This window comes from Hibiscus syriacus, unplaced genomic scaffold, assembly GCF_006381635.1.
Source record: "Hibiscus syriacus cultivar Baekdansim isolate YM2019G1 unplaced genomic scaffold, ASM638163v2 tig00110528_pilon, whole genome shotgun sequence".
NCBI classification, from domain to species: Eukaryota; Viridiplantae; Streptophyta; class Magnoliopsida; order Malvales; family Malvaceae; genus Hibiscus; species Hibiscus syriacus.
Window position 1 is genome coordinate 862,869 of NW_024062770.1, and position 72,089 is coordinate 934,957.

At 35.8% G+C, this 72,089-nt stretch overlaps 2 protein-coding genes across 2 annotated transcripts; both read right to left on the bottom strand.

Annotated features, from left to right (window-relative positions):
• Positions 1 to 29,117: 29,117 nt before the first annotated feature.
• On the bottom strand, positions 29,118 to 30,826 carry LOC120130229. Its single transcript, XM_039147509.1, has 10 exons — positions 30,716 to 30,826; positions 30,526 to 30,627; positions 30,300 to 30,428; positions 30,148 to 30,207; positions 29,987 to 30,065; positions 29,843 to 29,902; positions 29,673 to 29,762; positions 29,474 to 29,589; positions 29,301 to 29,395; positions 29,118 to 29,195 (listed from the first exon to the last, which is right to left on the bottom strand). The coding sequence occupies exons 3-9, from the start codon at positions 30,362 to 30,364 to the stop codon at positions 29,308 to 29,310; spliced, it is 558 nt and encodes a 185-aa protein (XP_039003440.1). The 5' UTR covers positions 30,365 to 30,428; positions 30,526 to 30,627; positions 30,716 to 30,826; the 3' UTR covers positions 29,118 to 29,195; positions 29,301 to 29,307.
• A 410-nt stretch (positions 30,827 to 31,236) lies between these two features.
• On the bottom strand, positions 31,237 to 40,716 carry LOC120130180 (GATA zinc finger domain-containing protein 14-like). The gene is made up of 18 exons (XM_039147487.1): positions 40,645 to 40,716; positions 40,439 to 40,538; positions 34,684 to 34,835; positions 34,360 to 34,503; positions 34,016 to 34,108; positions 33,840 to 33,968; positions 33,561 to 33,761; positions 33,368 to 33,472; positions 33,000 to 33,104; positions 32,808 to 32,912; positions 32,613 to 32,720; positions 32,421 to 32,525; positions 32,229 to 32,333; positions 32,036 to 32,140; positions 31,824 to 31,948; positions 31,620 to 31,737; positions 31,437 to 31,543; positions 31,237 to 31,330 (listed from the first exon to the last, which is right to left on the bottom strand). The coding sequence occupies exons 1-18, from the start codon at positions 40,714 to 40,716 to the stop codon at positions 31,237 to 31,239; spliced, it is 2,073 nt and encodes a 690-aa protein (XP_039003418.1).
• Positions 40,717 to 72,089: the final 31,373 nt, after the last annotated feature.

Here is a 72,089-nt window from a genome sequence, read left to right on the forward strand (position 1 = left end):
CCAAAATGACCTAAATACCCTTATGACCAAGAATTAAGTGGATGGCACTAGATGAATTTTAGAAACATCGATAAACCTAAGTGTTGTACCACCTCCTTAATGTTGAAGAACAATCCAAGCACGTCGGATATTCTAAAATACTTCTACAATATAGAAATAAAATAAATACAATCGGAATACATGCTCATATCCTTGAGATCAAATCAAGGATGATTTTGAAAGTGATCAATTCAACTGTTTAGTTAAATTTGACTTGAAATCTTGATAACTCGATATAAATCATGATATCATTTTACCCCTATTGGGTTAACGTACTAAGAATTCTTCAAGAATCAAAATGTGTAAATTGCCCTTGATGGTCTAAATAATGGAGTCACACTTGTGATATATGAAGTTAAAATGATTCTGATGAAAAAGTTCTTGAATGCCTTTATGGCACACTGAAATTCTAAATGGCCCCGAAGTATCTTATTAGAGATGTTAGTAATCAAACACTTCTTATAGAGATCACATTTTTGAAATCCAATCAAATTGCAGAAGTTTGTATCTTCTTTCCTGATAATCACAACGTGCCTCTAAACATTATTTGATTCATCTAGTGTGTTCCTTAAGCACATGAATAATTTCTCTATTTTTAAAAGTATGACTATGATATCTGAAATAAAAGTCTGATCTTTGATCTCTGTTTTCTGATACAAAATATATTTGGCACCTGATCTCTGTCACTACTGGTACTATCTGAAATTGTTTTACTGGAGTATGTCTGGGTAGGTGTCTAGAGTTCTGAGGTTCAGCTAACTAGTAAATCCTTTTTGTTCTGACTATTTTTATTGTCCTATACCCTTCGGATATAAGGTAAGTCTTTATGAATGCAATTATGGGGAACTGTATTTTGGTGTACGGGTGGAGGGTATTATTGTGTTTTAAAAATATGTTTTATTGAAATAAACTACTATTTTTGGTTTTGTTGGAATACACTAGACTTCCCAACTCCATCTTCTGAATCTGCCTCTTTGAACATTCCCTCTTGCTTGTAAGCTTTCTGACGGTTATCCGAAGAATTAATTAGTGAGACTTCAACTCTTTACTATGACCTGTATATGCCTAGATAACTAAGGAAATATCATGCTTCTATATATCAACTTGTCCTTTAGCTTCATCTGGTAGTTTTGTATTATTGAGTTTTCCAAAGTTCACTTTTTTACTCACTATTTCATGTTAAAGAATCGTTCCTGTGCAGTATCGACATCAGTGTAGGAGTTCCTTCGATGTTGCTTGCGAAGTACGGTACAGTTGTAATTAGGGGGCATGTAGGTCTCATTTTGTATGCATATCGAAGTCTGTAACTTTTTTTGAAATTATGTATGATTGGATTCTGAATTTAATTTGTGAATGTTTTCTGAAATAATATAATATATTTATAAATTGTTTTATGATTTGAACTGATTTAACAAAAAAAATTTATTTTTTGGATTTTATCGTGGGTCGCTCCGGTGACATTAATATGACACCTCTAATTGGATCGGGTCACCCTTTCGATTCGGGGGTGTTACAATTCTTTCATTGGAAATAGGGTCCAAACACACGGCGCATGGTCTCGTAGCCAGGGTTTCAAATTGCGGTCGCGGTCGCGTTTTCGATTATTTCGGATTTACTGTGATTGCGGCCGTCGCGGGTGCTATTGTGGCCGTCGCGGACGCTATTGCGGCCGTTGCGGGTAACTCGGACAGTGGCGAAACCGCTATATCGCGGCCGAAATCGCGGTCGCGGACCGTTTTTTAAAACCATGCTCGTAGCATAACTCCATTCCCTACTGCTTCATCGAAAATTCAAGACATCCCGTCATCTCCTAATCCAACAGTGCCACTTACAAGTTCTTCTGACTTATCGGAGAAAAACCCCTTTTAAACCCAGCATGCACGTGGGCGATATTACATGAACATGCTTCACCAAAATTCTATGCTTGAGGAAGGATCACATTATCCTTACAATAATCACTAGTTGTCGTTGTTTATTGCACCATTGCTGAACTTAACTGAGAAACATTCTGTACTCATCCTGGCAACTATACTCTAGCATTCGTCCGAGAATTTTATGCAAACTTATATTGCTGACATGGATTTTATATTTTTAGGGAAACATTTATTCCTTGGGATGCGACGAAAATTAACAAGTTGTTGGGTACAACAACTGAGAAGGATGAACATTCTGCCTTTACTTATGATCTCACTGAAGCTAAAAAATAGAAAATCTTAAAGGATGTATGTGTTGCTGGTGCTAAGTGGCCGCAACTATCCGAAGCATCATCCTCTATCAACCGCTAATTTCTTACCCTAGAGAGTAAGGTTTGGTTTCACATTATTAATTCTTGCTTACGCCCTTCCACTCACAGCACTATTATTTCTATTGAAAGAATGTGTTTGATTCATTCCATTCTTAAGAAAAGAGCCATAGATGTTGGTACAATTATCTACGAAAGATAGTTGAGTGCGTCGAAAGTAAGATGGGCATTCTTACTTTTCCCTATATGATAATGGCGTTATGCCAAGCATGAGGTGTTAAACTTCGTTCTGATGAGTAAATATTTCCCAACAAAGGACCCATCAATGATAATTCCATCGAGCGCATGACTCATAATGGTGAGAGACCAGTTTCGCATGTTAAGAAGGGGAATAAAGAAACTAGAGGATAACTCAACCACTTCGTTATCGTCTCTATCAGTAGTTTGGGACAAGCTTCACGAGGTAGGATGATTAGTGGACTCGATTCACACTCAAGTTATATTCATCATGGTCACAGTGGAAAGTACTGAAAAGAAGCAGAACAAGTTTTCTCTTATACTAAAGCTCGCGATGCAGCTGTTATCATTTTATTCAAAGCAATCAGTCCCCACCCCATTCCAACATTCCTAGAGTTCCCAAACATCACCCAGTTGAGGGCATTCTCCGATACTGATGTCGATGATGACCAACTCCAACTATCAATACAATCTCCCATCTCTCGCAACCAACCCCCATCGGTGAACATTTCAGATGAAGAGCGAGAAATTGAAATCCAATTACTAGTACAAATTCAAGATCTAGAAGATTTCACTCAAAGGTTGGATAGAGTGGTAAAGGAAAATGTAAGCGCTGCAAGGAACGATGTGTCAGATGGTGGTCATGCTGTTGAGAAAGACCAAGCTATTATTGAGAAGGAAATTAATGAGGCAACCAAAGCTGGTGTAGTGGCAACCAAAGCTGGAACCGTCACCGCAGAGTATGAAGGTTGGGACTCTTTTGATACGGTGCCAATTGAGGATGTCACAACTTCCAATAAAGATATTGACCGTGAATTTGGAGATGTTGATGTGGAGCACTCTATTGATGACAAGGCTATTCGTGATGATAACCCATTAGAAATTGTTGTGTAAGAACGACCACCGAAGGTGCTGCTAAACCGCAGCCTAGAGCAACAACATGTTGTTGCTTTAAGCACATCCAGTGATAGTGCTAGAATCAGATGAAGGACCCAGTGAGAAGAAAAAGAAAAGAAAGAGATCGAAAGACAATCAAATATGAAAGGAAGAGAAGGAAGTAAGGAGGAAGGAAAGAAAGAGAAAGAATGAAGAGACCACTTCGACTGTAGCAAAATTCAATTGTGTTTGTTTTCATTTCATTTTTAGTTTTGTATGTATCTCATTTTAGATAAGCCAATGCATTCATATTGTCCATGCATTTTTATTTCTTTGCATGTCATTGTATTTCTATTGTCATTGCATACATTATGTCCATTCGTTTGTTGTTGCATTGAGACAATGCAAACTTTAAGTGTGGGGCTGGGACTACACATAAAATTGAATAAAACCCCATCTTGGAACTTATGTTAAAATAAAATTATGCATAAACGTTTTGGCTTAAAATAGAACTATGCAAAAACGTTTTGGCTACAAAGGGATTACAAGGGCAATCTTTTCATTTGATGTGTAAATCCTGAATTTTGTGAGAACTTAGTAAATAAGTTAGAGTAATAGAAACAAATTTTGCATTTACAAGTCATTAGTGAATGTTGGAGGTTATAGTAGAAGTAAATGAATAATAGCTTGCTCTAAAATTTTTGTTTGAAATTATCATGTCAGACATGAATATATATATACTATGAAAAATAAAATTTATCCAATGTAGATGCAGATTAAAAGTCACTCAATTTCGGTTGCATGCTAAATAAAAGTCATCCTTTATGGATTCATGATAAATAAAAGCCACTCCAATGTGGGTGCAATGCTAAGAGAGAATGTGAAAAAGGGAACACTCCGTTGTAGATAGAAATCTAACCAGATGTTGTCCCTGCAAGAGTGTGTGTTGATGCAAATGAGATACCTCTTGATGGTTTGTTGAGCTCCATCGTTACTACTCTGATTATAGAACTCTTGTTTGTCTCCTTTTAAATTTTGATATATTTATATATACACACACACAGGATCATTGTTAGATTTCCAAAATAGTGAGAGTGAGAAGAGCATCCAAACCTTGAGGGACACGGCCTTCATGATTTTTGTCAATTATGTTAGTAAGAGGATTCACGTTTCTTCTCTTAAGGAAGCGTTACAGGCCTATGGTGTTGTTTTGGACGTGTTCATTGCGTATAAGAGTTTGAAAAGAAAATTCGTGGACTCTACTTTCGTTTTTGTTAGATTCATAAATAGAGGCGAAGCAAACCTGGCGGTTAAGAGAGCTGATGGTAGGGTGTTAGAAGGTTTCAAGATTAGACTTTTTCATGATAAGAGTTCTGTTAGTCACAGGAAGGCTGTTGTGAATAGAAGTTTTAACAAGGTTTGGAAGCTAGCTCTTAGTGATGCTTGGTCGCTTAAATAAGTTGAGGGAGGTGCGTTGGCTGTAGGTGGGAAGCCAGTTCTGAAGACTGTTGGTCAGCAGGTTTGGAACCATAGTGGTTTTATTGCAGCTTGTCCGCTGTTTGTGAGTACTAAAATATGATGGATATGTGTGCAAGTATACACAATCGAACAAGTAATAAAGTGATAAGTAGAGTATCGCCTCCATAGGGAATTGGGGAAATCAAATAGGTTTGTCAAGGCACTTTACTTTGTCACCTAAGTAAAGTTAGTTATGGTATATACAGATGAGAATGCAGTGGCAAAATGGAATGGACGTAGTGGAAATGGAGTGGTGATAGTGTGGTAGCAGATGGATATGTCGTGGCAAATTAAATTGTGATACATGAAAACAAATGGAAATGTCAAGGCAAAATAAAAATGCAAGTACTAGATTTAATATATGTAGGACTTTAGCTTTCTCACAAGACAAGCAGCAATGGAAATGAGTGATGGGAGACACAAGGAAAACTTAAGTTTATTTCTCTGAATGGCGCTTCTTCTATGCTTACCCTGCCCGACAGAGTCTACTGATGTGTCCTATGCTATCTCTAGTAAGGGACTCGACAGACTAAAGATGCCATGGCAAAACCGATTGGCGTAAGCCCTAGCAGTGACCCTATTGGTTCAGCTAATAGGATATGTCTCGGCAATACCTTTTTGCGGCAGCATTAACATCTAACCTATCGTTTATACCCAACTCCTTTTAGTCGAATGAAATCCTAGCCTTATCTCTAAGGTGGATTAGGCCTAGTTACTACCTAGAACCCGTTGTTTATGTAGTTCCTCCCTAGCTTCTCTCGAAGTCTAAAGATAAATTGCCAAGGCATTCTCTCGAACCTCATGAACCCTCCTAAGGAAAGGCTACTCTCGTAGCTCCTACAACCTTAAGGCTTTAAGTCTCACAAACAAAACAGAGTAAAGCATGAAATAACAACCATTCATTAAAATAACAACTTAAATAACCATGCGAACTCCCACCAAATAGGATTAGTTCATGTGGGGCTCGAAATCAACAAGCACAAAGCAAGATTCATTCGTTCCTTACAACCCAACAACAAAATATAAAAGCAAGGACTAAGGGGAGGAGAGAAAGCCTTCGATGTGCACTGCCAAATGCCTTCCTCGGCCACCAAGGACTGCTCCCAACGGACTAGCTCCTCTCGGATGCTCAGAACGCCACTCCCTTCTGCTAGTCAAGGAGAAATGCCACGGCAAGTGGGATTGACGGAGAAAGATGAGACTTTCTCTCTCTAACTTTTTAAGATCAAATGTGGCTGGAACTAAAAGTCTCTTAACATTGCTGCTTCATCATATATCTAAAGATTTGTGTCAAAATTCCAAAGATACCCCAAATCATGCTTAATTCACGTGATGATCGGGTAGAGCTGGCAGTGATTCTGCTGGGCAGCTGGCAATGGTCCAGCCTGGGTGGTTGACTGGACAGGTAAGGATCTGCGCTGATCCAGGAAGATTTCTCGGTCATGATCAGAGATTCGAATTTCTCGGTCATGATCAGAGATCCCGTGAAAGCAGGGACAGTTGGCTCCAAAAATATCTTCTTTCATTTTGTTCGCTCTCGAAATGCCAATCCAGCTCGGCATTTTCATTCTGCTCAGCAATCTTCTTATGCCACAGCATTTCCTTTTTTTTTCTTTTCCTTGCTATCAAATCATGCACATCATCAAACAAACACCTTTCCCATAAAACAACACTGATAACAAAATAAAATGCCACGACAAATAGAATTCCACCTCATGCAACTATATGCTCCTAAATGCATCTAAATGATCCTAAAAGGGCTCTTAGACATTCAATAACTTAAGTGAAAAGGTCCCAAAATGTGTCCTTTTTACGGAGTTATCACACCCCCAAACTTAAGCTATTGCTTGTCCTCAAGCAATGGATAGTATTAAGCAAAACAAAAATACCATGGCAAGTTCAGAAGCAGAGTAGTTTTATGGGATAAAATTTTAGCCCTCAGCTCATATGGCTTCAACATGCTAGACTAGTTTGAGAAATCAAGTACCATCCCCTAGGGCAAGATTCTTTATGTGGGTGTGTGCGTGTTTGTATCCAGTCCATGCTTAACAAACCTAAAAATTTTCTACTCAAGCTTTCTCAATTTACCATGACATTTTCAAATTACTACTCCCCTTTGTTTTCTTTAATTACTTTTGCTACGAGGAGAGTCAGCCCATCACTCTACCATCCCACACTCTAGATGAAAGGGAGCATACCTTTCACCCCCGAGCTAGTCAGGTAGAGTCATCCTGTGACTACATTCATTCACTCATATGCCAAGACATAGCGGAGTGTTCCTCTACAGATATGCCAAGGCATTTATTTATAATTTATATTTCTTTTTTTTTCTTTTTTTTATGCGGGGTTTTCATCATTCACAGTTTTATGCCACGACATTTAAGAATTCTCTTATAAAAAATTTCTAAGTTTCTCAATCATGGAAAACATACACTCGTGTTCAAGGGTTTCAAATAAGCAAGTCCTAGAGTTGGTTCTATCATCCTCAACCAGTCATATACATTCTATCCTAGCCATCAAGAATTCTTCATCATCGGGCATCCTCAATTAATTCCAGAAAACTAATTCTATATATTTACTAATATCATGGCATATTCATTTTACTAATACTATCATACAATGATGCGAGAACCCTACTTCCCCCAAACTTGAGAGAAGCATTGTCCCCAATGCTTTCTAAATCTAAGAAAAATGAAAACTACATGCTATGAATGCAATGCAATGCAAGGTACATTGGCTTCATGGTGGTGGAACAGCAGTTGCACGGCGAGTGCGCTTGCGGAGCTTAGCGGGGCTGGAATGCTCGGAGTCAGAAGCTGGTGCAGCTGGAGGAGTGCGAGGGCCTTCTTGAACAGTTGGGATTGGGGGCTCCTGATGTTGAGATGCCTTTCGTAGGCGACGTCTACTCCTACGCAAAGGAGCTTGCCGTGGCATCTCCGATTGTGACTCCTTGGCCGACTCAGTAGGTTGTGATACTTCGGGGTTGGCTGCTTCCATCGGTACAGCAGGTGGTGGCATTGTTGGATGTTCTTCTGCGAACGGTTCAACAAATGGGGCAGGCTAGTTAAATGGAAATATTTGGGGGGGGGGGAAATAGATAAGCGGTGGGGTAGGGCGGGAAAGAAAACAAAATGAAAAAAATTCATTCCTAAGTCAAAAGTCAAAATAAAATTTCCCTCCTTTTTCATTTTCATTTTGCCGCCCAAAGTGTTCTCAACTTCGTCAACACGCCTCACGTGCTTAGTGCGTGGGATTCCCTGGCAAAAATATGAAATGAAAATAATTACTGAATAATGAGAAATATTAAAATAAAGGCAAAACAAAATTAATTTATGTACAGATGTAAGTTAAAAATGCCACGGTATCCTTAAGATGTCGGACCAGTGTCAACGTCTTGCAAGAGCAACGCCGACTTGTCACGTGCAGGTGGGACTCCTTGATAAGCCTTTAGGCGCTGGCCATTGACTTTAAAGATGGATCCATCGTCCAGGTTCTTGATATCAACAGCACCATAAGGGTAAACATGGTGAACTTCAAATGGTCCAGACCAGCGTGACTTTAATTTGCCTGGGAAGAGCTTGAGCCTAGAATTGAACAACAGTACTTTCTGACCCATATGAAATTGTCGTGGCAAAAGCATTCTGTCGTGCCACTTTTTGGTTTTTTTCCTTGTAGAGCTTGGCATTTTCATATGCTTGCACTCGAAACTCTTCTATTTCATTTAGATCAAGTAATCGTTTCTCCCCGGCAATATGCTCGTCAAAGTTTAACTTTTTGATTGCCCAGTACGCCTTGTGCTCTAGTTCAACAGGGAGGTGGCAGGCTTTTTCATATACCATCTTAAAGGGCGACATTCCTAAAGGTGTTTTGAATGTTGTCCTATATGCCCATAATTCTTCGTCAAGCTTTGGGGACCAGTCTTTCCTTCGGGGGTTAACCACCTTCTTAGGATTTGCTTAACTTATCGATTGGAGATTTCAGCCTGTCCATTCGTCTGCGGATTATATGCCGTGGCAATCTTATGTCGGACTCCATATTTCTGTAATGCCTTGGCAATCAACTTGTTGTCAAAGTGAGTTCCCTCATCGCTGATAATAGTTCTTGGGACTCCAAAACGAGTGAAGATGTTCTTATGAAGGAACTTGAGCACAGTCTTTGAGTCGTTTCTCGGCGTAGCAATTGCTTCAACCCACTTTGAAATGTAATCCACCTCTAGCAAGATGTATAAATCTGCAAAGGAAGATGGGAATGGTCCCATGAAATCGATGCCCCAAACATCAAAGAGCTCAATCTCCAGAATATTTTACAGTGGCATTTGGTGTCGTCTGGAAATATTTCCAGTGCGCTGGCATCTGTCGCACGCCTTGCAAAATGCGTGGGCATCTTTAAATAATGATGGCCAATAAAAACCTGACTGGAGGACCTTTACAGCAGTCCTCGAACCTCCAAAATGCCCTCCACAAGTTGATGTGTGGCAATGGTGTAAGATATTGCTTTGTTCTTCTTCGAGGACATACCGTTGAATCATTTGATCAGCACATTGCTTGAATAAGTACGGCTCGTCCCAAAAGTAGAACTTGGCATCATAAAGAAACCTCTTTTTGCCCTGGCTGTTCAGTTCATAAGGAAAAACACCACTAACAAGAAAGTTAACCAGGTCAGCGTACCACAGAATTACCGTGGCATATAAAATTTTCTCGTCAGGGAATTCTTCTTTAATATCAAAAATGTCATGGCATTCTGAAATATTTTCTAGCCTAGATAAGTGGTATGCAACCTGATTTTCAGTACCTTTCCTATCAATTACCTCTAAGTCAAATTCTTGCAGAAGTAATATCCACCTGATCATCTAGGCTTGGCATCTTTCTTGTTCCCTAAAAATTTTATAGCTGAATGATCAGTGTGAACTATAACCTTGGTGCCTATCAAGTATGGTCTAAATTTGTCAAATGCAAATACCACGGCAAGTAATTCTTTCTCAGTGGTTGTTTAATTTAATTGTGCATCATTTAAGGTACGACTAGCATAATATATGACATGAAAGATTTTATCTTTACGCTGCCCAAGCACAGCTCCCACGGCAAAATCACTTGCATAATACATTAATTCAAATGGGGCCGTCCAATCTGGGGGAACTACAATTGGTGCAGAGATAAGTTTCTGCTTCAGCTCTTTGAATACGCCATGGCATTTCTGATCGAACACAAAGGGTTGGTTCTGTTGCAGCAAGGTGCACAAAGGCTTGGATAGTGTGGAAAAATCCTTGATGAATCGTCTGTAAAAACCAGCGTGGCCAAGGAAACTCCGAATGCCCTTGACAGAATTTGGTGGGGGAAGCTTCTCGATCACCTTGATCTTAGCCTTGTCGACCTCAATACCCTTTGTAGAAATTTTATGTCCTAGAACAATGCCTTCAGTCACCATGAAGTGGCATTTTTCCCAGTTTAGTACGAGATCAGCCTCCTCGCATCGCTTCAGTACCTTTGCGAAATTGCCGAGGCATTTTTGAAAATCGTCTCCGGAAACAGAAAAATCGTCCATAAAAATTTCCAAAAAATCCTCTACCATGTAAGAAAAGATGGCTTGCATGCAACACTGAAAAGTTATCGGGGCATTACAGAGTCCAAAAGGCATTCTTCGAAAAGCATATGTGCCATACGGGAACATAAATGTCGTCTTCTCTTGGTCCTCTGGTGTTATGGCAATATGATTATACCCTAAATAACCATCCAAGAAACAATAGTATGCCTTGCCCGCAAGTCGATCCAGCATTTGGTCGATGAATGGCAAAGGAAAATGATCCTTCTTGGTGGCCTTGTTAAGCCTGCGGTAGTCCATGCAGATGCGCCATCCAGTGACAGTGCGAGTAGGTATTAAGTCATTTCCTTCGCTCGTTACCACGGTCATGCCTCCCTTTTTAGGCACGCATTGGACGGGACTGACCCACGAACTATCCGAAATAGGGTATATCACTCCAGCATCGAGCCATTTGAGAACCTCTTTCATCACAACGTGCTTCATGATTGGATTTAATCTTCGCTGTGGCTCTATGGATTTGTCGTGGCATTCTTCCAGCAAAATTTTGTGCATGCAGATTGTTGGACTTATTCCCTTGAGATCTGCCATCGTCCACCCTAACGCTTTCTTATGCTGTGACAAAACACTTAGCAAACTAGATTATTGGTTAGGAGTAAGGGCAGAGGAAATAATCACAGGCAAAGTGTCATTACTACCCAGATAAGCATATTTAAGATGTTGTGGCAAATTTTTAAGTTCAAGGGTAGGTGCATGCTGTAATGAGGTCTTAGGAGGAACAAACTCTTCTAAATTCAAAGGTTCAAAGCACGTACCTGGGCTAGCTTTAAGGAAGCTAGCCTGCTGTTCCTCGGATGAAAAGTCATTCGGCTCTTCAAGGAGCCTCTCATCAATATCTAGCTGAATGAAATTGTCGTGGAAAAATTGATCTGCCTCTTTTGTAATTTCAGTGTCTACCTCAAAAATGCTCTGACATTCTTCATAATCATCCATGTGTTTGAGAGATCGTAAAACATTAACAGTGATCTGTTGATCGGCCACTCGCATGGTTAGCTCGCCCTTCTCGCAATCGATGAGAATACGACCGGTGGCTATGAAAGGTCTCCCCAATATAATGGGCGCTGTGGCATCGACCTCACAGTCCAGAATCAAAATCGAGGGAAAATGAACTTGTCAACCCTCATGACATCTTCAATTCGCCCTTCTCGACGACATGTGAACGATCGGCAAGTGTAAGATGAAGTAGGTCTCGCATTTCCTATCCCCAGTTTTACGAAAATCGACTTAGGCATCAAGTTTACACTTGAGCCAAGGTCACACAGTGCTTTTCCAACAAATTTGTTTCCAATCGAACATGGAATGATAAAGCTGCCCGGATCACGTCTTTTTGGTGGTACCTTGCTTAAAGAAGAGCAAAATTCTTTTGCCGTGGCAATTGTTTCGTACTGCTCAACCTTTCTCTTCTTGGTGACGATTTCTTTTAGAAATTTAGCATATGTGGGCATTTGTTCCATGCTTCAAGAAAGGAACATTGATCTGCAGTTGACCCAGAATGTCAACAAATTTTTTTAAAGTGAGTATCCTCGTTATGTTTCTTCAGTCTTTGCGGAGGGGTCTGGCTTCTTGTAATGATGGGGTGCGAACAAAAGTTACCGTGGCATTTTTATTTGCCCCCTCAGCTTTGTTACTTGATGAACCCTCAGATTTATCTTCTTCCTTCGGTGCTTCCTCCTGCAGTTCTTTATCAACTTGACTGGTTGTGGGGGGTGAATCTTCCTTCGGTTTTCCCCCAGACTTATCTTCTATATTAATTTGTGTACCACTTCGGAGAGTTAGCACATTGCATTGTTCTTTGCTATAAGGTTTGGTGACTTCAGTGTCACTTGGCAAATGTCCGGGTTTGCGCTCTTGTAATGCCGCGGCAATCTGACCTACTTGACTCTCTAGTGCCCTTAACGATGAACTATGGCTCTGGAGTAGAGCTCCTTGATTTTTTATAGATGTCGAGTGGTCTTGCAGCATTGTTTTTGTTGTTGCAATGAATTCTTGCATTGTGGCCTCTAAAGAACTAGTATTTGATGAAGATGGCCCTCCCTTGTTTTGATTATGCCATGGCATATTCGATTGATAGCCCTGGGAATCATTAAAATTCTGCTAACGAGCTGACTGTTGAGCAGTGTTGTTTCCTTGATTTCCCCAAGAAAAATTTGGATGCTGACGCCATCCAGGATTATAGGTGTTTGAATAGGGGTTGTTATTTCCTCGATTAAAATTGCCAACAAAGTTGATTGGATTCTTGATTGGTTGGGAAATTACTCTCATTGTGATTGCCTTGGCATAATAAACAAACTGAACAGGCTGCCTTTGCTCCCCTTACCTCACTTGGCCTTTGTAAATTTTTTAGCATGTTGGTAATGGCAGCAAGTTGGGCTAACACGGCATCATTAGAATCTAGCTCAAGAGTTCCATGTGTCTTACGCCCAAACCCATGCTTAGTTGAGGGAAACTGATAATCATTGGTAGCAATCCTATCCAAGATGTCAAATGCCTATGCCGGTGATTTATCTAGTAACGTCCCATTTGCCAAGGCATCTAGCATCATCCTCGTGGGTGCGTTTACTCCATTATAGAACATCACTACTTGTGTCCAATCTTGAAAACCATGGTTTGAACACTTAAGAGTTCCATGTGTCTTACGCCCAAACCCATGCTTAGTTGAGGGAAACTGATAATCATTGGTAGCAATCCTATCCAAGATGTCAAATGCCTATGCCGGTGATTTATCTAGTAACGTCCCATTTGCCAAGGCATCTAGCATCATCCTCGTGGGTGCGTTTACTCCATTATAGAACATCACTACTTGTGTCCAATCTTGAAAACCATGGTTTGAACACTTGCGAAGCAATGCTTTGTATCTATCCCACACTCATGCATCGACTCGTCATCAGCTTGACGGAATGAAGCAATGTCGTTCCTAAGTTGGGTGTTCATGTTCGGATGATTATACCGCAGCAAAAAATATTTGCACAGATCTGTCCATGACTCCATAGAACCCGCTGGAACTCCACTCAACCATGCCCTTGCTCTGTCTCGTAGGGAATATGGGAATAGCTTTAATTTCAGAACATTTTCGTGCACCCCTTGTTGGCGAAAAGAATCGCACACTTCCAAGAAGTAACGAATATGCTGCCTGGCATCTTCATTTGGCATGCCCCCAAACTGCCCTATAGAGTTTAACATGTTGAACATGACAGGTTTCAGCTAGAAATGGGCTGCCTGAATATCGGGTGCCACAATTCCAGGGTTGAGATCATCTAAGATTGGATTTAAATGATCACGAATAGCCCGAGGCCTAGCTGCATTTCCAGCATTTGGATTTGCCTCGGCATGTTGATCACCCTCATGGCCAATGTCCTGATTTCCGAGTTGGTACATATTGACACGTTGTGCTCGTCTTCTTTGTCTAAAGAGCCTTTCAATTTCAGGATCAATAGGTTCTAATGATTCTTCAGGGTTGCTTCTGGTCATAAACTCGAAAAAATCTAAAAAATTAAAGAAAATATAAAGTAAAGAAAACTAAAAGAAAAAAAAAATTACACAAGTAATATAAAAATGCTATGACAAATCAATTTAACTTCCAGTTGCAATTCCCCGGCAACGGCACCAAAAACTTGTCCGTTGTTTGTGAGTACTAAAATATGATGCGGATATGTGTGCAGGTATACACAATCGAACAAGTAATAAAGTGATAAGTAGAGTATCGTCTCCACAGGGAATTGGGGAAATCAAATAGGTTTGTCAAGGCACTTTACTTTGTCACCTAAGTAAAGTTAGTTATGGTATATACAGATGAGAATGCAGTGGCAAAATGGAATGGACGTAGTGGAAATGGAGTGGTGATAGTGCGGTAGCAGATGGATATGTCGTGGCAAATTAAATTGTGATACGTGAAAACAAATGGAAATGTCAAGGCAAAATAAAAATGTAAATACTAGATTTAATATATGTAGGACTTTAGCTTTCTCACAAGAAAAGCAACAATGGAAATGAGTGATGGGAGACACAAGGAAAACTTAAGTTTATTTCTCTGAATGGTGCTTCTTCTATTCTTACCCTACCCGACAGAGTCTACTGATGTGCCCTATGCTATCTCTAGTAAGGGACTCGACAGACTAAAGATGCCCTGGCAAAACCGATTGGCGTAAGCCCTAGCAGTGACCCTATTGGTTCAGCTAATAAGATATGTCTCGGCAATACCTTTTTGCGGCAGCATTAACATCTAACCTATCGTTTATACCTAAATCCTTTTAGTCGAATGAAATCCTAGCCTTATCTCTAAGGTGGATTAGGCCTAGTTACTACCTAGAACCCGTTGTTTATGTAGTTCCTCCCTAGCTTCTCTCGAAGTCTAAAGATAAATTGCCAAGGCATTCTCTCGAACCTCATGAACCCTCCTAAGGAAAGGCTACTCTCGTAGCTCCTACAACCTTAAGGCTTTAAGTCTCACAAAAAAAAACAGAATAAAACATGAAATAACAGCCATTCATTAAAATAACAACTTAAATAACCATGCGAACTCCCACCAATAGGATTAGTTCATGGTGGGGCTCGAAATCAACAAGCACAAAGCAAGATTCATTCGTTCCTTACACCCACAACAAAATATAAAAGCAAGGACTAAGGGGAGGAGAGAAAGCCTTTGATGTGCACTGCCAAATGCCTTCCTCGGCCACCAAGGACTGCTCCCAACGGACTAGCTCCTCTCGGATGCTCAGAACGCCACTCCCTTCCGCTAGTCAAGGAGAAATGCCACGGCAAGTGGAATTGACGGAGAAAGATGAGACTTTCTCTCTCTAACTTTTTAAGATCAAATGTGGCTGGAACTAAAAGTCTCTTAACATTGTGGCTTCATCATATATTTATAGGGGGAGAAAAACCCTAAATATTTGTGTCAAAATTCCAAAGATACCCCAAATCATGCTTAATTCACGTGATGATCGGGTAGAGCTGGCAGTGATTCTGCTGGGCAGCTGGCAATGGTCCAGCCTGGGTGGTTGACTGGGCAGGTAAGGATCTGCGCTGATCCAGGCAGATTTCTCGGTCTGATCAGAGATCCAAATTTCTCGGTCATGATCAGAGATCCCGTGAAAAAAGGGACAGCTGGCTCCAAAAATATCTTCTTTCATTTTGTTCGCTCTCGAAATGCCAATCCAGGCTCGGCTTTTCATTCTGCTCAGCAATCTTCTTATGCCACGGCATTTCCTTTTTTTTTCTTTTCCTTGCTATCAAATCATGCACATCATCAAACAAACACCTTCCCCATAAAACAACACTGATAACAAAATAAAATGCCACGGCAAATAGAATTCTACCTCATGCAACTACATGCTCCTAAATGCATCTAAATGATCCTAAATAGGCTATTAGACATTCAATAACTTAAGTGAAAAGGTCCCAAAATGTGTCCTTTTTACGGAGTTATCACAGCTGTTCATGTAACGGTTGATGACGATAGTGAAGTGGGCTATTCATCAAATTCTGTCGAGGATAGCAGGAGCTTTTTCATCTCTTCGAAGGAGCTATCTTGGAGGGAAAGTAGCTTGATGGGTAAAGTAAAGAACATGTATAACGTTTTTGAGATTCAATCAGCTTTCAGAGCTGAAGGCTTTTAAGTGAAGGTTTGTTATTGGCATGATATGCTAATGGTTATCGAATTCAAGAATGTTAAAGATTGTCAGGCTTGTTGGTTACAAAGAGATGATTGGATTCATTTATGGTTTGATGGTTTGGACTTGTTGGAGGTTTTCAAAAATAGGCTTTTAATTAAAGTTTGGGTTTCTCTGATAGATGTTCCTCTTTCTATTTGGAGTGTTAAGCTTTTTAAAGATATTGGAAGCTTGTGGGGAAGAGCTGTTATGATAGATAAAGAAACTTTCGATCAAGAAAGGTTTGACGTTACGAGATTTTTGATGGAAGTTCAGTCCGTTTCTTTTATCCTTGAGAAGCTCTCTATCTCCTTCATAGTTTGTTTATTTTCTATTCAAATTCTTACTGAAGTGCAGAAGAAACTAGGGTTTTTTCGATGAATCCATGGTGGATGGTGGAACGGGGCATGCGGATGTTAAAGAAGGTACAATCTCTTCATTTTTTGAGGTTAAGGGTACTGCAGGAGGTGGTCTCGAGAGGGGCATAGCCGAGAAGGAACATGTTGTAGTGGGGTGTCAGAGTCGTGTTATTGTCACTGGCTTTATGGAAGGTGGGTGGGAGCAGGCTGATGATTTGAAGGTCTGTAATGGTGTTTCTGCAGCACGGCTCCACGAAGCACCTCTTTCTATTCATAATGGGCCACGTGAGCTCAAAATGGTTGATGACAGCGCAGAATTAATTAGTTTCAATAGGGTTCTAAATTTTGATTCCAACAGCCCTAGGCCCTTGGTCTCGCCTTTTGAAGAGGTGTTTTCCCTCCAAAAGCAAGGTTCTTTCGTTTGTTAATCATGTTGGTAGTTCTGGGTTCTCTATGAAGAGGCTTAAAATCCCATTGTTTTCAGGTGTTGACAGCTTGTCTAAACCAAGCTTTATGGGGGCGAGTCGGGTTAGCCTCAAATTGTCGTCGAGACTCAAGTTTGGGAAAAGGAAAAATCATGGTATTATTGTTACGGTGGGAAGGCCAAATGTTCGTAGCAACAGTAATCATAATGGTGTCAAAGGTGGAGTGTACTCTGAGGGTGATCGAGGCGTAGTAAAAATAAAAGAGGAGATATCTTTAGTGGATGCTGATACTCCGGGGGCGGAGGTTGCAGGGCTGAGCAATGTTTCGTCCTAAGGCTGGGGTCGGGTTGATCTTTCTTAGGCCGTTGTTTGTTTCCAGTTTTGATCGATTTATGTGTATTATGGCTTTTAGTCATCCCTTTCCCTTTGGATCAGTTTCAATAAGTTTCTCTTGTCTCAGTGCATGTCTTCTCTCAAGCCTTGGTTGTTGCTGTTGTTAAGCTTGAGGTGTTGGTTTGTTTTCCTATTAATGTTGTTTGTGTTTGAACCATTTTTAGTTTCTTTCTTTAATGGAGTGTCTGGTTTGGTTGATTATTGTGTTGTCGGGGGAATGTTGTAGGGCCGGCGGTGTGGTTATATGGTCTCTTTTTCCTCCATTTAGGAATAGGAAGGTTTTTTAATGAGGTCCTTAAGGTGGTGTACTTTGTTATCATTCTTAATACAAAGTACCTATTGCGGAAGACGGCTATCGGATAGAGCAAAATCGCAACTGATAATTTGAGAAAATAAAAATGAAGATAAAAGAGACACAAAATTTACGTGGAAAACCCCTAAAAAATTTAGGGTAAAAACCACGGGCAACGGTAGAAGAATTTCACTATGAGAAAATATGAATTACAACCTCTCTCGATCTACCAAGGAGAAAACAATGATAATTCTCTCTTGATAAAAAAGGAGAAAACAACTCTCAAGAAACTCTCTAAATTCTCTCTAGTATTGGAAGAAAGCTAGAATGCTTTGGGATGGTTTTGAAGCTTAATGAGCTAGGGTATTTATAGTTGAAGCTTAAGGACTAATTTGTAAATACCCTAAATTACAAAGACTAAAATTGAGATTTTACCATTGTTGATTTTCAACAAATAGCCAACCCTTTTTGACAAAATTGGTGGCTGCCACCGAAAGTGGCTTGGCCACTTGTTTATTTTTCAACAATCTCCCACTTGAAGATTTGATTGGAACAATCATATCTTCACACAATTCTTTCTACCTTGTACCATCATGTTGCTTATGTCTCTGACAGGCCACAAGAGGATCGACACCAAGTAAATTTATCAGCGTTGATCGCCTTTGTCATGAAATCTGCTATATTGTCTTTGGGTATGGATCTTCTGCATATCTACTGTCATTTCTTCCACCTTTTCACGAATGAAATGGTACTGAACTCGTATGTGTTTTGTCCTTGAATGAAATGCTGGATTCCTTGCTAGATGCAAGGCGCTTTGACTATCACAAAACAGAGAGACATACTCTTGATTGTGCCCAAGCTCCTCCAATAACATCTTCAACCAAATTGCTTCTTTACTGGATTGTGTAGCTGCTACATATTCTGCTTCTGTTGTGGATGTAGCCACAACTGACTGCAACTTAGAAACCCAGCTTACAGCTCCATCAGTAACTTTGAACACATATCCTATTATAGATTTGCTTTTATCCAAATCCCCTGCATAGTCAGAATCTACATACCCATTGATTAGTAAGTTTGATTCTTCGTAACATAATGCAACATTTGAGGTCCCTTTGATGTATCTCGGGATCCTCTTTACTGTATTCCAATGCTCTTTGCCTGGATTCGCCATGTACCGACTAACCACTCCCACTGCTTGTCCAATGTCTGGTCTTGTGCATATCATAGCGAACATTAAATTTCCCACTGCTGATGCATACGGTACTCGAGACATCTCCATCCTCTCTTCTTCACTGCTAGGACTCTACTGGAGGATAATTTGAAGTTAATAGGAAGAGGGGTAGAAGTTGGCTTACAATCTTGCATGCTAAATCGTGATAAGATTTTCTTCAAGTAATTCTTTTGTGAAAGCCAAATCTTCCTATTACTTCTGTCTCGATGAATTTGCATCCCTAGAATCTTGTTTGCTGATCCCAAGTCCTTCATTTAAAATTCCCTAGCCAGTTGTGCCTTCAATTCTTCAATATGATCTTTGTTGGGTCCTGCAACCAACATGTCATCCACATACAACAGCAATATAACAAAATTGTTATCACCAGACCTCTTGAAATAAGCACAAGGGTCTGCATTAAGTCTGTTGTATCCAAGGCATATAATGAAGGAATCAAATCTCTTATACCAATACCTCGGTGCCTGCTTTAGACCGTACAGAGATTTGTTCAACCTGCAAACCAAGTTCTTCTTTTCGTCTTCTTCAAAACCTTCAGGCTGGAGCATATAAATCTCTTCTTCAAGATTTCCATGAAGAAAAGCTGTTTTAACATCTAGGTATTCCAGATGTAAATTTAATGTAGCACACATTGCCAAGACTACTCGAACTGTTGTTAGCCGAACCACAGGAGAAAAAATTTCATTTAAATCAATACCTTCTTTCTGAGCATATCCTTTGACCACCAGTCTTGCACGATACCTCTCCACTTGATCGTCACCATTTCGCTTGATTTTGAAAACTCATTTGTTACCAATTGGCTTTCTTCCTTGTGGTAGTGGCACAAGGTCCCATGTATTATTTTTATGAAGGGCTTTGATTTCTTCTTGCATCGCCATCATCCACAGTGAAACATCTGAGCTATTTATTACCTCCTGATATGTTGATGGCTCACCGTCCTATGTTAAAAGACAATATGCGACATTTCCTTCTATAACATAATCTGAGTGCCAATTGGGACGTCTTCTCACACGATCTGATTGACGAGTTGTTGGAGCTTCAGAACTCTCTGGTTTTTGTTCATCATGTACTGGTTCTGCTTCAGAAGAATCTCCTTGTTCAAACTCCTTTTCTACATGTATCTGTGTAGTCTCTGACTTTTCAGCGTTGTCATTGTCTTCTTTTCTTTGTAGCTTATCTTCTACAAAGATAACATCCCTGCTAATGATCACTTTGTGGGTAGTGGGATCCCACAAGTGATAAGAATTTGCATTTTCTGGATTTTGGATCCATCTTTGAAATTTCTTGGGTGTTGTACATCACGTACACAATACTTCCAAATACATGGAGGTTTGAATAATCAACTGGTTTACCAGTCCACATCTCCATTGGTGTCCTCAGCTCTATTGCAGTTGATGGAGCTCGATTCACCAAATAACAGGCGGTATTGACTGCTTCTGCCCAAAATGATTTTTCTAGGCCTGCGTCCCTCAACATTGCTCTTGTTCTTTCTAACAATGTTCTATTCATCCGCTCTGCCACTCCATTTTGTTGAGGAGTGTTCGACACTGTGAACTATCTTTTGATGCATTCTTTCCTGCAAAAGTCATCAAATTCTTCGCTTGTGTATTCTCCTCCATTATCTGTTCTGAAACACTTGATCTTATTTCCAGAATCAAGTTCCACCCGCGCTTTGAAGTTTTTGAAAGTTGAAAACACGTCTGACTTCTTCTTAATAGGGTGCACCCAACATCTCCTAGAGTAGTTATCAATAAATGAGACAAAGTATTTTGCTCCACCTAGGGACGTTACTGGTGCTTGCCATACGTCAGAGTGAACCAATTCTAGAACACTTTTGCCTCTAGAATTTGATGTGTTGAATTTCAACCGGTGCTGCTTACTTGTTATGCAATGCTCACACAAAGGAAGTGATACCTTTGTTAAGCCTGGAAGTAGCTTTTGCTCCACAAGGACTTTCATTCCTTGTTCTGACATGTGTCCAAGTTTCTTATGCCATAACATTGCAGAATCTGAACTACATGAGGCAACAGAGGCTTCTGCTTCTAGCAATTGTCTCCCTTCAACATGTACAAGTTTGCAGCTATCTTTTCACCTTTCAGCACCACAAGCACTCCATGGAACACCTTCATGATTCCTTTCCGTGTTTCAATCTTGCTAGCATTATTATCCAACAATCCGTAGGATAATAAATTTTTCTTCAGACCTTTCACGTGCCGCACATCTCGAACAACTTTAATTGTTCCATCATACATCTTCAATTTGATGGTTCCCACACCAACGATCTCTAAGGCATGATCATTGCAACTATACACAGATCCCCCTAAGACAGGTTCATAATTATGGAACCATTCTCTTCTTGAGGTCATGTGATATGTCGCTCCCAAATCAATGAGCCATATATCTGCAAATATTTTTCTGCCTTCCACGGTGGTTGACGCTTCACAGCATAGAGCATCTCCATCATCTGAAGTGTTTGCGGTATTGCCTTGTGGATTGGAGTTTTTATTTAGACGCCAACAATCCTTCTTCAAGTGACCCTTCTTTCCATAGTGGTAGCACTTTAAATTCTTCTTGCTCCTCGACTTCGATCTACCATGTTTATGACTGCTGCTTTGGCCACGTTCTGTTGATCTCCCTCTCATCGTTGTCAACGCTTCTGCTTGTTGCAGATTTACTTGTCTGTCTTCCTTGTTCTTGCGTCGATTTTCTTCTTGTAGAACAGCAGCTGCAACGTCATCGAAGACTAGACTGGTGACATTACTATTTGTCAAGTTGATGATGAGTTGATCATATGAATCCGGTAGACTTTGAAGTAGAAGTTCATCACGTTCTTGTTCTCCTATTTTACAGCTTAAGGATGTAAGCTGAGAAAATAAGGTTTTCAGTGTATTTAAGTGCTCCGTCACTGAAGTAGATTCTGGCATACGGAGAGTGTACAATTTCCTCTTAATGAAAATTTTATTGTGCATCGATGTGGCCTCGTACAATTTGATGAGATGATCCCATATCTCCTTAGCTGTCTTCTTCTCCTCGATGCTTGACAATACTTCATCTGCTAATGCTAGATGAAAGTTTGCCATAGCATTCCCGTCCATCTCGTTCCATTTGATGTCATGTGCGAAATCCACCGGCCTTTCATTGATAGTCGCTAGACACCCGTCTTTCCTTAGGATGGCCTTCATCTTCAATTTCCACAATGAGAAATTTCTCCCATTAAACTTTTCAATATCAAATTTCGTTGCCATTGCTTCGTTTACGGATAGCTCCCACTATTTCACTATCGTGAATAGTTCTCTAGAACCTTCAAAGAATGGATAATAACTTCTTACTTTCTTATGTTGGAGGATCCACCTTTTGGTGGCAACCACAAAGACAATAAGCAGATATTACACACTCTAATCTAGCTCTGATACCAATTGTTGCGGAAGACGGCTATCGGATAGAGCAAAATCGCAACTGATAATTTGAGAAAATAAAAATGAAGATAAAAGAGACACAAAATTTACGTGGAAAACCCCTAAAAAATTTAGGGTAAAAACCACGGGCAACGGTAGAAGAATTTCACTATGAGAAAATATGAATTACAACCTCTCTCGATCTACCAAGGAGAAAACAATGATAATTCTCTCTTGATAAAAAAAGAGAAAACAACTCTCAAGAAACTCTCTAAATTCTCTCTAGTATTGGAAGAAATCTAGAATGCTTTGGGATGGTTTTGAAGCTAAATGAGCTAGGGTATTTATAGTTGAAGCTTAAGGACTAATTTGTAAATACCCTAAATTACAATGACTAAAATTGAGATTTTACCATTGTTGATTTTCAACAAATAGCCAACCCTTTTTGACAAAATTGGTGGCTGCCACCGAAAGTGGCTTGGCCACTTGTTTATTTTTCAACAGTACCCTCTTTCAAAAAAAATATACACACACATATACTTAGAATTATAATATATGATGAGCAATGAGAACTTATAATTTAGGGTATGATGATAGGATTTATGAAATGCAACTTGTGATATTCATTTATGAGAATTGGCGATGCAATTTTTTTATGCATGTGACTTGTTTGCTGAGAACTCGATTGATTTAGGTGTTAGAAAATGCAATTGTAATTTTGAACTATTAGCCCTACTAAAAATTATTTTGTGATTACATTGTTTTATTTTACTTGAGGACAAGTAAAAATTTAACTGTGGGGTGTGATAATGATTGAAAAGAAATATGCTTTGCCCCTATCTTAGGGAATATTTTTCAATCATATGTTGATTGCATTTGCTTGTAATTGCATATTTCTTTTCAATGCAATGGTTTTTATAACATATGTTGATGTCGTTGTCAAAGTTACTTTAGTTTGTACCCAAGTTGTAGCTCCTTTGGTTTTGCATAATAGGCCCAGGAATTTCGCCTCAGTAGCCAGGTATGGAAGAACTTCTAGAAGGATTCTTTAAATGCTGAGCTGGCTCGGAGAATAACTGCCTGTACGGATAATCATGCCAATCTTGTGGAAGAACACCTAGCAAAAGAAGATTATAAAGTACAAGGAGGAGAAGATTTTGAGGCTCTCTCTTTCATGCAATCCACTTGAGCTAAGCTTCTTCATTCTATGCCCATGGCAACTTAGACTTCCTTGGGTGTTTAGAGGGAAACTGGAACCCACCTGATCGCAAGAGCGATAAAGAAACAACATGCGAGAGAAGAGAATCATCTGTGGATAGTCGAGTGTAGTTAGAGATAACTTCCCCCATTATCTCTTGATTATGTTCTTTTGCTAAACGCTATTTGATTTTACTTTGGTTTATATTGAGTACAAGAGTACCTCTATGAACTTGATGAATGCTTTGCTATAAATATGAAATTCTTTATTTTAATCTTTGGATTCAAATGCTTTAGACACAAGAGTGAATATTCCAGTCATAGTCATCGAGAGGTGTTGTGGTAATGATAGCTTGGGTTGATGAAATCTTTTTGACGAGAGTCGCATTAGATTCAACGAGAGTTGAATGTTTATCCTCGCATTACTGTATACACTGACATCGAGATGAGATGCATGTATTTAGAATTAGTGTAAGTCTTAGTTTAAAGTAAGGGAGTTTAGTTTTTAACATTGGCATGTGCTTAACTGCTCAAATACATTGAGAATCGTTCACATTCCTTCTTGGATTGAAAGTGTGCTGTCAAATACTCAATTTCATATCATACATTTTATTCTCTTTTATTTTCTACTAATTGCTTCGACACCTTATCTCACATCTCTTTCTATTTTACAGTTTCTTACACTGCAATTGTAAACAAAATACTATGTTTCCTTGTGGGGTCGATATCCAACAATTCATTACTGTCTACTTTACTTGCATCAACAATGTACGCTTTCACATTTATGCGGTGACATTTTTAGCATATCATGCATCAAGCATGTTTTTAATAAGCATGTGAAATGATTTATACTTGTTGCATTTAGAACATTTGTTGAGCTTTATAAGACAACTCTTGGTTTTAAAGTTTTATAGAAAAATTATGCTTTTGGAGGTTGGAGAAATGGGCAAGAGAGTTGTGCATCCAAGGCCATGTCTAAAAGTAATTACATTTTTAGTTGGACATTTTTATTGGTTTTTGTGGTTTGAGGTGTGTGATGAAAGGTTAATTAAATATGCACAATGTTGCATTTTGTTAAGGTATGCTCATGACATGAAAGTATGTTGACCTAGACCTAGCATGTGTGTTATTGGATTTATTTGCAATATTGATATGTATGCATGATGATGTTGATGTTTAAACATGATTCAAGTATACAAATTTTGTTAAATATGTCAAATATTGAATATAAGGTAATCTATCTATTTGGGCAAGTCACATGAGTTAAATAAGAGTTTGTATCACTTTGTTGAATGGTTAAAAGACATAAAATGACTAATATGATTAGGTGAGTTCCCAAAAGGCAATTTGAAATGCGTAATTTGACCTTAATCCATTGGGTTTGTTCAAACATGATTTTTGATGTTATGAAGCATGATTCTATGTTGTTTTTATGTGTATGATATGTTTGAACCATGTTCATGTATGCTCATTTTCATCGAGATTGATCAATGGCATGTTTAAGATAAAAAAGGGTAAACTTTATCAGATTCCACTGAACTTTAGGTGTTGTATTGTTTATACCACTAAACTTTTAATTTTGTCAACTATAGCACTAAACTTTGATTTTTGTTTCAATTATACCACTAAACCATTAAATTGTTAGTGGCACGATGACGAGGCTGACGGTTACCGACATGGTTGACGGCTATTGACGTATACACCTCCCCAAAACAACACCATTTTGATATGGTTGTTAACGTTTTAATAGCCCAATGGTATAATTGAAATGAAAATAAAAGTTCAGTGCTATAATTGGCAAAAGTGGAAGTTTAGTGGTATAAATAATACAACGCTAAAAGTTTGGTGGTATATTGTAATTTACCCTAAAAATTAGGGGAAACTACATAAATGACCACCAAACTATGGGTTTGGTCTCGAAATGACCACCATTTTCAAAACTGCGTCAATATGACCACTAAACTATATGATTGGTCAATATAGCACCCGACGTTAGTATTTAACGGAAGTGCTTATGTGGCAGATAAAAAATTGTATAATTACATAATTGACTCTTAATACTTGTACTTTCAATCAATTTGGTCTTAATTTTAATTTATTTAATAAATTATTTATCCAATTAGCGGTGACACATGTTATCATTAGATTAAATGATAGTTTTCTTAATTTTAATTTATTTATTTATCTTCCAACTCGATTGTGACACGTTTCACCATCGGATTAAAAAAAACTAAATTGCAAAGAAAGGTATAATAAATGGTAATGGGGGATTTGAATTTGGGACCCTGGGGAATGAAGTTTAGCGCACAACTACTGAGTTAACCTCCATATTTGAGTTATGTATAAAAAAATAATATATATATTTTATAAAGTAGTTAATGCTAAAAAAAAGAAATAAAAATGATTATGAACAGATATGAATTTAGGACTAAAGGAATGAAGCACAATCGGATAGCCACTGAACCAGCCTCCATATTTGTGTTGTGTTTTACATAATAATATATATATTTTATAAAGTAGTTAATTCTAGAAATGAAAATGAAAATTAATATAAGGGAATTTAACCTAAACTAAAATTTAAAAATAAAGTGTATGAATTATGTATATTTAAGTTATTTTTTTAATAGATTGTGTGGTTTAAATTATTAATTTTTTATAACTTAAACTATAAATTTTATTTTTCTTAAAAATGATTAATTAAATTAAAAAGACTCAATTTAAGATTATATATAGTCATTCAATTATAAATGTGAAAAAGAAAATATTAAATTTATTTTAAAAATATATAAATTTTAAAAAAAATTAATAGTTTATAAAACAATTTAAGTTTAAATATAAAATCTGCCAAATTATTATCTGAATGTATGGTTTGTTTGGTGGTTTGGTACTCTATATTTTTCATGGCCTAGGTTTAAATCCCTTCGTAAGCATTTTTTATGGTATTAACTTCTTATATATATATATATATATATATATATATATATATATATGTGCTTGATTTCCTTAGGTCTTAAGTTCAAATCTCCCAACACCATTTTTATTATGTCTTTCTTTGCAATTTAGTTTTTCTTTAACCAGATGATGACACATGTCACCATCTGGTTGGATGATAAATAATTAAATTATAATTAAAGAAATTATCATTTAATCTAATGATGACATGTGTAACCATCTAATTGGATTGATACTTTATTGAATAAAATTAAAATTAGGACCAAATTGGTTGAATGTAAAGTATTGAGGTTCAAATATATAATTATACCAATTTTTTAACTACCACATAAGCACTTCTGTTCAATAATAACGTCTGGTGGCTATATTGAACCCAATTAAATAATTTTGTAGTCATATTGACACAATGTCACCATTTGGTTGAAGATAAATAATTAAATTAAAATTAAAGAAATTATCATTTAATCTAATATTGACATGTGTCATCGTCTGATTGGATGGATAATTTATTAGTTAAAATTAAAATTAGACCAATTTGATTGGATGTACAAGTATTGTGGATCAAATATGTAATTATACCAATTTTTTAACTGTCACATAAACACTTCTGTTAAATACTAATGTTGGGTGCTATATTGGACATAATTAAATAATTCAGTAGTCATATTGACGTAATTTTAAAAATGGTGGTCATTTCGAGATAAAATCTATAGTTGGGTGGTCATTTATGTAGTTTACCCAAAACTTTACTTATTCATTCTATTTCATATAATTTTTCAGGGAAAAAAGATTGATTGCTTTTGAAAAGGATCGATCCTTTTAACCTTAATGACTCGATTGATTTTTGGGAACATTCTGAAAGCAAACATTCGATTCCTCTAACTAAAGGATCGGGCCCTCGGGCTGAAAATGTTGAAAATATTTTGAAAAAGCTATTTATGCCCTTTAAGTTTTGTTTTGTTTTTTGTTTCAAATAAATTTTGTATTCTTTACAATTTAGTTTCAGAATTTCAAAAATGCAATTAGTGATCGACTTTAACACAAATAATTTCACATTTTCAACAGTAGACTTTTAATGAATTTAATTTCATAAATTTACTGAAAATTTTAAGTTTCAAATTTATTAATAAAAGTATTTAGAATTTTCAATCTAATCCCTAAAAAATTTATTTTGTACAATTCACTTAAAATATAACTTTATTTCAAAAATAAAATTCACTAGATCCCTTATCGAGGGTTTTAATTATGACTTTTTTGACTGAAGCAAACTTGGTTAAGAGAATCGCCCTTGCCTATATAGTACCCGATCCAGATTAATCGTTCAATAGATCGTATATCAATAATTATACCAAAAACTAGATTATTAAATATTGTATAGATATTAGTGTAAAATAATGATTTTGTCTATGTTTATAAAATAGTTAGTTTAATGGCCTAAATACATTTTGGGTGATGAATTTGTTTATGTTTTACTTTGTAATGTGCATATTTCTAATATTGTTTGATGATTGCTAAAACATGATTGGATGCGTGAATTTAAGTTTTCGTTTTGAGTTACTTCAATAATTAATGTTATGTTTAATATTTGAATTGGACCATGACCGAGTATTAAACGTCACAGACATATTGATTTATTCAAAAAATAAATTATACAAAAATAAGTGGTTGTGACTCAGAAAATTGATTTTGTAAGGTTAAGTTAAAATCCTACCACTTTCACTCTCGGTGGATAATCTATAAATTCCTATTTAAATCTTAATTGGGTCTTAGGTATACCCTAGCCTTAGACTGAAGAAACCACCTTGACTTAAACTTTAATGTATGAAAAAAACCATTTTTTCTAAAGTTAAGTTAATAAGAAAAAGTTATATCAACAATAACATGTACTATGAAAATGCAATTCTTTTCCTGAGTAATTGAGTTGCCTCCTAATGAACATCGTTGTTGATTAATTAAGTTGTAGTGGAGATTCAAGGACATACTTTGAATAATCCATTGATGATAAAATCTTTTACGTTCAGTTTCAACTTTTGAACAATTGTTAGAGGTAAGCATGGGTTGGGTTGAGTCGTTTCTAGTAGATTTGACCCAATCTGATAAAAATACATTTTTATTTAAAATTTAATTTGATTCGAGTTTAGGGTGATTTCATCCAACTCGTCATTTGAGATAAAATCCACACCCGACTCAGCTTGACACAAAAAAAAATATATATATATATATTCTTAATTTTATTCGATAATAGATCTAATAAAAAAACATAGATAATGGCATTATTGTGATTATATATAAATATATAGGATATAATTGCATTATTTTTTCTGGTCAAGTATTTTTTTACCTTAAACCCAAAGTTAAACCCAATCCGATCCGCACTCAAACCTGATTTTTCTTTAAAAATCCAATCTATTAAAATTGGATCAAATCAAAACTTATCAGATTCGAGTATGATGCTCATACCCAGTTAGAGGTGTTCAATAAGTTTGAGTCGCAATATTTATCATGTATGTGGTGTGGATGTGTAATTTACTATGGGAATATGTGAATTGTCTCCAAGAAAAAGAAACAGATTAAGCCATGAAAAGCAAAGCTCCATATCAAAGATTGAAGTCAATGGATATTGCTTCATTAAGTTATAAAAGGAAATTAAAACACCAACAGTTGATAAAATAAAAACCACCCATAACATGACAACGTCATCCAGAGAAAATTAAAACTAGAATTCTGAAATTGTTCGCATAGTCGACTAAAATACTTGGAGCAGTCCTCATTCCTTCACTGATCAAACCCCACGTTTCATTCCTGAAACAAATTAGGGCAAACAATCAAAACTCTAGAACAATTCACCATTTCAATGGATTACATAAATATTACTGTATGATTTTTGTATATAATGGGAGACATTACCAGATAGTTAAATGGTGGCGAAGAGCCTCAAATGGGGATCAATTGGCAGTCCAATCCCCTCATATATTGGATCATACACTGAATTTTTTATTGGCCTGAAATCATAAGATTCTTTTAATAAGGATTTCATGGTTGAAGAGAAAATTATTCAGAAATTGTATCTGTAGAACAACCTTGGACCAAGAAGGCTACTGTTACTATTAGAACTAGTGACAATTCCATTTTGTGGAGAGAGAAAATTCCTATTCTCTTGTTGAGCACCGGATGCATTTGGCACACTCGAGTCTCTCTGTAATTGATCAAAGAAAGGATTAGCTTGAATTCATTCATAAACTTGGAGAAATGAATTTGAGCATTTGTGTAGATCAATACCCTGAAACGCTTGAAAGGTGATGGTGATGATGATGCTCCAGAATCAAATGTCCTCCTCGAAGAGCCTCGTCGTTGTCCCGGATTTCGTCCCTGAATCAATTAGAAAATCAAAAATCGGAACTGAAGGAAACAAATTAAAAACTCCTATCCAAAAGTTGGCGAGATGATACCTCCCTACGGCAGTTCAGTGATGTTTCCATTTGATAAGGAGCTGATGCATCACCAGTTTCCTGCAATCACATAATTCATTCATTAGTCAACGGAAAAAGGTTATTGTTTTCACATTATCTTGTTGGTGATAAAAGGGTTTCTACTTTATGAAGTAATGAGTTCAAAATAGTGGTTGACAAGGAAGTCCCAGTTTGATTCAGCAATCCCTGTTGTTGTTGAAGCCTGCAAGTGAAATTAAACCTCAATCAGATTAAAAAGAGGTTTACATACATTTTTAAAACAGTAAAACGAATTGCCAATTTACCTAGGCATCATTGAGAATCGACTGCCTGTTTGCTGATGACCATGCAATCGATACGAACTTCTATTCAAACAGACAGTGATTATGTTTAAATTACTTCGTATGTCGTCTGAACAACACTTAAAGCAAGAAATTATAGGGTTAAAAAAGGATACCCCGAATGCATTAGACTTTCTTGCAGCATGGAGTTGGAACCATGTGTACCAAATCGATTCTTCATTGGATGGAATGGATCCAATTGATGTTGTCGTTGCTCGTTTAAACCTTCCAATATGAATCCCCCACTGAATACAAAAGGGCGAATAGATAAGCCTGTGAATCATATCAAAGCAAAACCCTGAAAAATTGAAAGAAAAAAATTGTTAATAGGATAGTAAGTACCTTGGAAGAGTGGTGGTGGCTTTGGATTGCAGAGAGTTAAGATACTCGAAATCCGATACACCGAGCGGATTGACTTGAGGAGGAGGAAGACGAATCGGGGTCCTAAATTTAGAAAATAAGGTGAATCAGTCCACATTTATCTTCTAGGCTAACTTCCTTGACATAATAAAAAGAAAGACTATAAAGGTACCTCGCAGGTATGGAAGATTCAGGCAGTCTGATCCTGTAAGTTTGTGGATTAAAAGCTCCGGTTGTGATTGCGACTTGATCATTTCTTTTGGAGAAATTCCCGGGCCTGAAATAAAAAAAGAAATAGCAAACAAAGTTTCATATTTGCACATTACAAGATTAATAAAAAGAGATAGAAGAAAGGTGAAATACATATGCTGGAAATGCTTAGTCAACATAGACTGCTGGAGAAGTGAATTAGATGCATTTGGCATATTGCGGCCTGAATTGTTTAACTGCTGGAGAAGTGAATTAGATGCATTTGGCATATTGAGGCCTGAATTGTTCAACTGCTGGAGAAGTGAATTAGACGCATTTGGCATATTGGGGCCTGACTTGTTCAACTGCTGGAGAAGTGAGTTAGATGCATTTGGCATATTGGGGCTTGAATTGTTCAACTGCTGGGGACTGTATACGAAATATGAAAACTCAATCAAAAAATATTTCTAAATATTATGTATGCATATAGTTAATTCAAATGTTTTAGTACCTTAAAGGTGCTGAAGGCCTAAGTGAAACAAAATTGTAACGTTGAGGATCAGAATTGCCGGTTGCTTGGAACTGAACAAATTGTTGCCTGAAATCCAAAGAAACAAAACATGAAGAACATCATAAATACTGCAGTTTCAATTTCCTTAATCATAGCAAGAAGATTGTCGATTGGTGTTCGATCAATCCATTACCCTGGAGGAGCCAGAGGCCTGTAAAAGTCATTATCTTTATATGAGACCCCATTTGGTGCTTGCTGGTTGATTTGTTCAGATCCTCCATTTAGATATCCAGTCTCGTTCTGCTCAGTCCAAAAAGAATACAATTAATAAAGAGAGACCAATATCGACGTCGCGTAGTAAATAATTAATACTCACTGAGTTTTGAGTGAACGAGTTTGAGTAGGGAAGTCCTTGATGACTGTTGTTGAAATTATTGTTTTGTTGAACCTGATTATCCCACATTGTTACCTTGCCTAGGTTAGATGATTCCACCCTTTGAGACCAAATATCAAATGTTAGAAACATGTTATGTTGCGCAATAATATTTCAATAGATAATTAAGGTAAAAAATCAACATACCCTTGAAGCTCAGCTTGGAGGCTACTTCCAATATGATCATTAACCTGATTTATTTGAATTGAGTTAACTTGTTGCGACTGAAATGGTTGAGTCGAATAACTTCCATTTTGTGGGAGTGTTTCCGTCTACTCAAGATGAGAGATACATTAACTAAGAACTATATAATGTAGTGTAAATAGATTATAACACATTGACATAGAATTAGAGGTTACCAGTCCAGTATCACCATTGACCTGGTTTGTTTGAACTGAGTTAACCACATGCTCCGAGTGAAATGACTGAGTCGTATAATTTTTATTTTGTGAGAGATTTTCCGTCTGATCAAGATTATATATAAATTAAATAAGGATTATATAATGTAGTTGTTAATAGGTTATAACTCATTGGCATAGAATTAGAGGTTACCGGTCCAATATCACCGTTGACCTGGCTTGTTTGAATTGAGTTAACCACATGCTCCGAGTGAAATGGCTGAGTCTTATAACCTCTATTTTGTGAGAGATTTTCTATCTGATCAATATTATAGATAAATTAAATAAGAATCATATAATATATTGTAAATAGGTTATAACTCATTGGCATAGAATTAGAGGTTACCAATCCAGTATCACCGTTGACCTGGTTTATTTGAATCGAGTTAACCACATGCTCTGAGTGAAATGGTTGAGTCGTATAACCTCTATTTTGTGAGATATTTCCCGTCTGATCGTGATTATAGCTAAATTAACTAAGGATTACATAATGTAGTTTAAATAGTTTATAACTCATTGTCATAGAATTAGAGGTTACCAATCCAGTATCACCGTTGACCTGATTTTTTTGAATTGAGCTAAACACATGCTCTGAGTGAAATGGTTGAGTCGTCGTATAATCTCTATTTTTTGAGAGATTTTTCATCTGATCAACATTATAGATAAATTAATTAAGAATTATATAATCTAATATAAAGAAGTTATAACTCATTGGCATTTAATTATTGGTTACCAGTTCAGTATCACCATTGACTTGGTTTGTTTGAATCGAGTTAATCACATGCTCTGAGTGAAATGGTTGAGTTGTATAACTTTTATTTTGTGAAAGATTTTCCGCCTATTCAAGATAATAGATAAATTAACTAAAAATTATATAATTTAGTGCAAATAAGTTATAATTGATCGACATATAGTGAGAGGTTACCATTCCAATTCGACCATTGACTTGATTTGTTTGAACTAAGTTGACCCCATGCTCTGAGTGTAATGGTTGAGTCGAGTAACCTCTATTTTGTGGGAGCTCTTTTGTCTGATAAAGATGAGAGATAAATTAACAAGAACTATATAATAAAACGTAAATGAGTTATATATGATGGGTAAAGAGTTGGAGATTAGCAATCCAGTAGGTTCATTGACATGATTTGTATGAATCGAGTTAATCCCATACTGAGTTGAATAACCTCCATTTTTTGGGAGATTGTTTAGCTGATCAATATGAGAGATAAATGAACTGATAATCATACAATGTAGTGTAAATGGTTTACATCTAAATGACAAAGAGTTGGAGGTTACCGATCCAGTGCGATCATTGAACTGATCTGTTTGAATTGAATTAAGCCCTTGCTCCGTTTGGAATGGTTGAGTCGAATGACCACTATTTTCTGGGAGTTTTTCAGCCTGTTTAAGATTAGAGATAAGTTTTCTTAGAATTATATAATGGAGTGTAAATGATTTATATTATGATAGACATGGAAGTGGATGCTACCAGTGCCAAAGGGAATGAATTAGTCCTCTCCATTATAAGAGGATTAAAAAGAGGAGATGCAGTTTGATATGCATCCCCTCGTCCAAATGAGGAACCATTGCCTTCAAACCCTGAATATATCTGGTTCGGATTGGAGCTCGATTGCTGAAGGATAGATTCATTAGTTCGGGCAGGCGACAATAGCAACTGATCTACCTGAGCCTGGTGAAAAAAAAGGTATAATTCATCTTAGTAGTACAACACAATGTAACGGAACAAGTTTTGAGAATTATGACTGACGTGCAAAGGATTTGAGCCGTTATGGCTAACATTTTCAAATCCGAGTGTGTCCGGACTGGCGTTCATTCGATCGAGCTGAGGCTGATCATCTCTTGTTAAGGAAGACCGAAATTCCATATCTCCATCCGTCTGTTGAATAGTATACATGTTACACATATCATTCATTATAGACAAACCAAGAAGAAAAGCAAATGTAAATGGAGATCATTTACTGGTGCTTTGGGAACATTGGACGCTTCACCGAATGTATAATCACCAGAGCTAATCTCCTGAAAAAGTAATACATTAATAAAGAAAATTATCTTTAAAATTCATGAACGAACATATGATTTTATATTAGGGGACGGATTCTTAAAATTTTAAGAAGGAATAGAATTTCAGAGACGAAAGTAAATTTTCAGTATAAAATATATAGATAAAATCTAAAATATATAATAATTTTAAATGTTAAGAGAGCGATCCATCCCTATTTTAGTTTATAACAGAATTTGAGGTATATTCTTATTTACTTCTTAATTACCTTTGAGAAAATTGAGGCCGTTTCATTTTGATGATTGTTATCAGCCATAATATTATTGACGTTGTTCAGGAATTCTACATCATCAAAGTAAAAAAACTGGAAGTCCATATCATCTTCATTTGGACTGCTCTCCATTGTACTGTTCTGCTCAAAATAAATAAACAAAATTAGCATCTAAATCAGATTAATTAGGCCTTAACATGGTCTAAACCCATAAATAATCCGTATTAAACGACTTCAATTATAATATATATTTCAATTACTTACCCAATTTAATATTAAATTTCATTTTTATCTTGGACCCTGGTGAAGCTACGTTCTTACATTTGTCATCTTAGCAAAGGAGGAATAATTCGAGTTTGTTGAAACCAATGAGGAATCAGTTTTGTCAGAGAATCTCAAGTCTTGACTTGAAAAAGAAAACAAGACCATATTGCCCGGAAACTGTTTGATTATTGGTTCAGAGCAAGTCCCCACTACATTCCAAAAAAACTTTGAATATAAAAAATTGGACTTTTTTAATTATTTTTATTTTTTATTATAATATCTAAATATTTTTATATAAAAAAGAGAAATATATATCGGAAAAACCTTTTTTTTTGTAAAATAACTTTAATTTCATACAAAAAAGAATATTTTAAAAATTAAAAAGCCATTCTTAGATCTGAAAAATATAATCATTTTTTTCAAACAAAATATGATATATAGTGAATTTTTTTATATTGATATGGATATAAAAAATTTAATCTAATACATCTAAGAAAATATTATTTTTATATTCTTTTAGTTTTTTCTCAAAGAAGAGAGAGAAAATTTTATCTCTTCATTGAATCAAAACTGAAGGTGGGGACATTGATCGCATCAATATCAAAATTGTGACACGTTCTTAGATCTGAACAATATAACATATTTTCCGACATAATACGATTTAATTTTCTTGTATTAAAACAGCTATAAGCAAGGATTTAAGTTGTAGTACATTAAATCATGCTTGATTGTTTTCCTACAAGAGGGAGAACTGAACTCTAAAAAAACCAAATCAGAAACAAGGATTTAGGATAATAGTTAAAAATATTAAAAAACCATTTTTTAATAAAAATGAAAAATTATAAAATGTGAAGATGAAAAATGCAGTGAAATCAAGTTAAGATTTGAAACTAAACTGATTTAGGATTTAGAGATTTAAAAAGAAGTGTTTTTTACCTGTAGGACGAGGGTCTCCTTTGTTGGTAAAGGAGGTAGTAGAAAAGGACAGCCAACGCAAGAGACTAAAAAGGAATTGGGGAATATTGTTAAGAGCCACGATATTTTTTCTTTTTTTGGTGTGCCAGAAATGAAAAATAGGAAGATTATTTATAGGGTAAAACCGTCATGAATATACACTCACTCACTCACTCACACGAGTGTCACAATGGTAAATTTATCAGTGATTTAGAGATACTTTAAAACGCGTAAAAATATTCTTTTATTGGTATAAAATAATTACAATGTAATATTTGTTTAAAATACATTTAATCATTTAACAATAAACACTTAAATATCCATGTAGATGACATATTCAAATAATAAATCTCTAAGGATAACAATCATCTTTTTAATTACGAAAGTCTCTTAATTCATGCATGTGTTAGAATAATCTTAACATTTTTTAATAAATTTGAGGTGAATACAAAGTTAGTATTTGTTCAAAGATTCTCAATCATTTTATAATGAACACTCATACTTATAATATACGCGATACTTAAACTTGAAACCTCAAGAGATAATAGCAAGTCTCTAACTACTAAAGTATATTGGTTCGTGCGAATAATCTTTTAACTTTTAAATATTTTGGATAGACAAAATATTATAACCGTTGAAACATAAGACCTGTCTGACCGTGAATTGGTGTGTACATTTTTATTTACTATAATGAAACTCTAAATTTGAAAATTGTTTTGTTTTTCAAGAATATCAAGAAATCATATAGCATACAATTTACTCTTATAAGTTTCATATAATGAAAATAGTCAAATGCTTCGGATGAGTTGTTTTCTCCTTGTAAATTATTTGGGGGGAAAAAACTAATGTAAATTTATCTGGATTCAAAATATTCTAAAACTAATGTGAATTACAATTTATAAATCTAAATTGTAATTTATTTAACAATGAAATTATATGAAATTATAATTTCTGAGTAATATTTTGCTCTTTAATTAATTAATTTAAAAGATTGAGAGTACAAATTTACTTAATAAATGATGACTACATTTAGAAGTAGCAACAATCAATTTACTTCTAAGTAGAAATACTTCTAATGATTGTATCGAATTATCAAAGTTTTACAAATAATGAAAAAAATCAAACTTAAATGTGTATGTCTATCCATGTTAAGCGCTGATAAATGATCGAATATATTGACTAGGTAATACTGATGAGCTAACAGTGAAAAATTCGTTTTACCACACGTAAATATTTGATTCCTTAAAAGGCAAGATAGTTATTGTATGGCGCATGCGTGTGTACAGATGTGTTCGAAATTATTAGAAGAGAGACAGTTTATTATTAAAAAAATAGAGAAAAGTAACTGAAACTGAAGTCTCTTGCCTGGCTTTGCCACGTTGTTCTTGCACTGATTGGCTCACTATTAATTTTTCCAATTCATGCAAATGCTTACCAGAACTTACCATAAAATCAAATTCTTTATAAGACGGGTCCATCTACGGTTATATTAATTTTCAGAACTCTAACAATAATCTTAAACTACATATTCAAAACCGTGGGCGACTTCAAACTACCCAAATAACAGCTTTATCGATAGACAAAACCACCAACGAAATTATATTAAGTGGATTTTATCACACCCGTTTGCGGTGAAATAAGAAGAAAAAAAACTATATAGAAAGACATTAAAAAAGACGGGGTAATTTTTTTTGAATAGTATTGATTTTTTTTTATAGAATGTGAAGTACTTTTTATTTATATAGGTTCAAAAATAGTAATTTTATAAATAAATAAAAGTATTAGTAGAGATGATTTTTAGGGTCTATAGACATCATAGAGTAAAGTCAGAAAAAATAGTATTAGGATAATAATTATACTCTTTGTAAATATAAGGATGAACTACACAAGATAACACTAAACTTTAGTGAGATGTGTTAATTAAAAGGTTAAACTATATCATATACCACTAAACTTTAGGTGATATATTATTTGAACTATTGAACTTTTAATTTATCCATGCAATTATAGCACTAAAATTTGGTTTTAACTTTAATTATGTCATTGGGTCATTAAAATCCAAACATCGTGATGACATGGATATAACGATATCATTTTGGTGCAATTATTGATGCCTAAATTAAACAGTCCACTTTTTTGCCCATCACTAACCGTCTTTCGCGACAAGACTCCTCTTTCGTTTCCTAAGTTTGATTTTCCACAAAATTCACTCAAAATCAATGAAATTAAATAAAATAATTCACTATTTTAAGAGTTTGAGAGTTTTCTAATTTTTAAGGGCTTTATGATTTTTTCCAAAATTCGAACGTTGAGAAGCATTAGTTCAATTAAATGAACAAAATATCTCAAAACTAGTCTAATCGGATGACCGTAAGAGGAAATTAAAGTATTAATGCACCAAATTTTTAAATGGTTTTCGTGAAAAAATAATCCTAAGAGTAAAATATAAATGTTTTGATTTCAATGTTGTTGCGAAAGACGACCAACGACGATTGGATTGCCATGGTGGCCGAAAATGTTTTGTGCCAAAAATTAAACATTTTCAATGTTTAGTGAAAAAATAAATACACTCTAAAGTTCAATGCCTAAAATGTTGTCGTTTTGGGCATCAAAAACCACATTCAAACGATCTCATTTTGTCAATATCATCACAGTGACATAAAAATTTGTTCATGTCATCGTGTCGTTAAAATTTAACGGTCCAGTGACATAATTGAATTCAAAACCAAAGTTTAATGGTATGATTTCAAAATTGAAAGTCCAAAGGTATAAATGTTACAACGTCTAATTTTAGGGTATCTACTATAATGTATCCTAATTCAAAAGGAATAAAAACTAATCCAAGGTTAAATGTAATACCTGAATTTTGAAAAATGAATTTTACCAATCAAGTGCAATTTTTTATTAAATTAATATTTTAAACATTATTAAATAATTTTTAATATTTGAAACTACTCGATTGATTTTCTATGAAATTCAATTTTTTGAATATGATATCGAATAGTTGATTTGATATCTTATATCCAATTAAGTTTTTTCTTGAAAATGAAGGATTCATTAAATTCCAATAGCGTCATGCTATACAATAAATCGAATACATTCAGGCCCGTCATAATAAAACCAGTACGGATTGAGTCTCGACAATGCCCATTGAGCAAGATAGTGAGTTGCTCTGTTGGTTTATTTGTTACCGAAGAAAACTTTGAGTTCCCTATGATTAGCCAAAATCTCATGAGCTTTGTTGAGCAACAATTCGATGGTTGAAACGTCTTCATGCCTATTAGTGAGTCTGTTGACAATGGAAATTGTGTTAACTTCGATGACCGCTTTCGGCCACCCATTTTCAATAGCAAACTTAAGCCCTTGGGTGAAAGTGAAACCCTCTGCCAATTCGACAGAGAACGGGGGTGAAGCTGTCAACACTTCCCTCATACAACCATCTCGTTATTGTCTCTTGTCACAATGCTTATCGCAACAATAGCTTCGGTGGCATAGAACGCCCAATCAACATTGATCTTAATGGTGTCAGTAAGAGGTCGGGTCTAAACTCGAGAGTGTCCTTGGTATGGAGGGTCAATCTTACTCTCTTTCCTTACAGTGTAAAACTCAGAGTAGAGATTTCACGCCGCAATGACAACATCTCTACCCTCTTGTAACTCACCCTCGTGGATCCACTTGTTTCATCGATTCCAAATGTTCCACAATAACACAAAAAAAAAAAAAAAATCGAAAGATCTTTGGTAATTCAGGCATTCTTAAGTTTTTCGCTGATGGGTATCACATTATAACACATTATCCATTCAAAAATTTTGATTTTTGGTAAAATCGGGAACTTTTTGAGGATTTTCCAAATCTTCCTTATTCCTGAGAGAGCCCCTTCTAGAGGAGAAGCCAGTTGTAACCAGATTTTGCCTAGTAGCAGCTTGTACTATGGAGACTCTAGTTTAGCTTGTCTTCGTGAGAGAGAGCGATGAGAGTACTTAGCACTCTTCATGTATCCTCACCTGTCAACACCCTTTTGATATTCTCTTCATCCTATCTTAGCACTCTTGGGAGCATGAACTCTGAACATTTAATGGGTTGTTCCTCGTAGTTAAAACAGGGGCTTATCCAATTCCTAGGGTATGCGTCCCCCCATGGATTCCGGAGCATTCTGATATTGCCTTCGTATCTCACTGTCCAGAAGAAGCCCTCCTTCAGCGCTTCCTTCGCTTTGAAAAGGCCAACCCAGGCATGTAAGGCTTGATCCCCTATATTGGCTTCAAAAAAGGAGTACAGAAGAGAAAGAGATACGGGGAAAGGGTGTCTCCTTGGCGGAGTCCCCTCTCTGAGGTAAACACATCTAATAGACGGCCATTGATTCAAATTTAAAGGGACACAATGCTTACACATTTCCTTATGAGTTAACAAAATTGTCATTAAACCTCATTTTTCCTCATAATTAAGAACAGAAAGTTCTATTCAACCCTATCATAAGCTTTCTCCATATAAAGTTTAAAGGTTGTCACTTTGTTTGGACCATTTTTAGAACTTCAAAGATAGTGAAAATGCTCATGAGAAACCAATAAGTTGCCCGAGATTTGATGACCCACGACAAAAGCACACTGGTTAACCACAATACATTTAGGCATTAAACACTTAAGACGATTAATGATAACCTTAGACACAACTTTATGAGTAACCAAACAAAGGTTAATTGGTCTAAAGTTTTTCATTGATTTAGGGTTTTTCAGTTTAGGGATGAGAACAATGACCATTTTGTTAATAGAATAGAAATCAGCCAGACCATTCAAAAGATCAAGACATAACTTAACAAAATCTATTCCTACAATATCCCAAAAAATATGATAAAAGGAACCTGAAAGATCGTCGATACCTGGTACTTTGTTGCGGCTAATTTGGCAAAAGGCTGAGAGAACCTCTTCTAATGTGAACATTTGGAAAAATCTTGTATTGTCCTTCATATAGAAACAACAGCTAATCGCATTGAGGATTGCACTTGACGGTTCCACTTGAGAAGAGCTTAAGAGAGAAAAAAATAGCTAGTAGCGATGTAAAAAATACCTTCTTAGTTATCCACCCATCGCCCTTCATTGTTCTCCAAGCCATTGATCCAGTTCTTTTTCCACCTACCATTAGACCTAGCATGGAAGAAAGAGGTACTTTTATCCCTGTTCTTTAGCCAGGCCACTCGCTATCTCTGTATCCAGTAGGCTTCATCTTTATTAATAAGCTCTTTTAGATCTTTTTTAGCTTGGATGAGTCTCTCAACTAATTCCTCAATGATTAATTCTTCTTCCAGTCGACCTATGAGAAATCGGAGCTTCTTCTCTTTGTTTTTTACTATATTTCTTTAACTCTTATGCCATCTTCACAATTTGGTTTCGAAAGCCTCCATCTTGTTAGTAATAGTTCCTGTCATGCCACTTCAAGCTTCTCCTACTACCTTCTTACAAATTTCCTCTCTGGCACAATAAGGGTGAAACATGAAGTAACCCCCTAGTAATTTCTTGTGGGAGGGGTAAAAGCTCTATGAAGCTCAAAAACAATTGATGCATGGTCAGAGCAACTGGTGGTATCAGTTTTCACTCTACTGTCTTTCAAGAGTTGTAGCCACATTTGCGAAGTGAAAAAGCAATCTATACTTTCCCTTATATGGTTTTTCCTATTTTTCCTAAAGTCCAGGTAAACCAACCAGATTTGGGTTTCACATCCTATAAATCAGCCTTAAGAATACCAAGTCTGAAGTCTTCCATGTTCACGTTCGATCTTTAACGTCCTCCGAGTAGAAGATCTCATTGAAGTCGCCCTTAACCACCCATGGTAGCTGAGAGGTGCCAGCCAGTCGATTGAAGAGATCAAAGTTCTTATTTTTCCTTACAATAGCACTCCACCATAGAACAGTAAACCAAAAATGAATTTCAGACCAAACAACTTCAACATCAATATGGGAACTCGAATAGCCAATCAAGGTCACTTGGACTTCTTCCTTCCATAGCAACAAAAGACCAGTACAGTTTTCAGATTTTTCAACGACAAAACAACCATGCATGCCTAGCCTACGACAATTCCAGTATAGGTTTTCATGGTGATCGGTGGGGCTGCTCCGCAGCCTCCATCGTTGGTACAAAATTGTAGCCCATATCACTCGAAGCTTCAGAAGGATCATCTTCTTCATTATTTTTTATCTATGTAGCCATTTTTCGTACACTTGGGTAAGGACGAAAAGATGAGCCTAATAGATATCCCAAAATGGGGGTTTATATATATTCCAATAATAGTTTCCTTTTACGACTTGTATATTTGTTTCTTTTCCTAATAATCAACCAATGGGATTTTCCAAACCTCCTTGGGTCTTGAACCTTGTACCAAAGAAATAAAGATTTTTGGATATGAAATTTTCATGTTGACCACACCACCCACCATTATGACATAACCTTATCCATCCGTACCTATCATGGTTCTTAAGGAGTATTCCAAAAAAATAGAGTTGGGAAGACAACTTATTGACTAGACAAGGCATCTTTTTTACCCTCTCATCCAACATCTCACTTTTTTTTTTTGTCTAAGATGTCCCATTGTGGCTTTTATTTTAGTCCTTTTTTTTTGTCTAAGACAACTTGCTGACTAGACAAGTCAGCTTTTTTACCCTCTTATCTAATATGTAACCTTCAGAGTACGTCTTGAATATTATAGAGGGCATGTATTGTCATAGACCCTAGTTATTTTTATTGAGCCGTAACTCTATTTTGTATTATCATGTTTTGGAGAATTATTGTTGGGAACTCCCCTATATTTAAATACTTATATTTTTGTAACTCTTTTTACTTTGAGTATTTTATGATGCACTTTAAGGTTAATGATGTAAGGCACTTGTATCTTGTCGATTGATTGTGGATCTAGGAAGGAAGCAAAACAACCTGCATAAGTGAATGAATTAAAACAGATGGTTAAGGGTGGTAAACGTATGGGTGAATAGGTATGCTATTTAAATAATGAGTGATGGAAGCGGAAGATGGTTGATATGGCTATGGTTTATGGTTGATGAAACAAAGGTATGGTTGTGAGGTAGTATCTTAAAGAAGACTCAAAGAAGAACTAATGCTATAGAGAGCAAAGACCCATACTTTATATTGCTTCTTTAAGGGGTGGTATAAAGGACTTTGACCCACTAGTTATAAGAACTAGGAACCAGAAGTATCAAGGGGAAGGGGATTGACGCCACAAGTATAAAAATACTTGATAAGTCGATAAAGTCACCAGGACTTAAGAAAGAGAATAATCCCACTTAAATTAATAAAAAATGTCTGATTACAAATGAAATATGATGGCCTATTTATAGGAAATGAAGAGGCATAGCCGAATAGATGCATGGTGGTTCGACCAGCCCTTGTGTCTTCCTATAAAGTCATAATTTAATTACAAATAAAGATGATGGTTCAGTTTAAATGGAGGGTATTAACCCTTGGCTGAATAGCTCTTGTGTCCCTTCAAGTTGGTGCCAAAAAGGAGAGGAGATGCTACTTGGCCAAATAGTGAGAAGGCTCTTCATCTTGGCGCCTAAATGATACCACATGTAAGGCACATGGGGGCTGGTCATATGGAACACACATGGGTGTTCTAGGGAGCCTTGTGGTGCATCCTTGTGCATGGGATGAAGGCTGGTCATGTGCACCATCTTGGGCGTGCATGTGTTATCCTCCAAGCTAGCTTGAGTGTGGAGCTAGCTAGCAAGCAAGGGGCTATTTGTGAATGAGCTTCCTAGCATAGTCCTTGTGAGATTCATATCAGTATGTTCAACTACATTCAGCTACCATTGATATCACTTTTGGTAACTCAACTTCAAATAGTCCAACTAGCTGAGTTTAGCTAGACTTGAGCTCCTCCAGCTGAATTGAGCTTTCCTTAGTGTTCCATGAGCTGCCATGTACCTTGTGAGTTGTTTGTGAGCTGCATTTGATGCCCAAATAATCCACTAAGCTACCCCGACGTGTTTCATAATCCAATGTACCTACATGTGCAAGGAAACAAGGTAAGTCCATGGCATTGAGCTGATATGAGCTAAATACCTTGCTGCCATGCATGAATATGGTAATGTAAGCTATTATTGAAGGTCATGAGCTAAATATACCATCTTATAATATGTATGAACTAATGCATAAAGCCTAAGTGCTAAAATGAATGCATAGGAGCTGATAAAATGAATGATAATTATGCTGTCTTGATGTATATGTGATAATCATGCTTAATATGATTATAAGACTATTCTAACATGCTTAATATTAAAAAATAACAATGTGCATGATGTGTTCATACTAAGTTATTTATTAACTACATAACTAATATTCTTATTATGAAATATATTATAATAACATATAGTATAGAACCAATATAAAGTAAATTCAGTATAAAGATGTTCAAGAGTACTCCCTTTGTAGTGAAAACATGCTTGCATCAGTTAAATTGGTCAACGATTTCAAAAAAGTAGTTAACCACTTAGGTGGCCCCATGTGACTCTAAATATCCAGACTTCGGGTTGGATTAGATTAGGGCGATACATTATTGGTATCTGAGCGTCAGATTCAGTCGGTTCTAAGACCCTCGGGTTAGAGTTCTTAAGTGTCAATGAAGTACATTCCTCTAGAGTGTCAAGCGTACTTAAGTGTCTAGAATTTAGCAATGTTGACTCCTCTCTTTCCTTGGAAATATGTAGGTTATGGCTGACGACCCCACCCATAGACAGAAGGGCCGAGTAGAGAGTTGTGCCTACTTAGATAAAGACTTAGAGGGCGAGTTACTCCCGATTCTAAAGAGATGTATATCCTAGGGGAGGACAGTATAGACAAGGTCACCTTTTTTAGAGATATCACGCAAACATTGAGGCAAATCACGTTCTCCCTAGGTCACCCATTGCACCCGTTTCAATAGTCACCGTTCGAGATACTCTGTTGCTAGAAGATGACTAAATTCATGGTTTCTGAGGAGGACGATCCTATAGCCACTAACTAATGGATTTGTAAGACACTCTGCACGTTGTGACAACTTCATCTTACCCCCAAGGGTAAGCTAGAGTGCATCACTGTCCTGCTGAAGGGTGATGCCATAGATTGGTGGAAGACCATAAGCTGGCACTGGAGCCCGAGTGACTGATCTGTGAGTTATTTCTATCAAAGTTCCAGTTGAAATACATTGGAGAATCCTACACCAAATACCTAAGAGATAGATTCTTGTACCTGACTCAAGGTGGCTTCCCTTTGTTTAAGTATGAGAGTAAGTTCTTGCGCTTGAGCCAACACACACCAGAGTTAGTTTCCTCTAAGGAGTGAAGTTGTAGAAGGTTCAATCAGGGATTTCATATGGATATGTTCACTCCCTAGAGTGTTCATCGAGCTGACCCGACAGACCAAGACGATTGAAGAGATCCTGAACAAGAGGGCTCGTATCACGAACGAGAGCGGGGGACAGATCCGTAAGACCCCAAAAACTTCTAGACCATCTCAAATTCATCCAAGAGGTCCAGAGACTCTCGAGGGTCGTGGATACATTCCTTTACTCAGTTATAGATGTCATAATAGGGTCTAAGTCGTAGACAAGGATTAAAGGACTGTCAGAGACCTTTGATTTCAACATCTTAGGTGAGTACCAGAGGATCGAACAACACCATACAACCCCCGACTTTTAGACATTACGGTAAGAGGCGTTCTAGGGAGTGCCATAGAGTTTCTCGAGTTTGTTATGGTTGTGGATCACATGAGCGCCTTATCAGGGATTACCTCAGGTAGGGAGTGTAACATCGTCCGTGGCACAAAGGGTTTCTCAATCAACTTAGAAAGGCCAGAGATCCTCTTAGAGAGGAGGTATTTCTACCTTTGGATGGCATAACCAAGGCACCACTAGATCCGTAGCAAGTCCTGGGGCTAGGGTTACTTCCCGCCAGTACGCAGTTAGAGGTCAGGAGGACTACGAGGCTGTTGATGTCATCTAGGTATCTTTGCAATATCTGGTATGCCTGTTACTGCTTTAGTAGACCCTGAATCAACCTATTCTTATATCTATTATGACTTCATCCCAGAGAGCGATATCCAATTGAGGACTTAGAAGTCAAGGTTCGAGTTTTGAGTCCTATAGGGTTAGATGTGTTAATGGACAAGGTTCACCATAGATTCCCAGTGGAGATTCAAGTACAAGGTTTCCCTAGCAACTTGATGGAACTACTATTTTGAGAGTTTCATGTAATCGTTGGGATAGATTGGCTATCTGAGCATGATGGAAGTTTGAGGTACAGTGCTAGATAACTCAAACTTCATAAGTATGATAGAACTAAAGTGGTGATGGATAGCGAGGATCTCAATTATACCTCGAGGATTGTTTCAACCTTTGAGGCCTAGAAGATGATAATCATGGGTTGTGAGGTATTCTTAGGTCACGTAGTGGATAATAGTGTTTTGAGTACAGAGCTCAAGGAAATCTGTGCAGTGAAGGACTTTTATGATGTGTTTCTAGAAGAGTTGTTGGGTTTACCACCTGATAGAGAACTAGATTTTGGTAACGAGGTTATGTCAGGTTCATTTCTGGTGTCAAATACTTCTTACTGCATGGCAACGACGGAGCTGAAGGAACTTTAGGCATAAATTTAGGAACACTTGGTGTAAGGTTTCATCCGACCAGCTGTTTCACCTGGGGGAGCGCCATTGTTATTTGTGAAAAATAAAATGGGGTCAATGAGGTTGTTATTGACTACCGCTAGCTGAATAAGATAAAAGTGAAGAACCGATATCCACTTCTGAGATTCGATGACTTGTTTGGCCAACTTAAGTGAGCTAGTGTGTTCTCTTAAATTGACTTGAGGCCAGGTTACTACCAGTTGAAAATTAAGGATGTCGACATAGCAATGATCATGTTTAGAACCTGATATGGACACTACGAGTTCCTTGTGATGCTTTTTGACCTCACGAACGCCCCAACCGTATTCATGGATTTAATGATTATGATCTTTCATCGATACCTGGACTAGTTTGTGATGGTGTTCATCAAAGGAATCTTAGTGTACTCGTACTCTAAGGAGGAGCATGGCTATCATATTTGCATCGTGTTACAGACCCAGAGGGAATGCCAGTTATACGCCAAGTTTAGCAAGTGTGAGTTTTGGTTATCAGATGCATCATTTTTGGCCATGTGGTGTCCTTTGAGGATATCTGTGTTGATCCTTAAAAGATTCGAGTTGTGATTGAGTGGGAGCCATAGAAGAATGTCACCCAGGTGCATAGTTTTCAATGACTTACTGGTTACTACTGACGCTTTGTAAAAGGATTTTCTATGATTGTCGTCTCGATGACAAAGCTATTGCAAAAGAGAGTCGTTTGTTTGGGATGATAAGCGCTAGTGGAGTTTTGAGAAGCTAAAGGAAATTTTGAGTCATGCGTCAGTGTTAACTCAACCAGAGTCAGGTCAGGTAAGAATTATACAGTGTTTAGTGATGCTTTGCTAAATGGCTTGGGTTACATTTTGATGCAAGAAGGTAGGGTGGTTACGTATGCGTCCCAACAATTAAAACTTCATGAGCTTAACTATCCTACCCATGACTTGAAGCTTTCTGCGATAGTGTTTGCCTTGAAGATTTTGAGGCACTACCTCTTTAGAGAGAAATGCTACATCTTCACTGACCACAAGAGTTTGAAATATCCGCTCGCGTAAAAGAAGTTAAATTTGAGGGAACATCATTGGTTGGATTTGTATAAGGATTATAACTGTGTGATAAATTACCATCTGAGTAAATCAAATGTGGTGGCTGATGCTTTGAGTCGAAAGATCGTGTCCGATCTGTGAGCCTTGCTTGCGTGTTTGAGTTTAACCAAATATGGTGGGTTACTAGAAGAGTTTCATGTGGAGCCTGAGTTAGTTAAAGAAGTGAAAGAACTTCAGAGAATCAACACCCACTTGATGGCTAAAGTGGATAAGACCCGTCAAGGTAATACATCGGGTTTTGAGCTAAAGAATTGTGTTGTATTGTACTTTCAAGGGCGATTGTGTGTTCTTTCGATCAATGAATTACTTGCTAAGATCCTTGGGAAGGTACACTTTATAGTTCGTCCATGAAGAAATAAGATGTTCCAAGACATTTATCGGTTGTATTGGTGGTTAGGTATGAAGAAAGAAATAACCGAGTTTGTATCTAGCTGTTTGACTTGTCCGCAAGTTAGAGTAGAACATCAGGCTCTGTTGGGGTTGCTTCAGCCTATTCAGATTATGCAATAGAAATGAGATAGGGTGACTATGTATTTCGTGACTAGGTTACCGATGACTCGAGAAAAGTACGATGACACATGGATAGTAGTTGATCGACTGACTAAGTCTTCTCATTTTCTGCAAGTCTATATGAATTTCACCCTTGAGAGATTGGATAGATTGTACGTTTAGAAGATGGTGAGATTGCATGATGTTCCAACTTCGATTATCTCTGACCGAGACCCATATTTCATGTCAAGGTTTTGGAACGCTCTGCACAAGGATTTCGGTACATGGTTACATTTCAGCATTTTTTTTCACCCGTAGACTAATGGTCAGTCTGAGCGTGTGATTCAGATCTTGAAGGAAATGCTTAGATGTTGTGTGATAGACCTTAAGGGTAATTGGGAGGATCACCTAATGTTATTTGAGTTTGCATACAACAACAACTACCAGTCAAGTATACAAATGGATCCTTTCGAGGCGTTGTACTGTAGGAGGTGTGTGTTGGAAAGAGCTTAGTGAGAAAAGGATAATTGGTCCAGATCTAATCAGAGATACTGAAGAGAAGGTTTGTTTGATTCAAGTATGATTAAATGAAGCCTTTGACCATCAAAGAGCGTATGCAAATTTGAAGCGCAAGGACATAAAATTCAAGGTGGATGATAATGTTTTCCTAAAGGTGTTACTTTGGAAAATAGTGTTTCGGTTTGGACCAAAAAAAAGTTTGTTCTGTGTTTCATTGGGCCTTATGAGGTTTTTGATATAGTTGGGCCCATAGCCTACCGTCTAGCCTTATTGTTGGAGATGGAGTGCATCCATATTGTGTTTCATTTGTCAATGCTTAGGAGGTATCGTTCTGACCCTTCCCACATCATTTCGATAGAGCAGATTGAATTAAGCCAAGGTATGACATATGAAGAGGAGCCAATAAGGATTTTGGATCGAGAGGTCAATGAATTGAGGAAAAAAGCAAATTTCATTAGTGAAAGTCTTGTGGAGGAACCATGGGACTGAGGAGGCTACATGGGAGGCTGAGAAAGACATGCAACTTCAATATCCACACCTACTTTACTCAAGAAAATTTTGAGGATAAAATTTCTTTTTAGGAGGAGAGAGTTGCAACACCCAAATTACGGGTTAATAGTCTCTGGTCAACCCGAGAGGGTTTTGGGTAAACCTAATAAGCTTGTAAGAAGCCTTGGTCCAAACATGAGGAGGGTTAAATTGAGCCCAATTAGGATTAAAAAGGGTATTTTTGAATTGGAGCCAAAACAAGGAGGACCAAAATTGAGATTTTCCCCTTAAAAATTTTAAAGGTTGAATCTCTTTTATGAGAAGCGAGGTCACAACTGAAACAAAACATAAAATTGGGAAGTTCTCTTCCACGTCTCTTTTTCCTAACCATTGTCTCTTTCCCCTTCAGTTCCCTCATTCCTCTTCTTTTTTTTGACCAAGCGAAGGTAATAACTTGTTTCTAAGCATCCCCAGACTATATTAGTGAAGATAAGACTTGAAATCACCATATCAAGAGCTTCAAATTAAGCTCCCAACCTTTGGGGTTTGGTCATGGTGGCCATAATTGGGTTTATCGGAGGTTTTGTGTTTTAGAGTTTTGGGTAGCTCTAAAACATTCCTATACCTTAAGAATCATATTCGTAATGTTTATAAGCCTTTAAGAGGGTTAATAACTCACTTCTATTGATTATTCTCGTGAGAGAAGTAGGTGACATCTCAAGGAAAAATGACAAAGAGAATGAAGTCCTTGGGTGAGCTTGAGGTCGTTTTCACAACTTCTATGTGTAAGGTAACCTAAATCTAACCTTTCTTTATTGCTTGTAGATCAACATATGTAATTTTTATGCTTGTATGAGTGTTTGAGTCTTTGTGTGCAGTTAAGGACTAAAGCATAAAAAATGGGAATTATTTTTATTATTAAATAAAATGATGATCGTTCATGTTCCTTTAGTGCTAAATAAGCTTTAAATACCAAATAGAGGCCTTGGAGGTACTTTTAGAGAGATTTGGGGTATATTTGGTGAGAAAAACAGAGTATTCTAAGCCGATGGTATCGATATTGTAAGAAAAGTACCGATACTGCCCGTAGAGGGAAGAAAAAATGTAAGAGTTTGTGAGGAGGGTATCAATACTGTTCGAGTGGTATCGATACTTGAGTGGTCTTGTATTGATACTCGAGATATGTCAAATGCAAATTTGGTACCGATACTAAAGTATTATCGATATCGGTATTGATACTTCCAGTTAGTATCGTTACTGAGACTATTTTTCCAAACATGGAATGCAAATTTGGTACCGATACTCTGAAAGTATCGATACCACAGGAGTGGGGTATCGATACCCAGATAGATGTATCGGTACCATCATGAATTTTAAGGCTGTAAGCCTAGCTTGAATTAGAACGGTGAAATTCAAGAGGATCGGTGAGAGAAACCTTCTAATAAGCTTACAAGTGAAATAACTTAATAAAATTCATAATAACATGAGATCTTAATGAGGTAATGTTTCATATGACTTATGCTTGCTTGATACTAAGGGAAACATTGTGGATATTTGAGTCACTTGTGTACGATGTTAGTGTTGTTGAGTAAGGATTATCCGAATATATCCAATGTATTGCTTAGGCACTTTGAATGCTAGTTAAGCGTTGTGTCAATGTTATGTGACTCAGACACATTTCGAGTACTCTAGAGGACTATACTAGTCCGGTGAGGTATCAAATCTAGGTGACCCGGACTTAGCCCAATGTTTAGGGAGAGGTTGATGCTTTGTGACCCATGTCTTCCTAACAGTTTAGTAAGTAAAGAGGGGTATTATTTATGTAAGGCTATGTGACACTCGAGCTACACCATGATGCTTACTCTTATTATTGTTCTAGTGTATGATATGTTCATTACTATACTTGGATCATGCCTATATGTGTTGAATGCATGTAGTATTGTAGGGTTATTTGTTTGGCACTAAGCTTATGAGCTCACTGTATTGAATCTAATTTCGTGCACCGGTTCTTAGGTGCTAGTTTTAAGGAGCTCTTCGCTAGACTTGGATTTCAAACTTGATTCCTTCTTCAGAGTATGTCTTGAATATTATAGGGGCATGTACTGTCATAGACCCTAGTTATTTTTATTGAGTTATAACTCTATTTTGTAATGTCATGTTTTTTAGAATTATTGTTGGGAACTCCCCATAGTTAAATAATTATATTTTTGTAACTCTTTTTACTTTGAGTATTTTATGCGCACTTTAAGGTTAAATTGGTCAATGATTTTAAAAAATGGTTAGCCACTTAGGTGGCCCAGAGTGACACTCTAACTATCAGACTTCATGCCAGATTTGATTAGGGCATTACACTCATTTCTCTAAAATTATTAACTCTGTATTTGATGTCCATTATTCTAGAATGAGTATAAGTTTTGAAGTATTCTGAAGTGGAACGTATATAAGACTTCTCTCTGTATAGGATATATTCTGAAAACTGAAATGATATAACATTTGTATCACTCTGATCCAGAGTATCTCAAGGGGAAATAATCAATTTCGAGTATTATTCTAGAGATCGTAAATAATTCAATGTGAGAATAGAAGTGAATACCTATAGACTTTTTAAGTGGATTACCTCTTACTTTGTCCAAGTAAGATTCAGTTTGTGTTTTATCGATCATCTCGACAAGTCAATTCATTTTATTCTGGTTTGAACTAGTTGTATTTCTGATAACTAACTTGATTATTTATTTTTGAGATTATTCATCTTTGTAAGGTTCCCTTATCCATAGTTTCTGACACAGATCTGAGATTTATGCCACAATTCTAAAAGACTCTTCTTGAAGCTCTGTATAAGAGATTAAATACAACTTATTATCCGTAATCTAATGGTTTATTGGAGTGGGTTATTCAGATTCTGAAAGATAAGTTGAAATGTCACATTATAGGGTTTTGAAATAGTTGAGTTAATTGTTTACTGTTGGCAAATTATGCCTATAATAATGGTTATTAGACTAGTATTCAGATGATATTCTATGAGGCCTCGCATGGTCATAAATGTTGTATTCTAATATATTAATTGAGTTATCTTAAGAGGAGGATTGTGGGATCTGACCTTACACAATCTTTGTTTGACAAAGATATTTTACCGATTAGAAGAGAAGTGATATTGAGTTCTATGTGGGTGGCCAATTCTTTCATAGGATATCTTCTTTGAAGAGTGCACTCAAATTTGGCCATAAAGGACGAATGAGTCGAGGTTTATTGTACCTTACTAGATTTGACATTCAGTATGACCATTTACATATCAACTTGAGTTGCCACATGAGTTTGAGCAATTATTAATGTCTTCCATGTCTTTATGCTGAGACGTTACCGTTCTGACTAGTACCATATTTTTGTTGAGGATGTTGAGTTGATACCTGATCTGAGTTTTTATGTTCAGTTCAAAAAATTGAGGTTGAAATTGTTTTAAAGGGGAGAGTTATCACATCCTAAATTATAGGTTAAATGTGATACTTTAAAATTATGAGGTCAATTTATGAGCTCCCTAAAAGTGTAAGGATTGCTACCGTAATTAGCCTAAGTTAGGTATTCAAATACCCATTTTCGAGTTTGGCTTGCTTTCCCCCTTCTTTTTAAATTAATTTTAATCGTCCTTTCTTTCTCTCTCCCTCTCTTCTTCGTTTTTGGATTTTCATCAATTCATTGCCAACCGTGAGTGTTGTTCGACACCTCCGGCATCATTGCGTTCGTCTTGTCAAACTCGTTCGTTTGGTGTCCTTGGCTTATCATTATCCATCGTCGTTTCCAACTGGTGGAGGTTTTAATATTTGGGTTTCGTTAAAACCCACTTTGTCGATATTTTTGAAACAGTGACATTTGTAAGTGACTCCTTGTGCCTTAAAATATTTTAAAGAATTTTTTCATGATTTTTTAACCACCAAAGGAAACCCCGCGCCCCCACGTGTCGTTGTGCGCAAGGGGATTTTTTATGCCGATTTAGACATTGAACTGGTATGATTGAACCAGTCTAACCCTAAACTAACCTTGAATTAATCCTAAAACGGTATGACCGAACTGTTGAATGAACCAATTGACCCCTTGATCCAACCCGTTGAATTTGACTTGAGTCGTTGGCCGTTGACTTTCACTTTTGTTTGTTGATTTTGACTTTGACTTTTGACCTTTCACTTTTGACCTTTGACTTTGAACATCTGACATCTTTTAAAGACCTCTATCCTGACGTTTTTTGACATCTTGAGTCCATTTTGCAAATTCGTCTCTGAATGGTATGCTTTTGCATGTTTTAGTACTTTAAAATATAATTATATTAAGTAAATTCTGAAACCTATTGTCTTACTCTATGATATTATATTCTGAAGGTGGTCACATGTCTCCACACGGTTCCACAATAAGTTTTCATGTAATATTTTAATTAATTAATTAATGCATGCAAGCATATTTTATATCTTTATGCAAGTGTCTAATCTCTAGTAATGTTCATATTCTCACTTGCCATATAACTATAGCTTTAAGTTGCCTCCATTGTGCTTCCATAGTGGGATGCCCCTAATCTACGATTAAAGAGCCTCGAGCTACCTCTCTCTGAGTGATAAGATGCCTCCACTCATCGGGAGAGATGAAATGTCTTCAAACGTAAGAGAAACCTCCACCCACTATTTGTAGAAATGTTGAATTACCTTTGTACCTACTGGTTGTGAGTTACCTCTGAAGAGTGCTGAGTTGCCTTTACCCTAACTTATAGTCACAAAATTGCTCGATGATCTAGAGGTATCCGCTTTGGCATTGAGATGTCTTTGTCCTATTTTGGAAATGATGATTTTTTATAAAATTTGATTATATTTATGGATATTTTAATTACTATTTTTAAAAAAATAAATTTTATACTTTATTTTTATTCTATTAAATTTTAAGAAAAATATAAAGTATTAATTATAATTTTCATTCGTTAAAATTAATTTCATTAAATACAAATTAAAATATTGGGTATACATCTATCGATGAAGAGATTTGGAAAATATTTTTTAGTTTAGGGTGATATATGTCTTTAAAATTTAAATATTTTCTATTAATTATTTATTTTATTGATAACTTCATCTCTAAAATTTTATTTATGTCCATCCATATAAAAAATTAACATATATATATGCTCACCTTCAAAAATATTTTTGAATCCATCACTGAATTCAAACCACATTTATAAAACCCAATCTCCAAGTCACATAAATATTAGTTGGCAACTCGTTTTCACTCTTCAATGTATTTTTCTGAAAGATAAATTACGCCCACAATTTCTACTGACGAAAATTCTTGTGTTACTTTGAAAGAATGAAAACCTAAAACGAAAATCACTTTTTTCCTGCTATGCAACTAGGTATTGAAGCCTTAACCATTTTTCCAAAGAAGAACCAAACTGAGAAGCATTGTGATTTTTCTTTGATGACTTCAAGCTTTGTTTCCCCATATTTGGTTGCTTCTTAAGTCGTTGGTGATTACATTGGCATGGAAAGTTGTTTTGATCTTGAGATTTTAACTTTTTTGCTTAAACTCTAATTTCATTGAAAATACCATGAAAATAAGGAAGAACATTATATATAACCATAGAGACGACGGTAACCCTAAGAGGTCACACCTGAACAACCCTTAACAAACAAATTAGCCTCACCAAACCCTCTAACAAACTAGTAACCTTTCATTATTTATCCATGACAGCTATCATAACAGCTTGCTTGCTATCATGCACCCTACTGTCTCGAGGTGCTTCACCAGACATGAGAACATTAATTCAAGGGTTTAGTCAGATCATCGACTTTACGATGCATAGCAGGAACATAACAGACTTGAAGTTCGCTTGTAGCTATTTTCTCTTGAAAAAGTGATGATCTAGTTCCACGTGTTTCGAATGATCGTGATAAACTGGGTTAGAGCTGATAGCCACTGCACCCATTTAGTGAAGATTGAAAAACAAGGCCGAGATAAAGGGTCCCACTAAGATATCGAAGTATCATTTTTCCTGCTGACCAATGGTGAGTACAAGGGCGATGCATGAATTGGGCAACCCAATTAACACTAAAAGAGATATCAGGTCACATGTGGCCAAGGTAGAGAAGAGTGCCTAAAATGCTTTGATATGTTTGAGCATCATTAAGTAACTTACATCCATCAATACCAAGACAAGGAGACACCACCATTGGTTTAGGAAAAGGATTTGAGACTCTCATATTTGCTCGATCAAGAAGCTCAAGAATAAATTTTCTTTGGCGAAGCATAATAGTTTGTTTAACTTCAAGGCCCAAGAAGTGATGCAGTTCCCCGAGATCTTTAAAGGAAAAGTGTTATCCTAATGACCAAACCACATGTTCACTGTCCTTATTATCTTGGCCAGTGATGACAATGACATCGACATATACCAAGACATAAACTGAACCATCACCAACACAACGTATAAACAATGACGCGTCCGCTTCAGGGGCGGATGCATTAAGCCCCCTAGGGGTCAAGTGCATCCCCATTATATAGGAAAAAAGTGAAATTTAGTATAATATGTTAGAGAAAAATTGAAGATTTTTTTGTAACCCTATTATTTTTAAGAGAAGAAAATTAAAATTTTGGACCCCATTTATAAATTTCTGGATCCGCCACTCCGCTGAGTGTCTTTAAACCCAATATCTAAAAGGAAGGATCAAAGTTTGGCATACTAGCTTCGAGGAGCCTATTTGATACCATTTAAGGCTTTCTCAAGCTTGTAGATGAGTTTGGTTCTATTCGAGGTATAGTGTTTAAACCACTATTCACCAAGGTATTGTATTCCTTCATGATAGCATCATTCTACGTAGGTGAGAAACGATCTTCATACACATTAATTGGTTCTTCATCACAGTTGGGTAACGGAGTAAAGATAATTCGAGGTTTAAAAACCCATGCCTTGCTTCGTGTCACCATAGGGTAGTGATTAATATATGAGGCATCTTGCATCGAGGAGGGCACATTACTATTATCGCCAGGAACAATACTAGAACCATTATGCAATAGATAAGACGCATCCAAACAAGTTGGAGGTGCTAGAGATAAATCAGGGGAAATATTGCCACCTATAACATCTTTAGCAGTGTGACTGGAAGATGTGCTAGGTGAAAACTCAGCAGTCACAAACTCCAAACTGACATGGTCATGAGAATAATTGGTACCTCTAACATTTTCTAGGTAATGCCCAACACCTTGAATTATAAGAATACGAGCATCAACATGCAGACGTGTGGTAGGCATTTTATTGACCATAGATTCCTTGATTGCATATGGAAAGAAACCTTCATCAAACCGAACGTGGCGTGACAGATAGATGTGTCCATCAGGAGCCAAACAAATGTACCCCTTGTGCTACATATCGTACCTAAGAAATGTGCATGACACAGACCGAAACTCCATCTTATGAAGTTGATACGGTCGAATGCAAGGGAAGCATTTGCACCCAAATACTCATAAGTTCTCATACGACGGTAACCTGCCAAACAACTTCTCAAAAGAGCTGATACCATTAAAATCCATCGTGGGCATGTGATTTATGAGGTAAGTAGTTGTATTCACAACATATGACCAATATTTAAACGGTAACTCAGCTTGAGCAAGAAGTGTTAGGGCAGTCTCAATGACATGGAGATGTTTGCACTCAACGACCCCATTCTGTTGTCACTTATGAGGGCACGTAAGAAAATGTTGCACTCCTTCTTCAAGAATAAGTTTGGTGAAGGGTTGAAACTCACCACCCTAATCGCTCTAAACGACTTTAAGTGTCTTCCCAAACTAATTCTTTACCAACTGTTAGAAGAGATGAAAAGCATGAACAACTTGAGATTTTTCTTTCAACAAATATACCCACGTGTACCGAGCACATGCATCAACAAAAGATACATAGTATCTATACCCATTAGAAACATCATAAGAGGACCCTGTAAGTCGATAAATATTAATTCAAAGGGCACATTATACATAGTCGGAGAGTTGCAAAAAGGTAAATTGTGACTCTTTCCAAGTTGACATGTAACACATAATTTTTCATTAGAAATAGATTAAGGAACAACATTACAAAGATGACAAACTTTGAGTAACGACTCGCGAGAGGGATGCTCCAAGCGAAGATGCCATAACTCAGCATTAACTGTTGGTTCATAGCTAAATGACTCTCAGCACGAACCAAGTCCTTATTCATGAAACTGGAATCGAACAAATAAACCACACTTTTCATAACCTTGAAGTAACACTGCATGAGTGACCTCATCAAGAACAAAAAAAATTGAGGATGAAACTCAAGATAGACGTGATTATCCCGTGTAAGATTGGAGACCAAAATCAAATTTGTAGACATGTGGGAAATATGTAGAAGATTATTCAAACACAAAGATCTAGAAGAAGCATCTTGTTGAGATATATGAAGCAGCTGATGTCGTTGTTCGTATGGTTCTGTAGCGCATGCATGGCATACATGGGAATTGGTTGTAACTAATAAATATAGCCTTGTATACGTGTCAAAGCTGTTAGGGAATTATTCTAGAATTTATTAGTTTGTTAAGAACTCACTATAAGAAGCTAGCTCAGGTGATGTATACGATGTGCTTAATGGAAATATCTCTAATACTCTGTTTGTTTTCTAGCTTTGCCCACTGCAATGCTTCATATTTTTAACATTGTTTTCTAGTTTTGATCATAAGTTTTTGTAGCAGCAGCCACCGGGGTTTGTGCAGTATGCTTCAGATGGTACACCATTGGTATGTAAGCTGAAAAAGGCTCTTTATGGTTTACGCCAAGCCCCACTAAATTGGAACGACAAACTCAAAGCAAGCATGTTGGATTTTAGGTTTGTTGAATCTAAGGCAGATGTATCTCTCTTTGTCAGGATTCAGAATGATTGCTATACATATGCCTTAGTGTATGTTATTGATATTTTAATAACGGGCACTTCAGCTGAAATTGTTAATCAAGTCGTTCGTATGCTTAGCTCTCATTTTTCCCTTAAAGATCTTGGTGAGTTGTCTTTTTTCCTAGGGATTGAAGTTAAAAGAATTGCGTCTGGTCTCGTTTTAAGTCAGCGAGCTTATATTTGTGATATATTGAAGAAAACCAATATGACTCACGCAACGCCTGTGTGCACTCCGATTGTTGCTGCTACAAAAATTGATGATCAAAATAATCCTTTACTGGAAAATGCACGTGAATATCGTAGCATTGTGGGAGCTCTTTTGTATGTCTGTCATACTAGATCGGACATAGCATTTATTGTCAATAAAGCAGCCCAATACATGCAATCTCCTTGTGAAATAAATTTGGTAACAGTTAAACGCATCCTGCGTTATTTAGCAGATCATTGGATCATAGGCTAGTGTTTTCAAACAGTGATGCTAGGTTGTGTCTTAAAGCTTTTTCTGATGCAGATTGGGCTGGTGATGCCATTGATCGTAGGTCGCTGTTTGGGTATTGTGTCTTTCTTGGAGGATGCTTGGTTGCTTGGAATTCTAAGAAACAGAAGATAGTTTATCAGTCAACAATGGAAGTAGAATACAGGAGTGTTGCTGATTCGGCTGCTAAAATTACTTGGCTTACTGCTCTGCTATGTGACCTTGGGTTGTCATTGTGTGATGTACATGTGATTTGGTGTGACAACACGAGTGCTATTGCTTTGAGTGTAAATCCTGTGTGTCATGCTCGGTCCAAGCATGTTGAATTGGATGTGCAATTTATCGAGAGAAGATTTTAGCTGGTACTCTTCGAATCAGTTATATTCCTACTGTGTTTCAAGTATACATGGGCTTACCAAGTATAACATCCCAAATTATGGGTTAGTGACAAATTGTAAAGTTTCAGAATTTGATGACTAAAGTAGAAGAATGAAATAGTTCAATGATTATGGATATATATGATGAAGGTTATTTAGTAATTATTAAAGGAAATAAAGGGCAAAAAGGTCAATTGACCAAGAAATGAATTAAAATGGGATTGGTAAGGATAAATACACGTGGAAAGGGAGAGAATTCTCTAGAGTGCTCTTCTCCTTTCTTCTTCTTCTTCTTTATGTGGAAGCCAAGAGCAAAGGTAAGTTTGATTTAGCTTTTGATTTCTTGAAAGTTTTAAGTTGGATTTGTGTCTTTGAGGGTTATATAAGCTTAAGGAAAGCTTATATAAGTTTAAAACACCAAAGAGAGATAATTAGAAAGGAATTTCTATTAAGGGTTTATAAATGAACTTTTGTTATAGAAAGGTTTTTGAAGTTCTAAAGTTGGATTTGACTTGTCAAGGGTCTAATTAAGAAGTTAGAAGCAATTGAATGGAATTTGGAACATGTTAGAAATTGAGTATGATTCTTGAATTTCCATATGAAAGATGGAATTTAGAGGTTAAAGATGAGATAAATGAATATTAATGAGTTTAAGTATGTATATGAAAGTTAGGAATATGAAAGGGGTTGAAATATGAAGAATTTAATCCAAAAAGAAGGAATTTTCGGGTTCAAAAAGAGGTTCTGGGCAGAGTGCATCGATGCACATTCATAGTGTATCGATGCATCAAGGTTAAAACCCAGAAATTGTTTGAAGGTGTATCGATGCATTGGTAGTGCATCGATGCACTCTTTTAAAATAAATACATCGAATGCAATTCGTGCATCGATGCATAAGTAGTGCATCGATGCATCCCATTAATAAGGAAACATCGATTGCAATTAGTGCATCGATGCATAAGGCATGCATCGATGCATCCCATTAATAAACAACATCGAATACATTTTATGCACCGATGCATTAGTAGTGCATCGATGCATACCTTCATTAAAAGATGAAATTGCCTTTTCTCTTAGTCTAAAGAGTGAACCATTAGAGTATATTAGTTATAATACTAATATAGATCTATGTATGATTATGTAGATATAGAACGTGATCCCGTTCCGAATCAACTAGAGGATTAGAATCGAATCAAAGCAAAGCTAAGGTGAGTGCACCTTCTCTAGTATATGAGGTTCAAGGGAAAATAAGACTTGTGATAAGTCTATTTCCAATAGTGAAAAACATGAATTCATAGAAGTATGTATTTATTATGATTTATATGTGTTATTGATATGAATATGGTAAGTAAAAGGGATTAATGGTGATGATAAGAATAATAATAAGGATAATGAAATGATAGGTATATGTGAATATAGTATTGATGTGTTTTGTATGTATTATAAGATGATATGTTTATGTGATAACATGATAAGATGACAATGATTTACATGTTATATGAATACATGAGAAATGTTATGAGCTATATGAAAGAGAAAGTATATGTGATACATGACGGTGAATCCTATGTTTATATGAATATGAACTCATATGAGAATTGACATGAACTACGTGATTACATGTATATGTGAATGAAACCATGAGCTTATATGAATATATGATATGGTTACATGAATATTAAAAAGGATATAAAAGATAATGCCCATGTTATGTGTCATGAGAGCTAGGGGTATAGTTGGCATGCAAGAGTCGAGGGTCTATGTGGTCATTCGGGACATATATGTATTCTTTGGAACATGTGTGAAGTCTGGTGAGACACATACTTGATCCTTGGCATATGTATATGATTCTTAAGGAATGATATGTGGTCCTTCGGGACATATATGTATTCTTTAGAACATGTGTGAAGTCTGGTGAGACACATACTTGATCCCTAGTATATGTATATGATTCTTAAGGAATGATATGTGGTCCTTATGGACAGTATTATATGGCACTACGGTGCAATTCTATGCGGCACTCCGGTGCAATTATATGTGGCACTTTGGTGCAATTATATGAGCTGTGGTGACAACATTAGTGCACAATCTCCATGTACTCGCATATCTTTAGTTCTCACATGAGTATCATGGGCTATTAAATAGATAATATTAATAAAGTGATATGATAATATATTTGTTTCCTTGTGGAATTTCATGTGTGATATTGATTGTACAAATGGTAACTTATAAGACCATATGATGAAAGGAATCAATGATAGTGATAAAATAAGAAAGAAATGAAGATGATAATATAATTGCTTGGGTGTACGTGTTTTATGATAGTATATATATAAAGTGTACATGACATGATATGTATATGTGCAATTGGTTATGGTATATGTTATATGATATGGACATAAGAGATCATAGGAACATGAGATAAGAGATATGAATGATAATGACATATATGTATGCATATATTTATTACATGTAAAAGTATGAGTGGTATGAAATGATAGTAGTAATTGTTTAGGTATAATTATTAGTTACCGTTTACCTTATATGTTTATATGCCTCACTAAGTCTTTGACTTAGCGTGTAAGTGATTTACACGTAGGTTTCGAGAAGAGTAAAGAGCAATGTGGAGCAAGACAGGTCAGTTCTTCTTACTAAAGGTCAGATCAGAAAAGATGTGAATAATATGTATTTTAGTATATAAAGTTCTAGTTGGCATGTTTTCAAAAGAATATATTGTTTAAGCTATAAATAGTTTTTTAAATGTTTCGAATAGTTATATGTAAATAATAAGTGAAAGATACATGCTCTGATTGGTTTTGTAATAATGAAAATGTCTTTTATGTAAATGAGTCATTTATATGTTATAAAAGTTTTAAATACTCACTATTTTATACAAGTACATGTTTTAAAAAGGTCAATGTGACACCTCGAATTCGTATCCGGGTCGGATACGGGTTGGGGTGTTACATTTAATGGTATCAGAGCTACGGTTTAGCCGATACTAGGCTGAATCGAAGTCAGAAGTGTTTTAAAAAGTATACATGCCAACTCAAAGTGAAAAATTCTGATCTGATAGTGTAAGGAGTATGCTGTCTTGCTAATAAAAATAGATTATTATGTGATAATAGAAGTATGATAATAAGAGATTCGAAAGAAGTGAAAGGTAATAAACCTAAAGGTAATAGCATTCACCTGCCCTGGCCAGGCAGGGAGAAGAGCGAACACCTCAGGAAGTGCCTGTATAAAATTTGGAAAATTATTCTTCATGTTGAAGAATGTTCTGATGTGTTTTCAATTTATACTTCTTTAACTCATAGAATGAATGTATCAAATTAGTTGATAAAGTTGCGAGCACCCAAGTTCAAGGGTGGATTTGAGGAAGGTTCTATTGTTATAGACCTTTGGTTGAATGATATGATAGAAGATTTTCATTTCTTCAAAGTGGAGATGTTGAATTGAGTAGTTTTGTTACTACTTTGGTAAGTTAGAGTATGGTGGACAATTGTCACCATAAGAACGTTAAAAGATTAAATGATGTGATTAGAATTGTATAAGAGTTGAAGAATAAGTGCATTGATGACCAGTTTATAAGACAGATGAAACTGGAATACACGAGCTTGAAACAAGGGAATTACACCTTGTATAAGTATGATTATAAGTTTATTAAGCTAAGCAGAATTGCTGCTGAGTTAATTCCGACTGCAAATGATACATATGATTTGTTTTTAGGACTTGCTCCTTAAATTAAAAGAGTGTTACTGGTTTTGAATTTGTTATCGTTTCAAGAAATGGTTAATTGTGTTAAAGCTTTAAAGAGAAAAAGCTCAGAACGAAAAGTTTGGAGAAATAAAATCTCAGATGATTAAGAGAATTAGTGCTTCATAGAATTTTAGCACCATCAAAGAAAGGTAAAGATTCTGGTTCAACTTTAAACTAGACATGAATTAGTTGTATTTCTCCGTTAGAGAATCAAATCAGATGAGAGTTCGACAGACTCCGACAGTAGGTTTGATCTTGAAAGATTAAACAAAGAGTTAATTGAGGATAAGTCAGGGTTAAAGTCAACCCTTGTGAATTGGGTTAAAAGCTCTTTTAGAAGTTATGTAAATCGAAGCAGAAAAAAGTATTTTAAATGGATTAGATGAGTATTGAAATTTGGTGATTCTTTTTAAACAAGTGGAGAAAACATAAGTATAAGAATGGTAAAGAATAAGGTTTTGTGCAAGTAAAGTTGACTATCAAAGTAATGAAAATGTGATATGGAGTGATAGTTAAGGATAAATGGATAAAGATCAAGGAATGGATTAAGTGTTTTGCTAGAAATTAAATAATGTGAAGGATAAGAAGTATTTTAAATGTATCAAGTGAGATAGATATTGTTTTTGTATTTAAGATGGAAAGAGTTAGCGTGGGCTAACAAGATTATGGGACGAAATGTATTGAAATTACAAGATTTCAAGATATGGTAGGTTATGATAGCTAAATATGAAGTGAATCTGGATACAGTTGTATACTGTGATTATAGTAAAGTGATAAAGTAAAGGAAGTGAGAATTCAAATGTTTGAGTAAAACTAAGGATTGATAAGAAGAGTTTAAGTATGGGTACATCAATGATCATTTTATAAATAAAGGAAGTTAGAATGTTAAGCTTGAATAAGTGAAGTGACATGGTGTATGAGATTGAATGTTTATTTGATTAGTTGAGTAAACTATTGTTGAAATAATTCTGACTGCAAAGAATGTATATGAATGGTTCGATGAAGGTTTTTGTTTTAGATTGGAAGAATCGATGTTGACTAACAGAGTTATAAGATAGTAGTGTATTAAAGTTAAAGGATTTGAAGATGATTTCAGGGTAAGCTAATTATGTATGGTGTGGATTAAAGATATGGTTATGTATTTTAATCATTGAAATGAAAGTTAATAAAGGAGACAAGGCATAATACTGTATATGAATGAGAGTATGGGTTCAATAAGTGAATTACACTGGGTTGATTTTAACTGAAATGATGTGTAAGATTAATTTGATCAGGGCTTACGCCCTAGATTGAAAAGTTGTTATTAATTAGCTATAGTGGCATGGATGTTAGAATTATCAGATTTGAAGGAAACATAAAGTAAGTTAATCAAATGAGATACGAATCTGGATGTGGTTGTGTATTTTGATCATATAGATATGATATAGGCAAGGAGATAAATATTTATGTGTTTTAAAGAAAAATTTGAAGGAAGAAAATACAAGCAAGATACGATAAGAATGAGGTTTTGTATAAGTGAAGTTGATTAGTAAAGTTATAAAGATATAATAAAGACTGGTAATCAGAGATAAGTTTAAGTGATAGGAAAAGAGTATGTGACATGAAAGAAAGATATGATTGGTGTATAAGAAGATTTTGAGTTATGAATAAAATAAAAGGATGAAGTTTAAAGAATTAAATGTGATAAAGATTATGTTGAGATATAGGTTATAAGTTTAACCAGAAGTAAGAAAGGTATGTCAGGTAATATGAGAAATTGTTTAGTTATGCAAAGTGTATGTTTAATTAGTTATGAGGAAGATTTAAGGTTATGTTTCTTGGTCAAGTGGATGTAGTCAGAGAAATGAAGAAAGATTTATATGTATTAAGGAAGTTTTGGAGTCAGTCAAGTAAGGATGAAATAAAAGTTTAGTGATTCTTGAAAGACAATTAAAAGATTGACAAGGAATTTGATTGATTTATGAGTTTGAGTAATAAGAATTAATGTTATTGTCTATCTGATAAGTGACATGATAGGAGATATAAAGTAAAAAGGTAGTCGAATAATTGAAAAGATAAGAACCAAGTTATTAAAGATGATACAAAAGATTAAGTTCAGAAAGCAGCATGAGAACGTTATAAGTTATGTTCTTCTCAGGATGTGCAGTGAAAATTCGAGGACGAATTTTTTAAAAGGAGGGGAGATTTGTAACATCCCAAATTATTGGTTAGTGACCAAATTGTAAAGTTTCAGAATTTGATGACTAAAGTAGAAGAATGAAATAGTTTAATGATTATTGGACACATATGATGAAGGTTATTTAGTAATTATTAAAGGAAAAAAAGGGCAAAAAGGTCAATTGACCAAGAAATGAATTAAAAAGGGATTGGTAAGGATAAATACACGTGGAAAGGGAGAGAATTCTCTAGAGTGCTCTTCTCATTTCTTCTTCTTCTTTACGTGGAAGCCAAGAGCAAAGGTAAGTTTGATTTAGCTTTTGATTTCTTGAAAGTTTTAAGTTGGATTTGAGTCTTTGAGGGTTATATAAGCTTAAGGAAAGCTTATATAAGTTTAAAACACCAAAGAGAGAGAATTAGAAAGGAATTTCTATTAAGGGTTTATAAATGAACTTTTGTTACATAAAGGTTTTTGAAGTTCTAAATTTTGGATTTGACTTGTCAAGGGTCTAATTAAGAAGTTAGAAGCAATTGAATGGAATTTGGAACATGTTAGAAATTGAGTATGATTCTTGAATTTCCATATGAAAGATGGAATTTAGAGGTTAAAGATGAGATAAATGAATATTAATGAGTTTAAGTATGTATATGAAAGTTAGGAATATGAAAGGGGTTGAATAATGAAGGATATAATCCAAAAAGAAGGAATTTTCGGGTTCAAAAAGAGGTTCTGGGCAGAGTGCATCGATGCACATTCATAGTGTATCGATGTATCAAGGTTAAAACCCAGAAATTGTTTGAAGGTGTATCGATGCATTGGTAGTGCATCGATGCACTCTTTTAAAATAAATACATCGAATGCAATTCGTGCATCGATGCATAAGTAGTGCATCGATGCATCCCATTAATAGGAAACATCGAATGCAATTAGTGCATCGATGCATAAGGCATGCATCGATGCATCCCAGTAATAAACAACATCAAATACATTTTATGCACCGATGCATCAGTAGTGCATCGATGCATACCTTCATTAAAAGATGAAATTGCCTTTTCTCTTAGTCTAAAGAGTGAACCATTAAAGTATTAGTTATAATACTAATATAGATCTATGCATGATTATGTAGATATAGAACGTGATCCCGTTCCGAATCAACTGGAGGATTAGAATTGAATCAAAGCAAAGCTAAGGTGAGTGCACCTTCTCTAGTATATGAGGTTCAAGGGAAAATAAGACTTGTGATAAGTCTATTTCTAATAGTGAAAAACATGAATTCATAGAAGTATGTATTTGTTATGATTTATATGTGTTATTGATATGAATATGGTAAGTAAAAGGGATTAATGGTGATGATAAGAATAATAATAAGGATAATGAAATGATAGGTATATGTGAATATAGGTATTGATGTGTTTTGTATGTATTGTAAGATGATATGTTTATGTGATAAATGATAAGATGACAATGATTTACATGTTATATGAACACATGAGAAATGTTATGAGCTATATGAAAGAGAAAGTATATGTGATACATGAGGGTGAATCCTATGTTTATATGAATATGAACTCATATGAGAATTGACATGAACTACGTGATTACATGTATATGTGAATGAAACCATGAGCTTATATGAATATATGATATGGTTACATGAATATGAAAAAGGATATAAAAGATAATGCCAATGTTATGTGTCATGAGAGCTAGGGGTATAGTTGGCATGCCAAGAGTCGAGGGTCTATGTGGTCCTTCAGGACATATATGTATTCTTTGGAACATGTGTGAAGTCTGGTGAGACACATACTTGATCCTTGGCATATGTATATGATTTTTAAGGAATGATATGTGGTCCTGACATATATGTATTCTTTGGAACATGTGTGAAGTCTGGTGAGACACATACTTGATCCTTGGCATATGTATATGATTCTTAAGGAATGATATGTGGTCCTTCGGGACATATATGTATTATTTGGAACATGTGTGAAGTCTGGTGAGACACATACTTGATCCATAGTATATGTATATGATTCTTAAGGAATGATATGTGGTCCTTATGGACAGTATTATATGGCACTACGGTGCAATTCTATGCGACACTCTGGTGCAATTATATGTGGCACTTTGGTGTAATTATATGAGCTGTGGTGACAGCATTTGTGCACAACCTCCATGTACTCGCATATCTTTAGTTCTCACATGTGTATCATGGGCTATTAAATAGATAATATTAATAAAGTGATATGATAATATGTTTGTTTCCTTGTGGAATTTCATGTGTGATATTGATTGTACAAATGGTAACTTATAAGACCATATGATGAAAGGAATCAATGATAGTGATAAAATAAGAAAGAAATGAAGATGATAATATAATTGCTTGGGTGTACGTGTTTTATGATAGTATATATATATAGTGTACATGACATGATATGTATACGTGCAATTGGTTATGGTATATGTTATATGATATGGACATAAGAGATCATAGGAACATGAGATAAGAGATATGAATGATAATGACATATATGTATGCATATATTTATTACATGTAAAAGTATGAGTTGTATGAAATGATAGTAGTAATTGTTTAGGTATGATTATTAGTTACCGTTTACCTTATATGTTTATATGCCTCACTAAGTCTTTGACTTAGCGTGTAAGTGATTTACACGTAGGTTTCGAGAAGAGTAAAGAGCAATGTGGAGCAAGACATGTCAGTTCTTCTTACTAAAGGTCAGATCAGAAAGATGTGAATAATATGTATTTTAGTATATAAAGTTCTAGTTGGCATATTTTCAAAAGAATCTATTGTTTAAGCTATGAACAGTTTTATAAATGTTTCAAATAGTTATATGTAAATAATAAGTGAAAGATACATGCTCTGATTGGTTTTGTAATAATGAAAATGTCTTTTATGTAAATGAGTCATTTATATGTTATAAAAGTTTTAAATTACTCACTATTTTATACAAGTACATGTTTTAAAAAGGTCAATGTGACACCTCGGATTCGTATCCTGGTCGGATACGGGTTGGGGTGTTACACCAAGCCGCTGACCAGACCAGCATTTGAGCAATTTCGCGAAAAGCTGCGTGTGTTGTTTTGTTAAAGAAGGGAGGAAGAAAAAGAGGGGAGAATGTTGAGATATATGAAGCAGCTGAGGGTGCTGTTCGTATGGTTCAGTAGCGCATGCATGACATACATGGGAATTAGTTGTAACTAATAAATATAGCCTTGTATACATTTCAAAGCTGTTAGGGAATTATTCTAGAATCTCTTAGTTTGTTAAGAACTCACTATAAGAAGCTAGCTCAGGTGATGTATAGGATATGCTTAATGAAATATCTCTAAAACTCTGTTTGTTTTCTAGCTTTGCCCACTGCAGTGCTTCACATGTTTAACACAGATAAGGCAGAACTACCAACTTTAGCAATGTTTAAACCCTTACCATCACCAATGAGAACCTTAATAGATCCAGGTAAATCTTCAACATCGGTGACATCATTATAACCATCAGTAGCTACATGATGTGTAGCTCCAGAGTGGACAACCCAACCTTCATTCTTATTAGAGATCCCAAGACCAACATGACCACAGTCAGACACCAACGTAATAGGTTGAACATTTTGAGAACCAGGACTAGTTAACCATAACAACAATCCGCAACGTAAGAACAAATATTTGCAGAAGGAGGGCAACAGGACACATGAGCTTTGTTAAAGTTTGTAGAGCCACAATTGAAGGTCTTGTCAAACCGGTACCAACACTGGTCAACCAAGTGACCGAGTTTGCTACATAGTTAGCACTGAACACGAGGTCTCCCTAGTCCATGGCCACCATGTTGATATGAAGATCGCCCATACTGCTACTCGATAACCGTCGAGACTTGACCACCAGGAACATCATCAAGAAAGACTTTGGCCAGATTTGCACTGATATTAATACCATCTAGGAGATCAGAATTCTATTGTTGTATCTCAGCATCAACCAAAACTGAAGTAACCCCTTTAAGAGATAGAGACTCTACTTGTAGTAATGACCTTGATAAAAGAACAATAGTCAGAGGGAATATCACCCAAGATAGTAGCTACCTGTTCATACTTCAAGATTGAACTCTCGCAGGCGACCAAAGCATCGTTGACTTCTTTAACCTAAGAGATGAAGGCACACATAGACAAATCACCATTTCGAAGCTTCTTCAACCTATAATGAAGATTTATGATCGTCGTTGTTTTCTTGCTTGCAAAGTCACGCTCAATAGTTTTCCATATATATGTAGTTATCTAGCACCAACTAATTGTTGTAACAAGGAAGTGCTTACATTGGAGAGAAACCAAGACTCCAGAGCATTATCTTGGGCAAAAAAAACTTCAAACTCTTCATTTGGATCTTCCACATTATCTTCAAGAGTATTGTCGAATTGGAAGGAGAGACAGTGCCAGTGAGCAATTTTTCCAGGTGATGACTGCGAACTGCAAGCAGTATTTGTTGCTTCCATAGAAGGTAGTTAACCTTATCTAAAACTATACTATTTTTTAATTACTGAAGACTTTATCCCCCATTGACCCAAACAATAAGGAAAAGAAGAAAGAAACCCTAAACTCACAAAGAGTGTATCTCAATTATGAATTTAAAAAAAGAAGTTAGAAAAATGCATTAATTAATCCATTTAGTGCAATTAGGTTTAATAAAAATATTTGATTGCACATGTTAATTTATTAGGAGAATGAGAGTATATCTCCCATTGGTTGGGGTTGACCACTATTAGTCCCCAAAATAAATCAACATCCTTTTCAAAACCCTACATTATATTTTTAAATATTTAAAGCAATGTTCATTTATTGGGATCAATAACGAAGCACCCGCTTGTACCTTTGGGTGGTCGTTATTGGTGTTGATAAATCAACATCCTTTTATAAATTTTGCATACATATTGGATTTTGAATTAAATAAAATTTCAAAATAAAAATTTCAATCTTAAAATATAGGATAATCAACTAGGTACCAATTTTAGGTGCTATAGGGGTGTTAATCCTTCCCCACACGTAATCGACTCTCAAACCTAATTTCTGATTTCATAGACAAAAATTGGGTATTTTTAATAAAATAAAATTGTTTTATTAAAATTATCTGTTTTCAGGCGTTCCAAGCGCACCTTAAAAATGATTGGTGGTGACTCCTAATTTTTCATAACCATTTAAAAAAATCGATAGCAAGTTTTCCACCCAAAAGTCGGTTACGACAGCTTGGCGACTTCACTAGGGACATTTGTTTTTAAAACAAAATAGAGAGTGGAGTCACAATTCGATTACTCTATATTTTAGAAGTTGGAAATTTGAGTTCGAATTTATTTAATTTACGATTCATTATATTTGTTTTTAAATTAAAAAAATATTTTTCTCTAGTTCTTTGTATATAAATAGGATCGTTGTATATCATATCTCTATACTTAAACTTTACCTTGATTAACCTAAGTAAGGGAAAAACACCACATCATTGAGGAATATTGATTTTCCAATTGAAGGTCTAGAAAAGTACCTCTGGAAAGCATCTTTTATGTTTGTCTATATACTATTTTATTTGACAAACATTTAGTTGGTGTGATCCCCTTAACTAAATTCAATTCGTAAAGTCTATAATGGGCCAAAATTGATGTAACACCCATTTCCTGTATACGTCCCCATACACGAGTCACAAATGTCACATTATTTTTAAAACATTTTTGTCCTTGAAAACCAGTAAAATTTTGTTTCTTTAAATAAAAATATAATATAATAATAATAATAATAATAATAATAATAATAATAATAATAATAATAACGTTCATTAACTACTAGTATGTAAAATACCTTAAAGTTCGAACGTAGTAAATATTACAATCCATATGTCAATACATATAAGAGCATCATCATATATCTATTACATGTCACTTAGTGATATCAAAAGTAGACATAGAGGTCATACAGTTACTGATGAGGCAACCTTTGATTTACGATGTTAGCTGTACTCCTTACTCCGATGTATACTATTACCTACATGTGAAACCATCATATGCTAAGTATTCACTTAGTGAGGCATAATAATATAAATGAGGCGTAACCAAAACATAAGTATGTCATAAAATATTAAAATACAAATTTAATCGTATAAATCATAATAATACATAAAGTTGACTTGGTAAACCAAGTTTTTTTCAAATAACATGCGAAATAATATTTAGTATGCCCAACATACCTATCAATCAATATTTTCCAAAATATCTATTTATTGCCCAATGTATGCCAAATGAGAATGCAAGGTACATGAGTTGCACATAAGTGCTAAACGAAAGTATAGGTTCTATAGTTACACAACACTATTCTAACATAACGTAATGGTAATTCACAAACTCATTATGAATGCCATGGATGCACACATAGTACCAAAAGCACACAAAGTGATGATACGAAAATGCAACATATGAATTAAACAAAATCGATCGATAACCATCATACACAAAGTATGTCGAAATGTACCTACAAATCTCAATGCACATACAATAGACCTTAAGAATTTTTTTAATTCAAATTGTTTTTGATAGGTATTTGATTGAGATGGCATATGAAGTTAAGAGCTTGAATTCATGTTTGAATCAAAGGGAAAACCATGCCCTAAGGTTCAAGATAGGTTTAACCCTAATGAAGAAATAAGAAAAATAAAGAAAACAATTCTTTAGGGATAGCATTGATATAAGAATGATTCTATATTCCTTGAAATGTGATTTGGACCAATTTGGAAAATGTGAAAATATAGGGACCTATTTGTATATTTTGTGAAAATTGGGGATTTAAGTGAAATTGTTTAATAATTGATGTACTATGCTGGAATTGAATGTTAGAATGTTAATTTTGATGTTAGTAGGTTGATTTGGATCATTTTGGAAGTTGTTAAAGTTTTAGGAACAAACGTAAAATGCATGAAAGTTGGGCTTGAAATGGGAATTAGTATAAAGTTGATGAATAATGGTTAAATACATTTTTGGAATGTTTGAAATTGGTGATTGATATTGGATTTAAGGTGAAATGACAATGGACCATTTTAAATGAATTTAAAATATTGGGATGAATTGTAAAGAAATGCTATTAGTGATTAAATGTGAAATGTTGAAAAGTATTATGAACTATCATTAAAGATGGATATTTTAGGGACGTGAAATGTTATTTTGAAGAAGTTAAAGTTAGCATTTATAATGTCAAAGGGAATTAGTATCGAATATGCATTAAATGCATTTTTAACAATTTTTATGCTATTATACACCTATCATGTTAGTGAGGACACTAACATGTGCTTTGAAATGTGTATTTTGTGTAATTGACTTTAGATATCGATCAAGAAAGCATGAAAAAAAGCTTTGTTTTTCATCTCTTGACTCTTTTAGGATTTGTCTCTTAGAAAGCTTAACCTCGTCTTTTTGAAGACTATTTCTATAGAAACCAACTTTGTCTATTTAGGATCATTCCTTTGAAAATCTCTCTTTTTTTTCTTTCATTCTTAAGGACCTTTTGATCTCACATGAGAAATTTCCCTAAATAC

Bases quoted from the DNA above. Each gene is read 5' to 3' on its own strand.
- LOC120130229 (XM_039147509.1), bottom strand. From the start codon at position 30,364: ATGAAGAATCGATTTGGTACACATGGTTCCAACTCCATGCTGCAAGAA. The intron at 29,590-29,672 runs GTATTGATCTAC...GATCAATTACAG, and splicing joins CACCTTTCAAGCGTTTCAGG to AGAGACTCGAGTGTGCCAAA. The intron at 29,396-29,473 runs GTTGTTCTACAG...TTATGATTTCAG, and splicing joins AGTAGCCTTCTTGGTCCAAG to GCCAATAAAAAATTCAGTGT.
- LOC120130180 (XM_039147487.1), bottom strand. From the start codon at position 40,716: ATGGTAGGTGGAAAAAGAACTGGATCAATGGCTTGGAGAACAATGAAG. The intron at 33,762-33,839 runs GTCAGTCATAAT...TTTTTTCACCAG, and splicing joins ACGGCTCAAATCCTTTGCAC to GCTCAGGTAGATCAGTTGCT. The intron at 32,913-32,999 runs GTAACCTCTCAC...TATCTTGAATAG, and splicing joins TCAATGGTCGAATTGGAATG to GCGGAAAATCTTTCACAAAA.